Source organism: Mesocricetus auratus, unplaced genomic scaffold (genome assembly GCF_017639785.1).
Source record: "Mesocricetus auratus isolate SY011 unplaced genomic scaffold, BCM_Maur_2.0 Super-Scaffold_100008, whole genome shotgun sequence".
NCBI classification, from domain to species: Eukaryota; Metazoa; Chordata; class Mammalia; order Rodentia; family Cricetidae; genus Mesocricetus; species Mesocricetus auratus.
Window position 1 is genome coordinate 81625198 of NW_024429192.1, and position 56277 is coordinate 81681474.

General features: G+C 47.5%; 2 protein-coding genes across 4 annotated transcripts; both read right to left on the bottom strand.

Moving 5' to 3' along the window:
• Nucleotides 1-243: 243 nt before the first annotated feature.
• Nucleotides 244-13517, bottom strand: CUNH7orf26 (chromosome unknown C7orf26 homolog). Its single transcript, XM_005079952.4, has 6 exons — nucleotides 13065-13517; nucleotides 12196-12417; nucleotides 9575-9740; nucleotides 5010-5534; nucleotides 4105-4144; nucleotides 244-984 (listed from the first exon to the last, which is right to left on the bottom strand). Exons 1-6 carry the CDS (start codon nucleotides 13254-13256, stop codon nucleotides 783-785), a joined length of 1347 nt encoding a protein of 448 aa, XP_005080009.1. The 5' UTR covers nucleotides 13257-13517; the 3' UTR covers nucleotides 244-782.
• Nucleotides 13518-14601: 1084 nt separating this feature from the next.
• Zdhhc4 (zinc finger DHHC-type palmitoyltransferase 4) lies at nucleotides 14602-27304 on the bottom strand. 3 transcript variants are annotated; one of them, XM_021232914.2, is made up of 8 exons: nucleotides 27194-27304; nucleotides 25277-25448; nucleotides 23799-23923; nucleotides 22548-22621; nucleotides 21395-21573; nucleotides 19476-19601; nucleotides 18589-18833; nucleotides 14602-14934 (listed from the first exon to the last, which is right to left on the bottom strand). In XM_021232914.2, exons 3-8 carry the CDS (start codon nucleotides 23913-23915, stop codon nucleotides 14644-14646), a joined length of 1032 nt encoding a protein of 343 aa, XP_021088573.1. In that variant the 5' UTR covers nucleotides 23916-23923; nucleotides 25277-25448; nucleotides 27194-27304; the 3' UTR covers nucleotides 14602-14643. The 3 variants fall into 3 exon arrangements, with proteins under 3 accessions (XP_021088573.1, XP_012975862.1, XP_040607237.1); XM_013120408.3 differs by lacking the exon at nucleotides 27194-27304 and adding an exon at nucleotides 26035-26137; XM_040751303.1 differs by lacking the exons at nucleotides 25277-25448; nucleotides 27194-27304 and adding an exon at nucleotides 26035-26053.
• Between the last annotated feature and the right edge of the window lie 28973 nt (nucleotides 27305-56277).

Here is a 56277-nt window from a genome sequence, read left to right on the forward strand (position 1 = left end):
CAGAGCTGGGAGTATAGCTCATTGAATAAAACCCCTGCTAAGTATGTGCAACACCATAGGTTTGAATCTCAGCACTGCAAAAAGAAAATTCCGATGGGCATTGGTGGCGCATGCCTTTAATCCCAGCTATCTCTGTGAGTCCGAGGCCAGCCTGGTCTACAGAGTGGGTTCCAGGACAGCCTCCAAAACTAAAAACCAAAAAAAAAAAAAAAAAAAAAAAGGAAAATTCCATAATGCCTATAAAACTGTTTAGAAAAATTTATTTTGAACACATGAAAGGAAAATTTAGAGATACCCCCGAAATAAAACACAGATTCTTTCCAAGGGGATGGGGAATCCCGACAGGTGTCCCTGAGCAGTGCCCAGTGCTGCATACAAGCGTGGGTCTCTCCCTCCGCACTCTGAGCTCATGGAGCTGCAGAAAACTTGATTGGTGGAAGAGACACGTCACATTCCTGAGGCAGGGCAAATGGACCCGAGGGGCGGCTTACCTGCCAGCATTTCCTGGTGGCCGGCTGAGGGTGTCTGTGCGTGAGTAACACCATCACTCTGGGACTGGAATATTTAAAAACACCTGCAGCGCTCTCTGCAGGGGGCCCAGCGCACTCCCTTTCACCCATCCAATCTGGATATTTAACATGTCCAGGTAGGAGGCATCCAGGCAACAGCAGCTTGGGACATCAGTACCAAGATGGTCTCCCATGGGGCCAGCACCCCTCTCAGAAGGCTTCCTCGGCCCAGGTGCAAGGCACACAGCCGCTTGGCGGCTCAGAAGGGCCAACCTAGCGGATGGGCCTGAATGGAAATGTCACGCCTGAGATGAAGGTGTGCCCTGGGTGTGTAGGCAGGGCTGGGTGGGCAGCAGGGTGGGCTGGCACAGCCCCATAGGCGAGCGGGGGGGTGTGGATGTGCGGGTAGAACCCAGGGGGCAGAGCGGTGTGTGGTGACTGCTGCACTGGACCCGAGATCACCAGCTGGAGCAGGCTGTAAATACAAGGAGAGAGATTAGCTCCCAGGCCCCAAGCCCAGTGTCACAAGTTGGGCCTCTGGCCTGTTCTCCCAAAGGGTACACCTGACAGCACATGCCCATCATCCAGCACTCCAGACACTGTTCTGTCCCTCTGCACCTGGTACCTCACATCTCATGCGTCAGGGGCTCCTGGCAGGTGAACTTGGAGCACAGGAGATGGGGAAGGGGAAGGGAACGGAGGGGTTAGCAGGATCCAGGCCAAGACTGAGAGAGAAGGACCTGCAAGGATAAAGCTACACCCCACCAAGGATGGGTGGAGGCAGTCTATATGGGGACCATGAGGATGGGTGGAGACAGTCTACACTGGGGACCATGGGCCACATGGAACTCTCCATATGATATTCATACCCACTCAGCCCTCAGAACCCGGAGCTCCTGAAGCAGCCTCTGTTGGCTAGTGTTATGTCAACTTGTCATAAACAGGAGTTATCAGAAAGAAGGGAGCCTCAATTGAGACGATGTCTCCATAAGATCCAGCTGTAAGGCATTTTCCTATTTAGTGACTGTGGGCAGGCCCAGCCCATTGTGGGTGGTGCCACCCCTGGGCTTTCTATAAGAAGTCACACTGAGCAAGCCATGGGAAGCAAGTCAGTAAGTAGCACCCTTACAAGTCCTCTGCATCACCTCCTGCCTCCAGGCTCTTGCCCTGCTTGAGCTCCTGTCCAGACTTCCTACAATAATGAACAGTGACATGGAAGAGTGAGCCGAATGAAGCCTCTCTTCCCCAAGTTGCTTTGGTCATGGTGTTTCATCACAGCAACAGTCACCCTAACTGAGGCAGCCTCCACGCCAGCCTGGGCCAATGTCTATTCACGGTGCTATCTGAGGACAGCAACATGGGCACCAAGAAAACGTCAATTCTGATTGAGTCTTGACTGCATTCCACACAAAAGCCCCACAAAAGTGGCTTTTCAAATGACCCTGAGATCCAGAGTCCAGTGCAACTCAGCCCCTGGTAAGCTGAGGCACCTGGTCCCCAGCCACAGGGCCTATGAACTCTCCTCACTCAGGACCCTGAGGCCTATTGTGAATCTCACCAGTACCTCTTCATCCTTCCCTGTCTACATCCTCCACCCACTAGAATTCCCCTTCCTGAGTACAATGCTGGTTTGAGACCCTGGCTCCTTTCCAGCAATCACCATGATCAGAACCTCCCTACTCTAAAGCTCGGCACATCCATCTTCCAGAAATCAGTCTGTCAACCAGTCCAGGCTCTCCACACTGAGGACACAGGCAGCCTCCGGCCTCCAGCCCAGGCTCTCTACACTGAGGACACAGGCGGCCTCCGGCCTCCAGCCCAGGCTCTCCACACTGAGGACACAGGCAGCCTCCGGCCTCTAGCCCAGGCTCTCCACACTGAGGATACAGGCAGCCTCCGGCCTCCAGCCCAGGCTCTCCACACTGAGGACACAGGCGGCCTCCGGCCTCCAGCTTAAGCCTCTGCTGCAGACACAAGATCTTTGCTCACTCCTATCCAGACTCACTGAACCTCACTCAACCCAGCCATGTGCCTGGAGTCCATGCTGGTCTCTCATCAACAAACCCAGGCCCTAATTCCACCATGCTGCACAAGGTCTATGACATGGCTGTATGCAAGCGACAGCCTGCAGTACATACGACCCAGAGCCCACAGGAGACCTCAGACAGTAGTACACTGTGGGTATGAAGAGAGCTGGCAGTTAAGGAACTAAAGCCCCTCTAAGGCCTTTTCAAAAAAAGAAAACAACAAGACCACACAGATTATTCTTACTTTATGTGTTTGGATATTTAGCCTGAGGCTACGTCTGTGTACCACATGCATGCAGTACCCATAGAGGCCAGAAGAGGGCACTAGGTCCTCTGGAACTGGAGTTAGAGTAGATTTTAAACTGTCATGTGATTGCTGGGATTCCCAACTCAGGTCCTTTGCAAGAGCAACAGGTGCTCTTAACCACTGAGCTATCTTCTCCAGCTCCTCTAAGGTCTTTTCATTTACATCACATTTTCTTTTTGTTAAAATAACTCTGGGCAGCCAGGCAGTGGTGGTGCATGCCTTTTATCCCAGCAGGTGGATCTGAGTTCAAGGACAGCCTAGTCCACAGGGTGAATTCCAGGACAGCCAGGGCTATGCATAGAAATTGTCTCAAAAAAAAAAACCAAAAAACAAAAAACGAACAAACAAAAAAAATTCTAGGCAAGTTCAATAAGAACATTTGGAAGTCAGGTGAATTCAAGGCCAGCCTGGGCTACACAGTCAGACCTTGTCTCAAAAAAATAAAAAATAAAAAACAAAAAACCCCACAAATCACCAAACCCAAGAAAACAAACAAAATTTACGAAGCCTCAAGAGCGCTCCAAAGGCCAAACTGGCCTACCCTTCCAGAGCTTTAGTTCCCACAAGTGTCCAGTCTGGCTGGACACTCAACACACAAGACTGTCACAACTCACAGTAATCCACGTGAAATCCAATCGTCTTGGAGGCAGATTATTTCCCATTTGTGACTGTGACTATGGAGGGTCACGGGGCAGAGACTCAAACTCACTGCTACCCGACAAGGCAGACACCGTTACCACCCCAAAGAGAAACTGAGACTCAGACACTGCCCAAAAGCCACCACAAATGTCTCAGAAGCCAGGTCCCTGCTGAGGGGAGCCACAGCACACCTGGCTCTTGGGTGGTGGCCCTGTCCCTCCCAAATAGAGATGTGACAGCATGCCATCCTCAGAGCATACCAAGTTTGGCTTCGATTCTAAGGGCAGAGTCACAGAAGGAACAGCGGCTCACCATGGCCAAGCACTGCTCTGGCAGAGGCATACTCAGCTAGTAGTTCTGAGTGACACTGGGAGTGTGCCGGGGTCTCTCCCACTCCAGCAAGAGGCCTCTCTGAGCCTGTTCTTCCTGGGCTAATCTAACCCTGCAGAAGGCTCAGCGGTGGGAACTCTGCCCCCTGCAGCCCAGCCCTGCCCCCTGCAGCCCAGCCCTGCCCCCTGCAGCCCAGCCCTGCCCAGGACCAAAGGGTCTGTCCTGCTTTGCCTCCCCCCCTACCCCCACCCGTTCCAGCAGTGCCAACCCACTTAGAGACTGGGACACCTACTTGTTATGGGGTAGCCGGGAACACAAGGTTCTGAGATCATCTGAAACCAAGGAGACATGAGATTAGATCAGGAGAGACCTGGATGCTGAGATTCTTAACAACAATACTGGACAGACAGCAACAGGAACTGTTGCAGCAAGTTCCCAGTCTCCTTAGGAGCTGGGTTCTTCTGTATGGCAGCTTTTGCTTTAAAAAACAAACCCCAAATGGAAGGAACCACTTGGAAAGGGGGGTAGCTCTGCTGACAATTTGTTGAGCATCTGGGAAAGAGGAGAAATCAGGGCTCTCACCGAGTTATCAAACACCCAGCGTAAGATGGGAACTCACACTGGCAACCCTCAGCTGAGGACACAGACAACAGTCCATCATCAGTCAGCAAACACAGGGCTGTCGCTGCAGCTCAGTGGTAGAGTGCTTGCCTAGCAGGCACGCACATACACACGCACGCACACGGTCCTAGCTCAATCTCTAGCACTGCTCCCCCTCCCACCAAGAGGAAACCAAACAGCAAATATATCCAGGCATGGTGGTTCATTCCCATAATCCTAGCACTCAAGTACAGAGGCAGAAAAACTGCCATGAGTTTCGGGCTAGCCTGGGCTACATAGCAGACTCCCTCCCCCTCTGTCTCTCATACACACAGACTGCAAAAACTTAAGTCTCCCAGAGGAAAAGTTCTGTATGCTCTAGCAAGCAGCCCTGTGCTGAAAGAGCCAGGTAATATCTAACTGTCTTATCTAGGGCGGATGAGCACTGGATGAAGAGGACTCTGGAGGACATTCTAGGGCTTTCCACCAACCTCCCTTGTAATCACATAGAGGGGGAGCACCCCCTAAATGAAGTAAAGGTGGTGCCTGTCTAGTATCCCCTGTCCTTTCTGCCCACACCATGGGGCCAGCACTCACCTCTCGTGCAAAGCAGGGCCCCCGATGCCATGGCCACTTGCAATGCCTGGGCCAAGCGGTCTAGCGCAAGCTCAATCTCCTGGGAAGCATTGAGGGGGTTCAGTTCATCCGCTAGTCTGTTGATCTCCTCTACAATCGGGACCATGTGGTCGAACAGGATAAGTCCCAGGCGCCCATACAGGTTCTTCTCAGTCAGGTGCAGCTGGAGCGTCATAAGGACCTGCAGGACGCTCAGGTGCAGCTTCGAGTACAGCAGGTTCGAGTCTCTGTCTGTGCCTGTGCTCGAGTCCTTGGTGACCTTGTGACCGATGTGGCCATTGGAAAGGCAAGGCTTCTTCCTTTTGTAAGCTAGAGGGGCCTTCACACACCAGCGGATCAGCCCAATGAGGGGCGTGAGCTCTAAGAATCCTATGGGCAGGTTGGCAGCGATGGGAGTATTTAAAAACGTGATGAGAATCAACCTTGGGTCCTCAAAAATCCAGCCGACAATCATTTCAAGCAAGTCCAAAGGTGGGATGAGGTCATCTGCAAAGAGACATTCAGTGGGGAGTGGTTCTGGTCCTGGAGACAGGAGCAGAGTGACAGTGGGTGATGGCTGGAAGTCCACGGCCTTCCAGTCTGGTGCTCAAATGTCTCCTGCCCCTGTTCACCCATCTTCCATCTCCTTTCCTACACCTGCTCCACGGGTTAATGTCCTGTTCCCAGTATCCAGGACCCTATGGCCAAGGTCAAGGCTCAAAACAAACAAAACCAAAATCAAACAAAACCAAAAACCCACAACACCCCAGTAAGTTAATCTCCTTGAGCTGCATCACTCCCCCACCACACGTACTTATTTATTCATGTATCGGGAGACATCTGCAAGAGTCCCTTCTCCTCCCCTTTGTGTGGACCCCAGGGATCGAACTCAAGTTGTCAGCTGGGTGGCACAGGCTTCTGGGCCCTGAGCCATCCACCCACCAGCTCCTAGCTCAGAACTACTGGCATACTTCACCCATCTCTGGGTGTAGGTTCCTACCCTATATCCAGTGTCTCCTCCACAGTACAGTGAGAGTTGCAGGGGTCTTCAGAGAGTAGCTTGGAGTATTGTCAGTCATCTGTCAGCCACCAATGGCCATCTCAGCCTGAGAGCTGGACAACCCCTTACCTATGAACCAGCTTGACCCCTAAACAGAACTGACGATGACAGAAGATGGCACTAACTCTGGGCCTACTATGCATCAGGTGCCAGTCCTGGTCCTTTATACAGACCCACCTACTTAATCTACATAGCACCCTAGACTGCTCCCCCAGAAAGCAGAGGCAGGGTGCTGCTGAGTCCTTTCTTGGGACCCATTTGAAGCACATGGTGGCTAGTATCTGAGTCTGACTTTTATGCTACCAAGCTGCACTGCCCAGTTTGCAAACAGTACAGTATATGCTCAGGCTGGCTGCAGCCCAGCCTCCTCTCTGGGACTAAGTTTTCTCAGTTTATGAGAAAGCAAAGCATGGTAGAATCCCTCCCTGTGCTTGGCTCAAGCACATCAGAGGACTTGGGAAGCAAGGCACACACTCGCCTGTTGGTATAAGGTTTCCAGCCTCTCTTCCCCTGGAAAGATGGGCCCTTCTGAGACTGTTCCTATCTGGGATAAACTCATCCCTCCAGCAGTAGGCAGCAGCTGTGGTCTACAACCTCCTATGGCAATCCTGCCTCTGCCCCTCAACTTCCCAAGAAGTTTCTGTCTGAGTAATGCCATCTACATTTCCAACATATGCCCAGGCCTTGGTGGAGACACCCACAGTGGCCTGAAGACAGTGTGTGCACAGGTGGAGGTGTGCACCTGTGCCCTGGGTGTGCATGCACACAGAGAGTGTTTAGTGACTCACTTCTCCATCCCCACACAGGAGACCTGTGCTCTGAAAGCTGTCCAGCAAGAGGTGGTACTGTGTGTCTAAGGAATTTTCTTCCTTTTGCTGGCTTGGAGGTACAGACTACCCCAGAATGCTGTGAGCAGCAGCACCCAAAGGCAGCACTGCTTGTCATTCTGACAATCGTCTTCAGAGCCAGAGCCAGTGCTGAGTGGCTGCTGGTCACTGTGGATTACACAAAAATATGCCGTATACACAACACAACCTGTGTATACATAAGCCTGCCTCAGATACACAGCACAACAGTGGCTCCTTGATCCTGACTTCCCATTCCACATGCAAATCACCCACTCTCAATGTCAAGGCCAACTTCCATCCTGTTGTTCTAAGATGACTGTTGGTCTACAAGGAACTGCAATGAGGTGAACTAGGCCTAGTGACATCTCTCCTGCTGGAAAACCAAAGACCTGACTGCAGTCACTGGTTAGTGACTGCTCTTAGAACTTTGACAAGAGTGACTAAGGACGTTCTACTTTGGCAGCAGGGTTCGTCTTCATAGGACCTGCCAATCTCAGAGGCAGAATGCATCCCCACACTATTTCCAAACGAATGTTCTAGAGAGTAACAAAGTTTAGGTTTTATTTTATGCACATAAGTGTTTGGCCTGTGTGTATGTAAGTGCATTACATATATGCAACTCAACCTGGGTTCTCTGTAAAACCAACAAGTGCTCTTAACTACTGAGCCATCTCTCCAGTCTGAGAGCTATGAAGTTTAAATGCAATAAAAAGGGTAAGAAGGGAGACACACATATAATAAAGGGAGCGATGAACAGGAAATAGGAAAGGCTCCCAAAGGTTCTCAAGCTGCTGGCTTAGCTATCAGATCAGGACAAGACACAACTTGTCAACCCCCAGGGCAGCAAGGGCAGAAAGTAGAAGGAGGAAACTGAACCCTGAGCACAAACACAGGCCCAGCACTTCAGTCCGCACAGAAAGTCACACATATACCTTTCCATTATGGGAAAACAATAGCCTGATCACCAACATTACAGGGGCCACAGAAGACACAGATGTGGAAAGACTTATCCAGAAAGCCCTGCCTGTTCCCTGTTCCTGAAAACCTGTCCATGACAGAGGAAATAGGCAGCAAAGCCTGGGCTGTGGAGGCCTGAGCCCTTTGCTCCTATTTAACCACAGTCAGTTGACTTCTACTGTTCTTTTGAATGGGGCATCAGCAGAGAGCGCTGCTACTCAACAGGGGCAAGGGACGCGGGACACCTGGGCTTTTCCTGGTCAAAGATAAATGTTCTTTCTACTGACAGTCACTGAGGAACCCTCAACATTTAATAGCAAAACTGGGACCAAGGATACAGTGCTGCCAAGAAAGAATAGCAGCTAAAACGGTTTACCTGACAGCGATGGCTCAGTGGGCAGAGGTACTTGGCGCCAAGCCTGACAACCTGAGTTCCACCCACAGAACCCACACAATGGAAGGGATTGTCTTCTGACCTTCACACATGCAGTGGCATGCAAGTCCCCACACATACACACACAAACAAAATAAACAAATGCTGGAGAGATGGCTGCACTTCCAGAAGACCTGAGTGGCTCACAACTGTCTGAAATTATAATCCTGGGGCATCTGACATCCTCTTCTGGTTTCCATGGGCACCAGGCATGCATGTGATTCACAGATATACATGCAAACAAAACATCCACACACAGAAGAAAAAGAGAAAGAGAGGAGGAAGATGGGGAGGAGGAGAAGAAACCTTTGGTCTTGAAAAACCAAAATAAGCAAATACATAAATAACAAAATAAAAAGAGCACTTGCTGATCTTCCAGAGGACATGAGTTTAATTCCTAGGTCCCTCCAGGAGCAGTTCACAACCACGTGTGACTTCAGCTTCAAGGAACTTGACACCCTCTTCTGGCCTGCTTGGGTACCCACACTTACCTGCACACACCCACACACAGGCACATACATAATTAAAGTGAATCTTGAGGGAGGCAGGTCATATGTCTATGGAAAAGGACCTATCTCAGCCCCAGACCCTGGCTTTTTATGCTTATTTCCACCTCTCAGACCCAAGCAACTGGGAAAAGATCTAGATGCCAACCTTTAGACATAGGCCCACAATAGGGATGCATATTTCACAGTTTAAAAAGTCAATGCCAGCCGGGCGTTGGTGGCGCACGCCTTTAATCCCAGCACTCGGGAGGCAGAGGCAGGCGGATCTCTGAGTTTGAGTTCGAGGCCGGGCTGCTCTGACAGCCTCCAAAACAATACAGAGAAACCCCGTCTCGTAAAACAAAACAAAGAAAAAAAGTCAATGCCAGGGGATGGAGAATAGTTAAGAGCACTTACTGCTCTTTCAGGATCTGAGTTCAGTTCCCATGTTGAGACAGTCTGAAACCTATCTCCAAGGGCTCTGACGTGTTCTTCTGGCCTCTGTGGGCACCACACACATGACACACATATGCACTGTACACATGCATGCATGCATGCACACAAAAATGAATAACAAAAGCCAATATAGTCACTGGTGCATGGGATGTAGCTTCATGGTAGAATGCTTGCCTAGCATGCACAGAGGCTTGGGTTCCATCCCCCCCACCCCAACCCCGTACCTCCCCCAACCACTAAAAGATAAATACACAAAGCTGGCATTTACCAGAAGCTGCTGTGACAGGAACAACCTGCTTGACCCTTACCTGATGACAGGTCGTAGAGCGCAGTCACTGACGTTATGAACTGGCAGCAGAAACGGGGACTGGCACTGAAAATCTGCTTCAGTGTCTGAACCGAGCCCGGCACCAAACAGCAGTAGTCATCCACGAGGGCCCTGGCAAGTCTCACACAGTAGACCACAGGCGTCCGCTGAAAGGAAGCCCCAGTCCACGTCACTAAGGACTCCTGAGCTAGCATGTAACAGCTGCATATCAACGGTAAAGCTATCTGAGTGGATCGAGGCATTTGGGGTGGGCAGCGGGGGGTATCCACAAAACTAGTCCCCCTCCCACCCACACACTCGAGCACAGCTCCACTGGGATGGCCATGCTCCTCTGCCTGCTGTGCCAGGCTGCTCCTGCACTAGAGGGCAGAGGTGACTCCTTACAACTGGGACCAAGCGGTCACAAAGCCGGAATATTTATGTGAACCTTCTGCCGGTCCTTGTCGAGAAGCTGACTCTGGTAAGACGATTGCTGAGGCCAGACACCATAGGTCAAAGCTAACCATTATTACCAGTTGGAGGCTCAAAAGAGTCTTGATGTCACATGATGAAATGTTTGTTATAGCTGGGCATGGTGGCCCATGCCGTAATATCAGTGCTGGGAAGCCTGAGGCAAAGAGATCAGGAGCTTTAGCTAGCCTAAGATATACAGCCAAACGTGTCTTTTAAGAGTTTTGGGAGGAGGAGGAGTTCAAGATAGGGTTTCTCTGTGTATCCCTAGCTGTCCTGGAACTCCCTCTGTAGACCAGGCTGGCCTTGAACTCACAGAGATCTGCCTGCCTCTGCCTCCCAAGATTTTATTTTTAAAGGTGTGTGTCTACCTGTGTTTCTGTGTGAGTATGTGAATGTGAGTACAGGCATTCAAGGAGGCCAGAAGAGAGGGACTGATGCCCTGGAGCTGGAGTTCGGGGCAGCTATAAGCTGCCCGACCTGGGTGCTAGGAACTGAATGTGAGCCCTTAGGAAGAGCAGTCTGTGCTCTTAACCACTAAGCCATCCTTCATCCTTCTGCATACCATTTTTAAGATCTAATCATTTTGCCTAAGAAACAGATTTTTTTATTTATTCTAAAAAGGAGCCCACTTCTTTATTTTAAAAAAATTAATTTGGGGCCAGGTGTGGTGTCACAAACCTTTTAATCTGGGGAGGTAGAGATAGGCAGATCTCTCTGTGAGTTAAAGGCCAGTTTGGCATACATAGTGAATTTCATGTCCACCAAGGTTATACAGTAATAATACTCTTTTTTAAAAATGGGGGATGGTAAGATAACAGCCAGTAAAGCTTATGCACCCACAAGCATAGCACCCTGAGATAAAACCCCGGAGCCCACATAAAGGTAAAGGAGTGGGAGCTGAATAGACAGCTCAGTGATTAAGAGCACTGGCTCTCCCAGAGAACCCAGGTTTCATTCCCAGCATACACAGGGTGGCTCACAACCATCTGTAACTCTAGTTCCTGGATCTGAGGCCCTCTTCCAGCTTCCTTGGTTCAAGCACCAAGAACACAGGTACTGCACAGACATACATACAGGCAAAAACCCACACACACAAAAATATTAAATTAATAAATAGTAATTTTAAAAAATTAAAGACAAAGGAAGCCAGGTAGTATGGTGGCCCACACCTTTAATCCCAGCACTTGGGTGGCAGAGGCAGGTGGGTCTCTGAGTTCATGGCCAACATGGTCTACAGAGGGAGTGCCAGGACAGCCAGGTCTATACAGAGAAACCCTGTCTCCAACCGCAGAAATTAAGAAAGTGAAAGGCCTGACCTCCACAGATGTGCTGTGGTACAGGCAACCACACACACATCATACATGTACAATAATAATAAAAAATTTAAGTAAGCTGGGTGTGGTAGCATATACCTTTAATCCCCAGCACTCAGAAGGTAGAGGCAGGTGGGTCTCTTGAGTGTTTGTGGTCACCTGGTCTACATTTCAAATCAAACCCTGTTTCAAAAACAAAACAAGGGGCTGGAGAGATGGCTCAGAGGTTAAGAGCACTGGCTGCTCTTCCAGAGATCCTGAGTTCAATTCCCAGCAACGACATGGTGGTTCACAACCATCTGTAACAAGATCTGGTGCCCTCTTCTGGTGTGTAGGTAGAATACCGTATAATTAATAATAAATAAAATCTTGGAAAAAAAGCGGGCAGTGGTGGTACACGCCTTTAATCCCAGCAGCCTTTAATCCCAGCACTCGGGAGGCACTCAGGAGGCAGAGGCAGGCAGATCTCTGTGAGTTGGAGACCAGCCTGGTCTACAAGAGCTGGTTCCAGGAGAGTCTCCAAGGCCACAGAGAAACCCTGTCTCAAAAAACAAACAAAACAAACCATAACCATTTACTGTTGTGTGCATAAGAAGGCTACAATTCCAGAGTAGGGCACAGTAACCCCTATAATCCTCAGGAGGCTCAGGCAGAAGGGTCATGAGGTTTGAATCCAGCCTGGCTACATACCAAGTCCTGTTTTAAACAAACAAATGTTATTGATCAACACCATCACATATGTGTAAAAGACCTCTACAGACAACCAATTACATCGAAATTCTTGTTATCCTGTCTATGGAGACTCTGGGAAGGAAAACTATTTCCAGACCGGTACCTGGAGCCAGGAGGCCGCGCATTCCAACACGGGGATCCGACACACAGCCACAGCCATAGAGACCAGCTTTCCCAACAAGCTCATCCGGCTGTCGTCAGCTTTGTTCCCTTGGGGGCTGAAAAGGGAGGAGAAAATTATCTGCCGTACAGAGTCCTTGCTTTGCTCCTGGAAATAACTGCACATGATTTCAAGAAGCTGGAGCTCCTGGAGTGAATTCAGTCTCTGTAAAAAACAAATCCGGGAGAGAAGCTGTGAGAGGTGGGGGCCTGTGGCTGCTCTTCAGTTTCCACAGTAAAGGATTCCGGGAGTGAATGCTTGAAATCCCAGCACTCAAGAGGCTAAGGCTAGAGGATCTTGAGTTCTAGGCTGGCTTGAGTTACACAGTACATAGTGAGGTAGTGTCTCAGAAAAAAAAAAAAAAAGAATGTTTCCCCCCCACTCGTCCCTCAGGGTGTGAAAAAACCTTTGTGAAGCCTAAGCCCAGAGGCTTAACCCTAGGACTACGCACAAGAAAGCCGTGCATCTAATTAAGCAAAATCCCAGAGGACTCAGGTTTGAGACTGTAGTGATGTTAAGTAACCAGTCCCCAAAGTCTCCTCCTGGATCATTGGTGGGCGACTGTCACACGCCTGCAAAACAGGCAAGCGGCTAAGCAACGCCACTGGACTGCAGGACCGGGGGGAGGAGGAGGAGGAGGAGGAGGAGGAGGAGGAGGAGGAGGAGGAGGAGGAGGAGGAGGAGGAGGAGGAGGAGGAGGAGGAGGAGGAGGAGGAGGAGGAGGAGGAGGAGGAGGAGGAGGAGGAGGAGGAGGAGGAGAGACCTCGGGGAGAGCGCTTGTCACCAAGCGAAGGCACGGACGGGGCGGGCACCTTGGGCTGCGCGCCGCGCTCCTTGGGCACCTGGAACACGAACTCTTCCAGCAGCTCCACGGGGCCCTTGTCCACGATGGGCAGCGGCGCGCTCTGCAGCTGGCTGCTGAAGTAGATGTCCAGGTGGTACAGCACCTCCTTGGCGGCGCTCAGCGCGTCGCGCCGCAGCAGCGAGTGGCGGATGTCGCTCATGGTGCGGCCGCCGCGAGTCTCACTTCCGCCCGGAGACAAAGAGGCGCGATCTGCCTGGGCTCCGACGCGGGCAGGGCCGCGGCTCCCGCCCGCCCCGCCCCGCTACCTGTCACCGACCCGCTCAGGGGGCCATCGTCTTCGTCGTTGCAGCGGGCCAGCGGGGGCCCTGGGTCCGACTGCGGCGCCGCCCAGAGCCGCGGGAGCCGATGCCGCTCGGCCGAACCGGCGGCGGAATGCCGGGGCGGCGACGGCGGCCCGCAGGGGCCAAGCTCAGGCCGCGGCCGCGCGCTCTCGTGGACGCCCCCTGGCGGTGAGGCCCGCACGGGCAAGCGCGAGGGCATGAGGCCCCGCCCCGCCGTTTTGCCAAGTGTTTCTGATCCTCCACCATGTATGCAAAGCCTTCTCGTGCTCCCCACACCCATAGCATGTTCTTAACTCCGGTGACTACTAGAACCAAGGATGCTGGTAAGCACCAACCCCAACGGCCTGCTCCAACAGCCAGTGTTTCCAAGTTCTCTCTTGAGTCCTGGCCCTCTTGACTGCTATGCTCTAGCCTAGAACTATGGGAATCTTAGTACAAGGTGCAGTTCACATGCTTCCTGCTCCTCAAGACCCTCCCACCCTACAACACCCCCAACTCCCACCCCAGATTGATTGATTGATTGGTTGGTTGATATTATGTGTATGGCGTTCTGCCTGCATGCATGTCTGCTCACCTGAAGAGGGCACCAAATCTCATTATAGATGGTTGTGAGCCACCATGTGGGTGCTGGGAATTGAACTCAGGACCTCTGGAAGAGAAGTCGGTGCTCTCAACCTCAGAGCCATGTCTTCAGCTCAGCCCCCAGATTTTTATACCACCTATGGACAATCATTTACATTTCACACTCAACTAGCTGGCACTGAAGACTGGAGAGTTTTTAAAGTCTTGAGTGTGGCCCACAAGTGCAACAACGAATAAGAGGCCTATGGTTGCTGAAGGCAGGCTTAGGTGAGGAACTGGTTAAGGTAATGAAGAGCCCCTGGGAGAGAACAGACTAGGGAAAGAGTGCAGCCGGGCACAACCCTGAGCCATGGAGCTACCAGGACCCTGCTACACATCAGAGAATACGGCTGTATAAGAGGATGTGGTGAGAGAAACGAAGGTCTCCTTGTGACCACAGCCTTGGACGAGACATTCCTTGACCCTCCTGACACTGGGACCTCACTGGGTTCTAGCAGAGGATGAGCAGAGGGAATCTGCCACGGTGCTGGGAAAGGTGCATGAACTCAGTAAGCCTTGCTTCCCTACACTCACACAGCAGAAACCAACACAAACAGTGCTTCGAAAATAAGTACGCGTACATACAAATAGATGTGTACTGTATTCAAAACATCACTTTCCATTCTATTTCTTCTTTTTCTCATAACAGGGGATGGCAGGCAGAAAGATCTCTCGAAAGTTGCTCCAAAACCCATGGGAGTAAATGTTCTCATAGATGTGAGGCTCAGATGATGGGGACCCGGCCACCAGTGGGCAGTGCTGGCACCAGGACCAGTCACCTCTATACCACTCATTTGTGGTCTGGTTAGTGGCAGCCAGATACAGAAGGAAGCCCAAGTAGCCAGCCAGGAGCAAGCTCAGTACCACGACAAAGCCCAGCAGGAAGATGACCCTTGGAAAAGCCAGGAACAGGTACTGGGGGAGGAAAAACATGAGTGTTAGCAAATAGATGCTGACACCGGTGCGCACCAGCCCTGACCCTATGCAATGGCACAGAGCCACCACCTCAGTTCACCCCTGCACCAAATCTGACCCACCAGGCAGTGTGTACAGCTCGGAGGTACAGTAGTGCCCTAGCATTCATGAGGCCCTGAATTCAAATGCTCTTTTTCTCCTCTCTCTATCTCTTTCTGTCTGTCTGGTGTGTGTGTTCATACACACACACACAGGCACATACAGACACACACACATCAGCTGCCCCAAATCTGATTCTTTGAACATAGATATGAGTCACAGTCAACATAGAAAAACAGCCCAGGAATAATCCTAGTGTGTGCAAGAGTTTCCTGCAGAATAAATGAGGTATTTACACAGACAGAAAGGCTACTCAAGACACAGCACATTGCCAGTCCATTATATATATGTAAGTGGAGACACTTCATGCATCTACTAAAATCCTGCAAGGCAAACCAGTGTCTCTCTTTAAACAACTGAGCATAAAAACACCAGCACAAGGACACTGATAGCAGCACCAGCCCTTCCAGACTCTTTTCTCATGCACAATGGTGCAGGCTGGTGAGCACAACAGTCAGCAGGCTGAAGCAGGGGATGGAAAGTTCCAGGCCAGCCAAGTGACAGAGTGATACTTTGTCATGACCGTTTGTAAGGAAGAGTAAAACTTAGGGTCAGTCACACTGTGTACACCAAGAAGCCATTAAAAATCAAGTCAGACTGTGGAATACTGCCCAGTGAGAAAAGTAAGGCCCAGGGTTCTCACAGATTCGTTATGTGACACAGCCCAACAACGGCGAGGGCGTAACAGAGGCAGCGGGGAGTTCATGCCCAGCATATGTGCTAACTGGAAAGCTGGCTGTCCCTGGGAATGAAAACTGACGCTGCAGTTTTTCTTTTAAACACTGTTCTCTTTAAATCTGTGCCTTCGGGTGCTCTAGCGTGCTGAGGTCAGAGAGAGGGTCGCGAGTCTGTCCTTGCTTTCTCCCTTGCTTGAAGCAATGTCACAGCTTGTTGCTGCATTGCCAGGCTAGCCTGGACTGTGAGCTTCTGGATTCTCCTGCCCCTCCTCCCAGCCTCCACCTTGCTATAGGAGTGCACCACCATGCCTGCTTACATGGGTTCTGGGATCCAAACTGAGGTCCTCAGGTTAGTGTGGCAAGTTCCTTACACAGTGAGCCACCTAGATCCCCAAGCCAAATACGACTTCTTGGTTATTTGAATATCTTGATGTTTTTATAAAATGCAGAATAAAAAAATTAGAAAGATTTCAAAGTTTTTGGAAGTCAGAAGAGAAAAAGTACTCATCAAAACTCTTGATGAGGGCAACTGTATAACTCAAGTCACAGAGACAAGAGAGAGATAGACACCTCAACTTAGTTACACTAAAAAAATCCTCTACCAACTAACTGGGCCTGGTGGTAGCACATGTATTCCCAGCACCGGGGAAGCTGAGGGAGGAGGACTGAGTATCTGAGCAAGCGGGGGCTACATAGTGATATCCTACCCCAAAACCAAAACAACATTTTAAAGGTAGGGAATTAAACGTGAACATGTAGAGAAACTAGAAGCCTTATACACTGCTTGTAGGAGGCATTCCGACTGCTGTTCAAGTGGTTAAAAGTGACCATGTGATCTTGTAATTCAACTCCTAAGCATACAGCCATGAGAACTGAAGACATGTTGACATGAAATGTGTGTATGTACTGTTCATAGCAATATTACTCAAAAATAACCAAAAAGTGGAATAGCCAGACCTCTACCAACTTCTGAACACAAAATATACTATATTCATGTAACAGAGTATTGCTTGGTCACAGAAAGGAATGAAGAACAGACTTGGGCTACATGGGCCTTCAGAGCACTATAAGACATCAATGCATAGGGTCACATACTCATGAATGAATCTATGAAATGTCCAGTTCAGAGGTTCTCAGCCTGTGGGTAGAGACCCCTTTGGGCATCACATATCAGATATCATGCATATTAGATACATTACAATTCATAACAGTAGCAAAATTACAATTATAAAGTAGCAACAAAATAATTTTATGGTTAAGGGTCACCACAGCATGAGGAACTGCATTAAAGGGTTGCAGTATTAGGAAGGTGGATAATCACTGATCTAGTTAAAGGAAATTAATAAAGATAGGAAGCACATGACTGGTTACAATGGCTAGGGGAGGATGGAATGGAGAGTGTTCTTTTGGGGGTAATGAAATGTTCTCAAATGCAAAAGTGGTAATGGGAACACCACCTGCTACCCTAACACCACTGCCTTGTACAGTCATTGAGCCCTGAGTTTGATCCCCAGCTCTGCATAAATCAGGCTTATGGACACACCAGTTATCCCAGCACCCAGCAATGGGAAGCAGGAGGGTCAAAAATTCAAAGCCGGCCTGACATAGATGAGACCCTTCACAATAAATAGTTTTTTTTAATGTATATAACCTAGGTGTAATGGCACACACTTTTAATCTCAGAACTCTGAAGGGAGATAAAGGCAAATCTCTATGAGTTCAAAACCAACCTGGTCTACATATCAAGTTCCAGGCCAGCCAGCCAGGAACTGAAATAAACAAATAAACAGATAAATAAATAAATAAATAAATAAATAAATAAATAAAGGATCTGGAACCCATGATTGGGAATACAACAGACTCAGGGATGAACCTACTACTATTATTTTGCTAAATGAACACAATATCAAACCCATCCTCTATATTTGTATTTCTCTACCCATAGATTAGTGCAGATCTCAGGCCTCATCAGAGAAAATTCTTTGCACAGTAGACAGTGGCTAGCACAGACAACTGATCAAAGTGCAGAGAATAAGAGTCTGTGGAGTACTCAGCCTTAAACAGAACAAAACATCTCTGTGTCTCTCTGTGTCTCTGTGTGTGTGTGTGTCTCTCTCTCTCTCGCTCTCGCTCTCTCTCTCTCTCTCTCTCTCTCTCTCTCTCACACACACACACACACACACACACACACAGGGACTACCACAGAATGGGGGACAGAAAGACTGTAAGAGCCAGAGGACAGTGAGGATTGAAGTTAAGCAATGTCTTCTGGACATGCCAGGATCATGACTTCACAGCAGGTGTCATTGTCTGCAAAGATCAAGCCAGGCAACATTCGATCACAGAGCTATAGATGGTTAATGGCTTCTTGCGGGGGTGGGGGAGTGGGGGGGGCGGGTGAGGGAGGGTGGGTTACAGTCAGTTTCCTTTAAAGTGTGGCTCCTGAGAGGCTGACCACGATACAGTGAATGTCCCCATAACTATGAGTATACAGGAAGCACAAACTGGCCCTCATGGATTTAAGAAAAAACAAAACAAAAGACATAAAATTGGGAGGGGTATGAAATCCTCAAAAAATTAATAAAAATAATATATTTATTTTTAAAAGAATAAAAAAGTGGGGCTCAGCATTGAAGAGCACTGACTGTTCTTCCAGAGGTCCCAGCAACCACATGGTGGCTCACAAAAACCTTGAATGAGATCTGGTGCCCTCTGCTGGCATGCAGGCAGAAGACTGTATATATAATAAAGTAAAAAATAAATAAACAAACATTAAAAAGTATCTTTATGTCTTTCCTGGGACCCAATGCAAAATTACCTGAATTAGAAAGATTGTGTCCACCGACTGGAAATGCCCAAAGTCATCAATGTAAGTTTCCTGGTACAGATCCGACACTGCCACCAGTCGGACCAGAAAGGCAGCACTCAGAATGGCTATGGTGGCAGCCGATGCCGTCAGTGTCAAGAGGTAGATGAGGAAGTACCTGGTGTTCCAGGCCCCGATGCAGTTGTTCACCCAAATGCAGTGATGATCAAAACGGTGCACACAGCAGTCACACACCCCTGCAGAGAAAGGAGGGGAACAGAGCTGGGTTTGTCCTGGACGAGACAATAACAGCAGGCCCAGGACTGAGACGTTTACAGACTGACCACTGACAGCCTGGGTGCAGGGCAGCTGTTGTTACCAAGGTTTTAGAGCTGAAGCTTCTGAGGCTTGAATGAATCAGTGAGCTCTGGTTCAAGTGAAAGACTAGCTATCAATCCACGCGGTGAAGAACAGTTGAAGAAGGCCTGATGCCAACCTCTAGCCTCCACACGCACATCCACACTTCTGTCCACACACCCTGGGGCATGCGCGCACGCGCACACACAGGGATTTAAAAGAAATGCACTGAGTCTAGTACTTCTCACGGGCAGGTTCTTAGCCAGTTCGCTTCCTTTTTTCCTGGAGTTGGAGATGAGCCCATGCCTTCACTTTTGTTAGGTGTGCATTCTACAGCCTGTGACCCCCATTTCAGTCCATTGCTCCACTAATCGCCACGTCAGTGTGGGCATGTGAGGGAGCATGTTTAGTACTGGGTTCAGCTGTTGGGACCCTTGGAGAATGCCAACATGGAGCCTGTGTGTGCTCCTCTGGCAGTGTCTGCTTATGGACAGGCGAGGGTGTTCTGGGGATGGCTGTGGAGCCTCAGGGGCCACACTCACGGCAGTGCTTAGACCGGGCCGGTTTCCTTAAGTCACAAGTGAAGCACCTCAAGTTCCCTGGAAACATCACATCATCGAATTCATAGACTTGCAGAAGGAATGACTCATTGGCTTTATTGATGGTGCCTGAGAAGAGAAGGGTTGTCACTTCTAAGCGGTGTGGTTGAGCAGGCCCACAAAACCAAACCCAAACCAGCACAATGAGTTAAAGCCGCTGTTCACTATTCTAAGAAATGTATTTTCTGTGATGCTCATGTGTGCAGATGCACACGTGTGTGCAAGCTGGAGGTCAGCTTCGTGGTGTTTATGTATGTGGATGCACACATGTGTGGAAGCTGGAGATCAACTTCCAGTGTTTCGTCCTAGGTATCAGCCAGCCAATCCTTTTTTTTTTTTTTTTTTTGAGGCAGATTCTCACTCACTTGGAGTTCAGCAATTAGGCCAGGCTGGCTCCCACCAAGCTCCAGGGCTCCTCCTGCCTCAGCCTCCCAGCCCTGAGAGCCCAGGTTAGACCCACTGCACCGAGCTCCTGGCCTTTTTATATGTTCTGGAGATTGAACTGGGGTCCTAATGCTTGCATAGCAAGCATCTCACCAGCATTGCAACCATCCAGCCCCTAACTCACTTTGAGTAACTGGCTTATTGAGACATAATTCAGGAATCCAATTCATTTGTTTTATTTCTACAGTACTGTGTGTTTCCATGAATAGTGTGTGTGGAGTCAGGTCTCTTCTCCCACTTAGATAGGTTCTAGGGATCCAATTCAGGTGCCAGGCTTGGCCTGTGCAACAAATCCCTTTACCTACTGAGCCATCTCACTGACCCCTTATTTGGTTTCTTTCTTTTTTTTTTTTTTTTTTTTTTGAGACAGGGTTTCTCTGTGGCTTTGGAGGCTGTCCTGGAACTAGCTCTGTAGACCAGGCTGCTCTCGAACTCACAGAGATCCACCTACCTCTGCCTCCCGAGTGCTGGGATTAAAGGTGTGTGCCACCAACGCCCGGCTTTATTTGGTTTCTTGAGACAGTTTTCACACTGTAGCACAGGCTGGCCTTGAACTTGATGCAATCCTCCTGCCCCAGCCTCCCAAATGCTGAGATTATAGATGCGAGCCAATTTAAAGCACACTCAGTTCTGTGGTTGGCAGGGCACTACCAGGGTTGTGTAACCATCACCCCCATCAAGGTTGGAACACTATCATCACCCCTGAGAAACACTTTAAACAGACACTCCAATTCCCCTCTCTAATACACTTATGTAAGTGGAGCCCTATGGCTGGGAAGTAGTACAGTGACAGAGCATTTGCCTATCCCTCAGAGGGCCCTGAGTTCAATCCCTGGCATCATTACAAATGAAAAGAGGAAAACCAGGCCGGGGTGGCACACGTTTTTAATCCCAGCACAGGGGAGGCAAAGACAGATAAATCTCTGAGTTTGAACCAGCATGACCTACAGAGCAAGTTCCAGGACAGCCAGGGCTGTTACACAGAGAAACCCTGCCTCAAGAAAAAAAAATTATAAATAAATAAAAAGGAAGCTGTGTCATACTGACCATGACTCTAAGTAGACATATACAACTGAATGAAAGTTTCAAAAACTGAAAAGTGTATTGAAACCAAAACATATGGTGTCACATGTGTTTTGGTGATGCCAGTATTTTGGAAGAAGTAGGAAGTTCATGAATTCAAGGTCAGCCTGAGACACAGAGCAAATCCCTGTCTCAAAATAAACAATGTATATTGGAAGATTTCACACTAGTTAAACTCATGAGTCAAAGCCCAAAAATAAAATAGAAAACACTCAAAACAGAAAGATAGTGAGAACATAACAGGAGGAATCTTCTGCCATCTTCTAGGGAACAGTGCTACCCGTGACATGGTCAGCACGAGGCTTAAGCTGTTACTAGCCTGACGCCTGACTTACCCGGATTGGCTGAACAAGTCAGGGTGAAGAACACCAGGTTCACGCCCAGCAGCAGATAGGGCAGGAGAAGGTAGGGCAGATAGAACTCCAGCTCCTGGCAGTAGCCAAACATCTCGAAGGTGTACTCAGCATAAACTAGCCCTTGCAAGAGCAGGTGCAGGATGATGAAGGCCGGGTTGCTGCAAGGAAGCACATGTGGCTCATGCACAGGCCACTCCACCAAGACCACATGAGTCCCAGGACCACGGCCAAGGCCAACCACTTCCTAGGTGAGTTAAATAAGCGCCCATCGTGGTACATGTGCCTGTCATCCCAGCACTTGAGGGATGAGCCAGGTTTGCCTAAGCTACACAGCAAGTACCAGGCCAGTCAGAGCTACATAGTGAGACCCTGTCTAGAGTAATAGTAGTAGCAGCAATAATTGGGGCTGGGAAGATGGTTCCACAACTGAGAGCACTGGCTGCTCCTGCAGTGGACCAAGCTCAGTTCCTAGCACCCACACAGTGGCTCAGAACCATCTGCAACTCCAGTCCAGGGGATCCAATGCCCTTTTCTGACCTCCACCACCTCCTACACGCATGTGGTACACATATACTCACGTACACACACATAAATACTTTTTAAAATAAAATAATAAATGAAAACCAGAAACACATTCTGCATATATTTTACATAAGTATTTAATAATTCTTTCCTTTTTTTAAGCATCTTTACTTGCAGGCAGGCAGGATGGTAGGAGGCACACATGACTATTATTCCAGCATTTGGGAGACTGAGGCTAGAAGACTGTCATGAGTTTGTCTGGTCTATGTAGTCAGTCCCAAACCAGCCTGGGCTATAGAATGAGACCCCGTCTCTACAAAACCAAAACAAAGTGTTGGTCTGGGGATGTAGTTCAGTGTTTGAGGTAGAGGGCTTGCCAGACATGAACGACATCCTCAGCTATAATCAATCAATAGATGAAAACAATAAAAGTAGCCATCTCCAAAGTCCAGAGACAAATAGTAAATGATCTATAAGGAGAGGTTCCCAACCCAGCACTCTGGAGACTTCCAGCCTCCTTCCGCTTTCTATACTGGAAACCACAAGGCACTTCCAGAAGCCATGGAATCCAGACTGAATGTGGCCACGTCTAAGCCTGAGCCATAAATACCGTGTGTGGAAGAGCTGGTGCAGAAGCCTCCGCGCGGCCCCCTGAAGGCACTGTGGGATCACACAGGAGCACACCTGAAATCAGAGAAGGGTCAGCCTCGAGTCTCATTCCCTCACTCACATATGCCAGCTGTTCCACATGCAACTGCAACGGTGGTGACTCTGGCCACTGTTTCTTCATGGGCAGAGAAGCAATCCAAGAGAATAAAGAGGACTTGCTTCCACTACCTTTCCTTTCAGGCCAACTTGCTCACGTTTTTACGGCGCATGAGGGTGTAGTGTGTTTGTGAATACACAGGTGCTCATGTATGTGGTCAGAGGTAGGTGTCAGGTATCTTCCCTGACTGCTCTCTACCTTATATACTGGCACAGGGTCTCTCAGAGCTCACCTATTTGGCCAGTCTGCCCTGTGGATCTCTTGTCATTGTCTCCCAGGTACTGAAATTACAGGATGGCCCCCGTCCCAGCCAGCATTTACGTGTACTCTGGAGATCTCAACTCCGGCTCTTAGGGTTGCATGGCAAGCACTCTAACCACTGAGCCATCTCCTCAGCTCCTCCTCTATTTTTGAAACAGTCTCCTTATGTAACCTAAGCTAGCCTGGAGTTCATGATCCTCCTGCCTCAGCTTCCTAAGTGCTAGGATTTAGGAGGTGTGGACAGCTTCTCCATTTCTACTTTGACTGCAAAGACTGTATATGTCAAAGTCTGAATACAAGGGAATGGGCAGAGGCTGCTGTGAAAGCTGCCTTTTCCTTATCCTGGGTTCCACTCCATGTTCAAAGTTCACTTCTAGATCCCCAGGGTCCTCCTGAGTCAACCTCTTCTCATGGCTGGTTGTCCTCATTTTGTTTTGAACCACCCCCCCCAACCCACCTAGGGAAGATGGACGATCTGATGTCAAATGACGATAGACACTCAGATGCTCAGCTTTCTGTTCATATGTCCCTTTCCTCCCAGCTTCACACCTGCCACAAGCATAGCTAGGCAAACAGTATTCATATCCATGCCCAACTACAGACATTACATGTTGTTTAAAAAGTCAATCTTGAAAATTAGACCTATCTCAAAGCAAAATACCATGATTCCTTTTTGTTTGTTTGGACACAGGATCTTTCTCAATCCTCCTACATCAGCTTCCCAGGAGCTGGGATTAAAGGCAAGACTCAGGACACCAGGCCCAGTGAGCATTTCAGACTATACCTAGTACAGGATTCAAATTTCAGCAGTTCCCAAGGATCATTGATAGCTACCTGTGCTCCTCCCAGGACCAGGCTTTTCAAACGCTGGTTTTTTGTGAAGATGCAGATCATGACAACACTGATGAACAAGAAGGCCAGGTAGAACAAGAAGAGAACCAGGAAGTCCATGCTAGAGGCTGCAAAGGAACACGGCATGAGTAACTGCTGTTGAAGGATTTATCCCCCAGCATGTATCCTGAGCCCTGAGCTTAAGATCCACACCCAGGTTGGTGGACATTAGTCCATCCTCAAGATGAACACTGTGGTCTGCCTTTGGGGCAGCAAATCCCTTTCATTAGTTTGTCTGTGGGCTGTGTGTGTACTTGTCTGTGTGTACATGTGTCTACAGGTGTACATGTGTGCTCAAGCCAGATGTTGGCATATCTCCACTGTGCTCCACCACATCAGGATTTTACATATGTTCTGGGGATTTGAACTCTGGTCTTCATACTTGGAAGACAAATACTTTACTCACTAAGCTAGCTCTCTCTCCAAAGTATAGGTCAAGGCAGCCTCAAGTCAATGGGTTCCTTTCTTTCCCCTGTCAGCACTGAGAGTTGAGCCTAGGGCTCCTTGCATGCTGGTAAGCAATCTATCACCGAGCTACCACCCCAGCCCTTTTCCACATTTTTCTGTTGCATGCTCACAGACTCGGCTAGACTGGCTGGCCCCACTGTCGCCTCCTCCCTTGGGATGGGATTACACACCTGTGCTGCCCACAACATTCTTTTTTTCTTTACTATGTATTTACTTTAGTATCTGTTGTTGGGGGTGGGTGCTTGCAGGTGAATGTTTGCAGGCATGTGGAGGATGTCAAGATTCTCTATCATTCTCCATCATATTCCTTTAGGGTCTCCTGCTAAACCTGGAGGTCACTCTCTCTTTCTCTCTTTCTTTCTTCCTTCCTTCCTTCCTTTCTTTTGTGGCTAAGCTGACAGCTGTCAAGTCATATTCAACACTTTTATGGTGGTATCATGGATCCAAACTCAGAACTTCATGCTTGCAAAGTAAGCATTCTTATCCACAGAGCCATCTCCCAGCCCACCGGCTTCTGTGCTTTAACATAAGGTCTGGTCATCAAGTCTGAGTCCTCAAGACTACAAGGCATTATCAACAGAGACATCTCCCAACCCTTATTTGTTTTTTGAGACACACCCAGCAACAAGATCTTTTCATCTTTTTTACTTCCTTAAATATTCATGTAGATACTGGTAAAGCCCCCGCTACAAAGAACCTTCGGATTTCATCAGAATGAGCAATTCCTGAAAGTAATCAGAGTCCCAAACTCTGAATCAGGCATCATGCCCAGTGGTCACAATGTCACCGATCACCACGAGAACCAGAAGAAATACAAAGACCTGTGTTAAGAAAGTGGAAATGGTGGCATTGGCTTTACCAGGCAGGATTCTGGGCATGCATTCCAACTCGGATACTATCAAACCATAAACTATTAACAAAAGAGGAAGCAAAAAAAAAAAAGCCATTCTCACAAGGTAACAGGTCTTCCGCCTACATATTTCTCTTGGTCTAACACTTTCGGCGGCACCTCTAGTATTCATTCCTCTTTGCCACATCCACGGAGAATTCAGATAGCACTTTCACTCGGGTAGCAGTGTGCTTCCGGAATGCGCAAAGCCGGTGACATGCTTGTTCCAGAACTGGCTGCGGAGACAAGTGCAACACTTACACAGTGTTGAATAAGTGTCAGTAATGGAATGCACTGCGAAAGGCGTTTGGAAGTACTGCGCCGCTGCTGAACTGGGACGGAAATGTAAAGTCCAGTAGTTTTGCGTCTACCATCCCTATCGCTGTCACTATCATTATAGGCATCTCGGAGGCGCCCTCACCGGAGTCCAGACACTGGGAGAGGTTGCCCACATGAGGTCCCGGATAGCTTTCCCTGGCTGGACACTTGGATACATTATACTCAAGTCCCTTGCACACTTGGGGTCACAGAATCTCCCGTTGTGATGGGACCAGAGAAGGGCAGTGGTGAATGGAGCCCATCCTACAACCAGATCCGGGATGCATCAGGCTCAGAGGAGATGGGGGAGTCTCTGTGGCAGCTTGGGAGACCGTAACTGCGTCCGGAGCCGGAATGACAGCCGACTGAGAGGGGAGCACGAGAAGCGGGGTGCAGGGGGCTCGGAGGACTGTAGTTCCACCCATAACCAGGAGGTTTAAACATGGGGTGCCGACGGCCGCCGCCCAACCCGGGTGTCACAGAGCATTGCCAAAGCTGCCTTACCCAAAGCCCAGCTAACTCTCAGCAACTCCCAGCAGGCGCCATCCGGGCGCTCCCGGAGACTTCCGGCGCGCCCATGGCGTCATCAGTGCCCGCGATACAAGGATAATTTCCGACGGAAATAGTTGCCCGAGGGCGGAAATTATTGTAATTGGACTCTTGTGCTGCTAGTACGTTCTGTTTTGTTCTCGCGTATCTTCGTTGATTTCATTTCTTTTTTTTTTCTCCCTTCTCTTTTAAAGTCTGTCTCCCTCCCTCTTTCTCTCCGATCCATTCCTTTCTTCCTGCTCACCTTTATTATGGCTTGCCAATTTCCGACATGTACACAGTGAATCTTGGTCCTTCCCCGACGACTCTCATCCCCCTCCTACCGACTCCCTTCCAGTCCCCAAGTCCCCATCCTATTAAATTGTGGCTTTTATTTGATTCTTGTGGGTTTGTTTGTTTGTTGTTACCGGCTGAGTTTAATTCGGATTTCTTGCACGATCATGGTATAGAAAAGCTATTTTCTTTTTAAAAATTTTTTCTGTCTAAAGCCGGCGGTGGTGGCGCACAACTTTAATCCCAGCACTCGGGAGGTAGAGGCAGGAGGATCTCTCTGAGTTCGACGGACAGGCTCCAAAGCAACACAGAGAAAACCCTGTCTCGAAAAAAAAAAAAATCTGTCTAAAACTAAGGTCTCAGCTAGGCATACTGGTGCAGGCCTTCAATCCCGGTACCCAGGAGGCAGAGGCAGGGGGATCTCTTTGATCTTTGAGTCTAAGACCAACTTGGTCTACATAATGAGTTCCAGGCCAGCCGTGGATACATAGCTAGATCTTGTCTAAAACAAAACAAACGAACGAACAAAACTAAGGTCCCACCACATTATACCAGACTGGCCTTCAGCGTTTGCACCTCCTTGTCTCCCCTCCCTTTTGTTGGGATGACAAGCACACACAACTACACCCAATACAGGAACTGGAATTTCCTAGCACTTTTGCTCCTCCAGCCCCACCCACCCACACAAATGAACACTGCCTTGGGTCTTGGGAGAACCAGTGGGCTGTGCAAACAGCCTGGGTCTTCTGTGTCCTGGGAGGAGCTTGGTAGTGGCTCCTGACAACCCCGCGGGTGCCGGAGACAGGGGCATCGGTGTCTTACTAGTGGATAGTTTACTCACAGCCACATCATTGGGACCTGGCCCAGTCCCAGCATCTTCCACTGCAGAAGTCACAGCATGTCTCCGTCTGAGTCATATTCCGCTGTATGCTTCCTCTTGCTCCTGTTGTTTCCACATACAGCTCTGAACATCCTCCCTGTGGGGGGCAGTGTTTGGCCGGAACCCTTGAGGATAAAAAGGCTGTTTTGATGACAGGCAGGCTCAGGGGGAGAAGAGCTGCTTCCAAATATAGTACGGAGAGGTCGCTGTGGATGCTGCTTTGCTCTGACTGCCCGCAGACCCTGTAAGAACTCTTCATGATGCCTCTGAAAATCAGGTTCCCTTTGAGGAAAAGTGTCTGATCTCTAGCCACCCACCTCAAAGCTCATTTTTCCTGTTTGCATTGCTGCCTACCCCAGCTTCTTGATGCCTTTTTCCTTTTAGGAAAAAAAATCGTACCTTTCTAAATACATTTTATCCAAGGCCTGTGCAAGCTTGTGAACAGAGAATGGGCAGGCATGGTGAGACCTGGAAGGATGGTTGCTTACAGAGACCATTTCACATCCAGAGGAGGCTAGATCTCACCAAGGTCTCCAGCGGGCTCCAGCCTGCTGCTTAACTCTGGGCTGGAAATCACATATGTTGAATTTTCCATTCCCCCACACAGGAATGCATAGCTTTATACCATCCCTTTCTGATTTTCTCCCGGTGGTTTCAGTTCAGACTAACTTTGAATCTCAGTTCAATCTTCCATTTTGTCTTATGGTCCGTTGCCTTCCTTTAAACACACAGAGAAGGGGATGGAATGGAAATGAGTCAAATTATCCAAAACAAAGTCTTTGGACACCATCTCTTCTAAATCATACTCCCATGATACAATTATTCTTATTTAGTATGTGTCTTGCAAACCTGCAAACTCTTTCTTTCTTTCTTTCTTTTTTTTTTTTTTTTTTTTTTTTTTTGGCTGGGGAGACAACTTCTCAGTGTATACCCCAGGCTGGTCTTGAACTCACACTTCTCCTGGGTCTGCTTCATGAGTGCTGGGGTTACAGGCCTGGTCAAAACTCATTTTGCATTTGTGTATATGTATTCATTCAACAAACACATGTTGACTAATAGGTGCCAGCTGCTGTTCTAGGTCAAGGGAACATAGCAGTCAGGCAAAAAGAAATTGCTGAAGTTGGGATTGAGGCTACTATAGGTCAGTTCGTAGAGCCTGGGTTCTATCTCAAGGACCACACAAAACCTAGCATGGTGGAAAATGCCTACAATGCCAGTACTGAAGAGGGAAAGGCAGAAAGAATGTAACTTTAAAGTCATCCTCAGCCACACGACAAGTTGACAGCCACCCTGGGTTACATGAGACCCTGTGCTTGGTCTTTGGGACACAGGTTGGACACACCTATCTCTAGACAGTTTTAAAGTGTTAAGTTTAGTGAGTACATGTGTTTTTCACCTCCAATATAGTGGATTTAATATTCTTACTATGAGCAGTTAGTTGTGATGGTATATGCCTTTAATATCAGCACTCCAGAGGGAGGCAGAGGCAGGTTGATTTCTGTAAGTTAGAGGCCTGCTTGGTCTACATAGTGAGCTCCAGGACAGCCAGAGCACATAGTGAAACCCAGTCTGCAAAACAAAACAAAAACATTCTTATTGTGGAAGATTATGTTCTCTCCTACTTTGTGATGGGGGTGGGGATTGAGACAGGGTTTCTCTGTGTAGTCCTAGCTGTCCTAGAATTCACTCTGTAGACCAAGCTGGCCTCAAACAGAGATCTGCCTGCCTCTGTCTCCTTAGTGCTGGGATTAAAGGTTCATGCTATCTCTGCTTGGCTTCTTTGTGATGTTACAGGTAGTTTTTCAATGATACATTCATAGCTTTAAAAAAATATACAGCCAGATCTGGTAGTACAGTCCTGTGATTCCAGAGTGGGGCATGGAGGAGGGAGGTTCATGAGTTTGAGAATCATGAGTTAGAGACCAATTGTGGGCTATATAGTTGCTGTCCTGTAACCCAGCAATCAGGAGGTTGAGATGGGGCTTGAGAGGTCAAGGGAAATCCAAGTTATATGTAACAGAACCCTGTCTCTAAAATACAAGTTCTGGATGAATTTCTCAGTGATTTGCTGGCTTTTGAAAAATCAAGTGCTTCTCGGACTTCATTTTTCCACTGCCCTTAAGAACGTCCAATCACAAATCCTGGCATCTGCTTAATAAGAACATGGGGGGGAAAGCAAAACACTGAAGTCTAAATCCAAAGATTTTACTCAAGTCTTCTAGAAAGGATTCAGTTGTCTTTGATGTGCGGAGCAAAGAATTCTTCTTAGAATTATTTTTAGACCTTCCTGTCAACCCCTGAAACTGTACCTGTGATATCAGGTTTTTGTTTAACCTGTCATGAGATCAGTTGACAGGATCAACCTTTTACACCATGATCTCTTTTCCCTGGGAGTGATGTCTAAGGCAATATGGAAATGGGATACAGACTTCCTAGTTGGGCTGAGGGAGATGGCTCAGATGGTAAAATTCCTGCCATAATATGCAGATACACTGAAGAAGTCAAGCATAGCCAGATATAATGGCATAGGCCTTTAATCCCAGCACTTAGAAGGCAGAAGCAGGTCGATCTCTGTGAGTTCAAGGCCAGCCTGATTTACATAGTGAGTTCCAGGACAGCCCAGGACTGTAGAGAGATCCTGTTTCTGGGGGTGGTGACAGTCAAGCATGGTGTCATGCTCCTGTAATCCCAGTGCTGGCAAGGTAGAATCAGGAAGATCAAAGGGCTAGCTGACCAGCACATCTAGGTTGATGGGTGAGCTCCATGTCCCAGGGGAAAACTCTTTCAAAAAAGTGAGGACTGACAAGATGGCACAATGGGTAAGAGAGCCTGCTTTGCAACCTTGAGGACCAGAGTTTATCCCCCAGTATTCCCATACCAAGACAGAGGTGGTTCCCTGTGGACCTTAGCTCCAGCACTGGGGGGGTTGGTGACAGGATAACTGGGGCTTGCTGGTTGTCAGCCTAACTGAAAAAAATAAGAGCTCCTGGTTAACAAGAGATGCTGCTTCAAAAAACAAGTGGAAAGTGGTAGAGAAAGACACAGGGAGTCCCCTTCTAGTCTCTATGTATACACAGGAACATGAACCCCATTACACATGTATGTACAGCACACATGCACACAAATCATTTTAAAATATAAGGACAAAGTGGGTGTCTCCTGAGGAATGACACCAGAGGTTGACCTCTGGCCTTTACACACATGCTTGAAAGCACACACACACACACACACACACACACACACACACAGACATAGAGATTCCATACCTGTTCATGCAGGAAACATGTATTGGTCATGGATAATTTTTCCATGGAAAACAGATGGGTGGGGGAGGATTGTAATAGAAGTGCCTTTCTGGCTTGTTTTGGTTTGTCATGACATCAATAGCAACTGTTTTAACACCTGACTCATAGTAGATGCTCAATACAAATGCAGGGATGGATGGGGGGGTGGGCTGAGTTATCCCTGATGGAGATCTATCTGTACTGCAGAAAATATCCCAACAGGGTCTGCCAGGTGGCTCAAAGGGTGAGGGTGCTGGCTACCCTAACAACCTGAGTTTCATCCACAGAACCCAAATAATGGTAGGAAAGAGTTGACCTACACACAAACACACACACACACACACACACACACACACACACACACACACCGGAAAATATCAGAACAAAAGTTACTCTGGCCAGTAGGTGGTGCCACAGCGTGTTTCTGTTAGCTGGCTTGTCTCACAGCCTCTGGGTGTCCAATTCACCCTTTGGAATTTCCACTTTCCTTTGTTTCTGGTTCCAAAGCACCTGGATGATGAGGTTCCTAAAAGTGGATGGTGAGGACAAAAAACCTGTATTTTGGGTCTCATTTTGAACTGCTCTTAAACTGTTCAGCTCCCCTTGTCTTGAATATTTGGGTGTATGAGTGACCTGCAGGAGACGACTTAAGCAAGAGAGGATTTGTTTGAGCTCACACTTTCAGAGGGTCCGGTGTATATCTGCTTGGGAAAAACTCCATGGTGAACGCCATGGTGCTGGGGTTGTGTAGCAGAGGGTGTGCTTCCCTTGGCAATGGTTGACAGGAAGCAGAAAATGAGGCAAAGAGGGAACAAAGGATAGGGATAGTCCCCCCAACTGGGGGCCACGCACTCAAAACATGAACCTGTGGAGATGATTTGCATTCAAGCCAAATCCCAGCATTACTCTTACCAGCTTCAGCTGTGGTGTCTCCCCTCAGCGTGAGGCTGAGGAAACAGGAGGCACAGCATCTCAGACCTGTGGGAAGAAATGAATGACAGTTTTTACTTCATGCTCACGGTCATGTGACTCAACACATAAAAGTTCATCTTAACTGTCAACTTGACTACCTTTACAATCACCTTGGAGACACACCTTTGGGTATGTCTATAAGGGCATTCCCAGAGGTTTAACCAAGGAGGAAAGACCCACTCAATATGGGTGACACTATTCCATGGGCTGGGGATTTTTCAAAAGTGGCATTTACCTTTTGCCATTCCGACTACAGACTCAACCATCTCAAACTAATACCGCCATAGCTTTCTGAGCCAACGTACTGTAACCCTTCTAAGATCATGAGTCAAATAATAGCCTGGGAGCTAGAGGGATGACCCAGAATTTAAAGTGTTTGCTACACAGCATGATGACCTGAGTTTGGATCCTCAGAACCCACGTAATACCAGGTGGCCAAGGAAGCCTGCCTGTAACCGCAACACATGAGAAGCACAGATGGGTGGGTCCCCTCCATCCCCAAGCAAACTGGCTAACCGATTTGTCAGGTTCTGGCTATTGGTAGGAGACCCCATCCCAATATACAAGATGGAGAATCATTATGGAAGACACTGGACACCAACCTTTGGCCTACATACACATATATACATGAGTACTCACCAACATAAAAGCAAAAATTAACAAGCCTTTCCTTCCCTAACTTGCTTCTTCCAGGTATTTTCTCACAAGAGTGAGAAAGTTAACTAATACAACTCCTTGGATGCCAGATGCATCTGATATCCGCCCACCCACTGAGCTGTGCTGTGGACTGACAAAAAGGTAACTCCAACAGGGAAAACAAAATGAAAATATTGGGAAGTCAAGTAAGGGTAAAGAGTGTGCGCACAGAGCTAGGCATGATGGTACAAGCCTGTGACCCCAGCACTGAGGAGACTGAAGCAGGAGGATTGTGAGAGTAAGAAGTGCCTGGTCTACACGGTGAGATGTTATCCTAAGCTAACCTTAAAATTAGGCCTGTTAACATCCTGTCTTGACGAGGGATGGAATTCACAGGGCCTGACATTCTAAAGGCAGTAAGCAGTTGCTGGGGAGGGAGAGACATCTTCTTTAAGTGGTGTTACCATTGTTAAGGCACTGATGCTCATGCCCGGGGGGATGAGATTTCTGGACTTCTGATGGAACATCTATGTTTTCTACCTGTGAGGTTTCTTCAGACTCAAAAGTAGGAATAAGAAAATTTACTTCAAGGTGTTATTATTGTAAGGATTAAACAGGGAAATGTCCACAGAGCATTTTCAGTAAATTACTGATGTCAGAGACACAGCCCCCCACATTAACAAGTGGGGTCAGAACAAAAGAACAAAGCAGGAAGGTTCTGGAGTTAAGAGCTTTGGTGTGTGAAGGGTAGTTGTTTAATGGTCAACTTGACACAAGGTAGCATTGCCTACAAAGAGAGTGGCAGGGAGGATTTGTCGAGGTTCAGGTTGGCCCGGGGTCATCTGGGGGGGTTGCCTTAATTGTCTGTCATTGATGTGAGAGGATGAGTCCACCACTGTGGGTAGTGCCATTCCCTGGTTTTGAACCCTGGATTGTGTGAGAGTAGAAAAAGCTAACTGAATACTAAGCACATACACACATTCATTTCCTTCTGCTATTGCTTGACTGTGATTAGCTGTATTAACTTACCTGCTATTCTGTAACCTGGAATTATGAGCTAAAGTAAACCCTGCTCCCCTAAGTTGCCTTATGGCCAGGATGTTCTATCATGGTAACAGAATAAAACTAGAACAAGGTGTTATAATGCTTTGTTTTCAAATGTTTATTTTTTGTTTTCATTATGTGTATGTTTGTGTGTTTGTGTGTATGCACATGTGTGCAGATGCTCACCAAGGCCAGAAGGGGGAGTCTGATCCCTTAGTTAGAGGCACTGGGATCTGAACTCCAGGCTTCATGATAGAACATGTATCATCATGCTCCTACATTCATATACAGTGAGAGGAGAGAGGGAGAGACAGGCAGCCTAATATATTCCTTGAAATTTACCTTGCTGGGGCTAGCTCGAGATATAATGGTCACCTTTGAACCAATGACAAGGGCAAGAAAATAGAATGTGTCCCTTAGCTGGAGTTGTATAACCTATTGCTATGCTGAAGCAGTTTGTGGGTAGGTGGGCAGGAGGGATTCTGCCTTCTCTAATCCCAACAGACTTTTGGAGAAAGGGAAACTCCCAGAAAGGAGAATTGGGGGTGGCAGGAAGAAGCATGAATCCTGGGAGGCAGTCTATGCATGGAATATAATAAGTTGTAATAGTTGGAATGATTGGAGGAATGTGTCCAAAATGTCCCCTGAATTCAATATTGACCCAAGGATGCAGTCGTGTGAATTTGGGATGCCCTGGGGTGAGGTGAGAATGGGTGGTTGTGTCCTCTAATCTCTGGACTCAAAGGCAAATCTATTAATAAGTTCCTTCCTGGCAGCTGTCTCCTGCTGCAGATTCAAGGCAATGTATATTCAAAGTCGGGAGAAGGAAATTTTATCCACAGAGCTGCAGTTTCACGGTGGTACAAGGTCATCGAGAATGGATGCCATTCCTTAGGAGGAGTGAGAGAGCTGAGGCAAAAATTCTCTCTCATTACAGGGCCAGCAGGACGAAGGGGGATAGAAAGCCAAGGAGATGGCTCAGTGGCCAAGATCATGAGGACCGACTTCAGATCTCCCACACTCACATGAAGACAGGCATGGATGGCTGTACATTCCTGTGACTCCCAGGACTAGGCAAGGGCAGAGACAAGCAGACCACAGGAGCTTGCTGGCCAGCCAGTGTCACTGAAATGCTGTGCTTCAGTTCATCGGAGACCCTGTCTCCATGGACTAAGGCAGAGTGACTCTGGTCACTTAGCATCTTCCTCTGGTCTCTGTATGTATGTTCATTGGCACATACAAAGACCACAAACACACAAATAATAAGGTAGAAAAAATTAAGGAAGACAATGTCAACTCTGGTCTTCATATGTCTACATGTGCACACAAAAAGGAAGTCAGCTGGAGGTGTGCTCTGATTTCCCCAGGGAAGTGCCAATATATAAGGCCAATGAGAGGGCTGAGGAAGAGCCTCCCACAGACTCCATGGAATGGAGAGGGGTGTTAGGTACCCCACCATCCTGGCTCCAGTGATGGCCGCAGACTAGCTCACCAGGTAGGTACTCACTGCTAAACTTAAAGGACCCTTGTCCACTGTAGGGAGAGTCATAAATATAAGCAACGAGACAGTTTCTGAAGACATAGAAGGCAAGGTAAAGTAATTTTGAAGTGAATGTAAGGGGGAATAAAACCAACTGAAAATGAACAGGAGTGAGTCAGATATACTAGTGCACTCAGCAAAGTCAACCTTGGTGCTCCCAGCACTGAAAGTTGGTTATGTGAAGCCACTGAAGTTGGAGGCACTTTATTACAGCACCCAGAACTAGTGATGCGGATACACCACCCACACTGGTTAAGCAAAGCGTTTAAATTGGTGGCTATTTGTTACAGCAGCTAGTGTTAACAATACTAATACACTATCCATATTGTTAGCGAAAGCTTTAACAAGTCCCAGTGATGACACTAGTCTTGTTAGAGTTTCTATTGTTATGATGAAACACCATGACCAAAAGAAAGTTAGAGAAGAGGGGATTTATTTGACATGCACTTTTACATTGTAGTCTGTCGCTTAAGGAAGTCAGGACAGAAATGGGAGCAGGAACCTGGAGGCAGGAGCTCATGCAGAGGACCTTCCCATAAATCACTAATTAAGAAAATGCCTTACAGATGGATTTTATGTAGGCATTTTTTCTCAATTGAGATTCCCTCCCTCCTTTCAGGTAACTCCAGCTTGTGTCAGGTTGACATAAACTAGCCAGAACAACCATCAACCCTCCAAATATTATTACATCATTCGTTGGTCAACTTCAGCTCATTTATGGAGTTGGTTAGTCTTCTCATTGTAGGATGGTTTCATTTTGAGCAGGATCTCATGTAGCTCAGACTAGTCTCTATTTCACTGTATCATATAGCCAAGGATGACCTTGAACCCTTCCTTCTGCCTCTACCTCTCAAGTGCCAGGTCTACAGACATAACACAACCCCACACAGCCTGCCTGGCAAGCCGAGATTTTGAAAGCACAGTGCAGGCTCACACAGGCTTTGGACAGGAATGCTTGCCTGCAATGTATAAAGTGTAGCTTGGCCTGTCTTCAGAATGGCTAGATGTGTCTGATAGAGTTGGCAGGAACAGAACAAGACATTGGGTTTTGTCTGGGTTTTCCCAATAAATTCCTGTCAGACTTCATTTGCTCTGCTGGACAAAAGCCTCTTCCCCATGGCCTCACCACATCCTGAATGAAGAGCCCTTCATGGGCAGATAGGAATCCACCATCATATTAGGCTTTGCTAGAGCCACAAAGCCCCAGATGGAGTAACTTCCACAAAGCAATTGCTTTTGTTGTGTTTTGTTCTCAGAAGGGCCTCATATAACGCTGGCCTTGAATGTCTTATGTAAACCAGAATGACACTGAACTTCTGGTCCTTCTTCCCTCGCCTCCTGAGAGCTGGGATCACAGACATGGACTACCACACTGGGTTTATGGTGCTGTGGACAAAACCCAGGGCTTCACATGTGCTAGACAAGAATTCTACCAACTAAGCTACAGCACCAGCACCAGGGTTTATTTTCTCACAGCTCTGGAAGCCACACATCTGATTTGTATTAGCAGTCTTGTTTCTTCTAAGGCCACTTTAGAGTGGCTAGGTTTTTTCTGTCTTCATCTGGGCATCCTTCTGTGTATCTTTGCCCAAACTTCATCCTCTTATAAGAATACTATCTTGGCATCTCTAATCTCAGTACGTGGGAGGCAGAGGCCAGCAGAGTTCTGTGAGTTCAAGGACAAGGTCTCCCTATAGTGATCTCTAGGCCAGCCAGGAATATACAGTGAGACCTTGTCAAGAGAGAGGGGCGGGATATACTATCTTGCAGGGGGGAGGGGGGCTGGAGAGACAGAGTGCTCAGTTTCAATTTCCAGGACCCATAAAGCAGCTCACAACTGTCAGTATCTCCATTCCCAGGGGATCTGACGTCCTCTTCTGTCCTCAGTAGGCATCATGTGCCCTGTCTTGTGCACAGGTATACCAACAGGCAAAACACACATACTTGTAAAATAATAAAATATTTAAAAATATTTTTAAAAGAATACTGTCTTGGGGCTGGAGAGATAGATGGCTCAGTAGCTGCTCTTGAGAACACAGGGGTTCAGTTCCCAGAACAAACATATCAACCACATGGTGGTCCCAGAAATCTATAACTCCAGTTCCAGAGGATCTGACACCTTCTTCTGGTCTCTGAGGGCACAAGGCATGCACCCATATATGCATGCAGGTACACACACACACACACACACACACACACACACACACACAAATCTTTTTTTCTTAAAGAATACTGCCTTACTTTTCCTTTATAGCTTTTGATAACTGCCATGTTGATGAGAGAATGCAGAGGACGTGGAAATCAATAAGGATCCCAACATGGTGGGATGGGCTGTAATCTAGAGAGATGAATGCAGGAGCATAAGGAGTTCAAGGCTTCAAGAAAGAAAGAAAAACAATTCAGGTGGTGGCGGCTCATACCTTTAATCCCAGAACTCAGGGGCAGAAGCAGGTGATTTCTGTGAATTCAAGACCAGCTTGATCTTCAGAGCAAGTTCCAGGGCGGCCAGGTATACACAGAGAAACCATCTCAAAATAAAAGAAGAAGGAAGGGAGGGAGGGAAGGAGGGAGGAAGGGGGAAAAAAGAAAAAAGGAATTCAAGTTTATCACCAGCTAGCTACTAGCAAGTTTGAAGCCAAACTAAGCCACACAAGACTATATCTCGGAAGGAAGGAAGGAAGGAAGCAAGGAAGGAGGGAGGGAGGGAGGGAGGGAGGGAGGGAGGGAGGGAGGAAGGAAGTGAAAAGGAGCCTGTGAAATACTGTCTGAACAACCCTAGAGACCTAAGTTCAACCTCCAGAACCCACAAAAAGGTGGAAGGAGAGAATTGACTCTGCAAAGCTGAGTCTTGCCTGCATGATGCTGTGGCACGTGACCTATGCACACACTCATGCATGCTGTGGCACGTGACCTATGCACACACTCATGCATGCTGTGGCACGTGACCCATGCACACACTTATGCATGCTGTGGCATGCACACACTCATGCACAATAACAATGAATACAAACTATCTTTAAAAAAGTGATATATTCATTTTTATTCATCGTACATTGTTGTTGTCTTTCTGTGAGGGTGTTGGCTCCCCTGGAACTGGAGTTGCAGGCAGTTGTGAGCTGCCAATGTGGGTGCTGGGAAGTGAATCTGGGTCCTTTGGAAGAGCAGCCAGTGCTCTTAACTGCTGAGCCATTTCTCCAGCCTCATGAATACAAATTTTAAAAATATTTAATTGTATGTGTATGGCTGTTTTGCATATATGTCTGCATCTGACACACAGAGGCTAGAAGAGGGTGTTGGATGCTCTGGGATTAGAGTTATAGACAATTGTGAGCTGCATGTGTGTGTGGGGGAACCTCTGGAAGAACAGTCAGTGCTCTTAACCTCTGAGCCATCTCCCTAGCCCCATTGAATAAAAATTTAAATTACATCTTATTGCTTTGTGTGTGTACATGCACATATGTCATGGCACTCATGTGGGGGCCAAAGACAATTTGGGAGAGTTGGGTTGCCTACAGGCCATTCTAATGGAGGTATTTTTCTCAGTTAAGGTTCCTTTTCTCTGACAACTCTTGCTTGTGTGAGTTGAAAACAAACAAATCTGTAACAAGTCTTTTTCTGTCCCACCAGCCAGCTCCCAAATAATGACACAGAGACTTCTTATTAATGATGAAAGCTTGGCATAGAGCTTAGGCTTCTTTCTGACTAACTCTTATAACTTAAAGTAACCCATTTATATTAATCTACGTTCTACCACATGGCATTACCTCTCTTCCATCTTTTTGTTCTGTTTTTCAAAACAGGATTTCTCTATGGAACAGCCCTAGCTGTCCTGGAACTCACCCCGTAGACCAGGCTGGCCTCGAACTCACAGAGCTCCTGCTGCCTCTGCCTCCTGAGTGCTGGGATTAAAGGCGTGCGCCACCAATGCCAGCTCCTCTCTTCCATCATGCACCTCCTGTTTCTGCTCCATGTTTCCTGCCATCTGCCCCTCACCTAGATTCCTCCTCTTTCTTTCTCTACCCAAAAATCCTGCCTATACCTTGTGCCTAGCTATTGGACAAACAGCTTTTTATCTTCACACAGCAATGCACCTTCACACAGTGTACAAATATCCCACAACAACAACAAAAACAAACAACTAACCAGGATATCGGGTATGTCAATGAGAACCTTTAGTTACTCAGTGATCATGACAGCCCTCCAAGATCAGAGTTTGATTCCAACTCAGGCAAAAGTCAAACAAACAAACAAAAACCAAATCATGGTGTTCTGCAACCCCAGAACTATGAGGCATAGTCAGGAGGACCTCTGGGGTTTGTTGGCCAGACAGGTTGGCTTACTTTGAGAGCCCACAGAGGGCTGGAAAGACAGATCAACGGTTAAAGTGCATATTGATTTTGCAGAGGACATGAGTTCAGTCACAGAGGGAGTCTCATAACTGCCTATGACTTCAGCTCCAGGAGACTCAAACACCCTCTACTGGTCTCCTCTAGCACTGACACTTATGTCCATATACCTACACAGGGATATGCACATTCACATATAATTAAAATCAAATAAATCATTTTAAAGGGGGGGATGCCTGAGAAGAACACCCAAATTGACCTTTGGTACACACACACACACACACACACACACACACGGGCACATACATACACAAATAATAAATAAATAGGCAGGCATGGTAGTACATATCTTTAATCCTAGCACTTGGGAGGAAGAAGCAGGTAAATCTCTATTAGTTCAAAGCAAGCTTGGCCTACAGAATGAGTTCTAGGACAGTCAGATCTACATAGTAAGGGCCTGCTTCAAGCAAGACAAAACCCACCATATATGTATGTATGTGTATGTATGTATATATGTATGTATGTATTAGGCATGATAGTATAGGCCATCTTTAATCTTAGCACACAGGAAATTTAAGCATGAGAATTATGGGTTCAAATCCAATCTTGGTTATGTAGTGAGAACTTGAGCCAATATGAACTTAAAGAATACATATGAGGGCTGGAGAAATGGCTCAGAGGTTAAGAGCACTGACTGCTCTCCCAGAGGTCCTGAGTTCAATTCCCAGCAACCACATGGTGACGCACAACCATCTGTAATGAGATCTGGTGTCTGCTTCTGACCTGCAGGGATACATGCAGACAGAACACTGCATACATAATAAATAAATCTTTAAAAAAAAAGAATACATATGAAGGGCTGGAGAGATGGCTCAGAGGCTAAGAGCACCGACTGCTCTTCCAGAGGTCCTGAGTTCAATTCCCAGCAACCACATGGTAGCTCACAACCATCTGTAGTGAGATCTGGTGCCCTCTTCTGGCATGCAGGTATACATGGAGGCGGGGGTGTTGCATTCATAATAAATAGATAAATAAATAAATAAAGACAGTACCATCTCAAGTCTAAAAAAAAGAATATATATGAAATAATAAAGTGTACAAGTGAACAGACAGATGAAGAGAATTTCTTTTAACATTTTAATCACAATCATTTATCTAGTTGTTTTTGTGGAGTAGGGTATGGATTTCCATGGATGTGCCACAGAACACATGTAGAGGTCAGAGGACAATTTGTAGCAGTTGTTTCTACTGCTGTTTCTACTGTGTGGATCCAAGGGATTAAACTCAAGTCCTCAGCCTTGGCTGCAAGCTCCCTTACCCACTCAGCCACCTCATTTGTCCAGGAAATCCTTATTCCAAGGTTTGGGCAAGTACTGAGAACAGCACAGAGTTAGGGCACACAGCATTCCCTTCCCAACCACAAAGCCTCGTTCTTGTCCCTCAACCTAGTCACCCATGGAAGTCCTTCAGGGTTTTATGGAGGTTCCATTGATGGCGTAATTAATTATAGGGATAGAATTGAGAGTTTCAACCCTCTAATCACATGCCTGGTTCCCCTGGCAACCAGCCCCCATCCTGTGGTACCCAGAAGCCCACCAAGAATCATTTCATTAGCACAAAAGACACTTCTGTCCCTCAGGAAATGATGAAGCTCTTAAAAACTATGTTAGAAGCCAAGGCAGAGAGCACATGATTGATTTTTTACGCACATGCATGTGCGTGAGTGTGTGTGTGTGTGTGTGTGATGTGCCTGTGTCTGTGTGTGCATGTGGGTGAATGCGCATGTGGGTGTAAGGGTACAGGAGGATACCAGATGCTGCCATTGGGTGTTACCGATTACTCTCCAATGTGAAGCCGCCATTAGGTGATACCAATTGCTCTCCACTGTGCTCTTCCTGTCGCCAGCCCCAGCACTCCCCCAGGGCTTGGGCTGCTGCTGGACACTGCTACCCTTGGCTCTACACAGGGATGCAAAGCATCTGAACTCAGCTCCCCGTCTTGTGCAGCAAGCACTTTACTCACTGATCCATCTCCTCAGTCTCTATATATTTATTCTTTCCCCCAGCAACAAACATTTCTAGGTAAATCATGAGTTCTGGAGTCAAGAGCAAATGCTGCCTTAGCTTTTCAGGTCTGTGTGACCCTTGACACATTTTACAGTCACCCTGACACTCTACTTTCTCTTGTTTAAACTGGACCAATGGTTCTAGGTTTCTTAGAATTGTGACACCTGAATGAAGCAAGAGATGTATGAAAACTGTCTGCTGTCAGATTGGCTCTGGGGCCAGCAAGGTGACTCAGTGGGTAAAGGTGCTTGCTGCCAAGCCTAACAACATGAGTTTGATTCCTGGGATGCACATGGTAGAGAAAGAGAACCAATTATTACAAGCTGACTTCTGACCTCCACTTGCATGGGGTAACACACCTTTCCACACCCCCCCCAATGAATAAATAAATAAATATAATGTTTTAAAAGACTGGGTGTGGCCAGGCTGTACTGACCTCCCTGCTTCCACACCATCTTCATGGGAACAGCTCGAGACTACTATGTGGTTTTCCTTCCCACAAATCGGTTCTTCCTCCCTTCACTCATGTTGCTCAGCTATTGCTTCTGAATGGAAGGGCCTCTTCCTAGAGAAGGGAGACTGAGAAAGACTCCTGAAGGCTCAGGAAAGTCACATGACCCTGAAGCTCAGAAAACAAATACTCCCATGTCCCATCACTGGAGCCCTGTGAGCAATCAACAGTTGCTGGGGAGGAACGGATTCTCAGCTGAGGCTGCTTGCACATTGGGTGCAAAGCTCTGGGAATGCAGGTTCTGTGGGCTTTTTGCTGGTACAGCTGCCTTTGAATGCCAATTCTTCCCACCCTTCTGTAGGTACCCTCCACCCCCATAAACTGGCCAGTTTACCAAGTCAGACTCTGGCAGAATCATTTTTTCAGGATGCTGTCAGTTCCCTATCTGGGATAAAAAGATATCTGTTCATGTGTCTTCAGGACAAGTCACACGATAGGTTAATTCAGGGACTAATGCTTGCCACGGCAATAGACCTCTAACACTGTACTGTTCTGAGCATGTCTAAGGCAAGCAGTCATTTCTCTAAGACAAATTCTTTGAAGTGATATTGTGAACTAAATGTATGTGTCCTATCCAAATTCTTTTTTTTTTAGAGACACGGTTTCTCTGTGTAGCCCTGGCTGTCCTGAAACTCTATCTGCAGACCAGGCTGGCCTCAAACCCAGAAATTTGCCTGCCTCTGCCTCCCAAGTCCTGGGACTAAAGGCGCGTGTCACCATTGCCTGGCCCCAAATTCATATCTTAAAGTCCCAACTAGTGTGCTTGAAGATAAGGTCTCTGAGGAAGTGATTAAGGTGAGCTGGGGTTATCAAGACGCAATTTTGGGATTGGCAAGATGGCTCACTGGGTAAAGGTGCTTGCCACCAAACGTGAAAAACTGAGTTCACTCCCTGAGGGCCCGTGGTGGAGGGGGAGAGCCGACTCCCAAACATTGTCCTCTGACTTCCACAGGTGCTCATTGGCAGTCATACACAAAGACGCACACTAAATAAATAAATGTAATTCTTAATTTAAAAATGAACCTTGATTTGATAGAATTAATGACCTATTCTAAGCACAAAACAAAACAGACAGGCATAGTGGTTCTGGCAGAACTCTCTAAGTTTAAGGCAAACTTGATCAATACAGGCTACAGAACCCTGTCTTAAAAGAATAATAAATAAAAATGAAAAATAAATAAGCTAGGTATGGTGGCACATGTCTTTAATCCTAGAACTTGGGAAGCAGAGGCAGACATGCCTCTGTGATTTCAAAGTCAGCCTTGGCCAGCAAGTTACAGGCTAGCAAGACCCTTAAAATGAGACCCTTGTAGAAATAAAATAAAAAAGATAGTCATGGCTTGGGAGATGGCTCAGTTCAGTAGATAAAGTGTCTGCTGTGCAAGCGTGGAGACCTGAGTCAAATTCCCTAGCAACGCCCCCATAAAGAATAAGCTGGGTGTGACAGCGCATACCTGTGACACAGCACTGGTAGAGGTGGCGACTACAGGACTGTGGGGCTTGTTGGCCAGTCAGTCTAGCTGAAACAGAGAGCTCCACGTTTAGAGATACTGTATCAAGGATGATGATGATAGTGATGATGGTGATAGCAATAGAGGACACTCCATCTTGTACTTGCCTTATGTGTGTGTGACATGTAGAGCTTGCCATGTAGACCAGGCCAGCTTTGAACTCACAGAGATCTGCCTGCCACTGCCTCCCAAGTGTGGGGATTAAAGGCATGCATTGATTTGTTTTGACACATGGTCTTACCTATGTAGCCTTAGCTGACCTGGAACTCTATACGTAGATCAAACTAACTTGGAACTCACAGAGATCCGACTGCCTCTCCCCCTACATGCTGGGATTAAAGGCATGCACCATCACACCTGGCTTCATTGTTGTTTGAGACTAGGTTCTAAGCAGTCTGGGCTCCACTCAGTATGTAGTCAGGTATGACCTTGAATTCCTGATCTTTCTGCCTCCCCATCATAAGTGCAGGAACTAGAGACATGCATCGCCACACCAGGTTTGGTTTGTTAATATAGAAGACAAAGAAGCTTGGCAAGTCATTCTGTGCCTGCTGCTGTTCATGTCTAATTGCTGTGCAGCTCATCAATTAAGCAGCCCATTAAGCATTTGATGCTCTGCTCTGAGATGTCTTCTGTTACAACAGAATCTGATCAGACACTTGGATTCTGCTCTGCTCTGGACCACTCTTGCTCATGCAGGGTCATATAGAAGCCCCACAGGAGAGAGTTTATAGTGGGTAGAAGGTGAAAGACTGCAGATAGATAGGTAGGTAGCTAGACAGACAGACAGACAGAGAGATAGATAGTGAGAGAGAGAGACAGAGACAGAGACAGAGACAGAGAAAAAACATAGCATGCTAAGGTACAGCTAGTTTAGAAAGGAAATAGCTCCAGCATGATGGTCTGTGTTACAAGTAACTTGGCGCGCGTGGTGCGTGAGTGCGTGCGTGAGTTTGTGTTTTGGGAACTGAACTCGGTGCCTTGGTCATGCAAAGCAAACGCTCTAAAGGTTGAGCTACACCCCTCACTGGGGAGTCTAGGCAGGTGCTGTACCACTGAGCCACACTCCAGTCCCTCACTGGGGGATTCTAGGCAGGTACTTTCCCACTGAGTCACATCCTGAGCCCCTTGCTGGTGGTACCCTAATCTAGGCAGGTGTTCTACTGCTGCGCCACACCCCAGCCTTCTTTGTACTTTTTATTTTGAGATACATTCAGTCTTACTAAGTTGCCTTGTGATCCTCCTGCCCCAGCCTCCCAAGTGCTAAAATGATAGGTCTACACCATCATGCCTATCCAAGAAAAGGATATTTAAAATAAAAATTTTAAAAATAATTACTTTATTTTTGCCTGGTGGTGGCATACATCTTTAATCCCAGCACTCGGGAGGCAGAGGTAGGTAGATCTCTGTGAGTTCAAGGCCAGTCTGGTCTACAGAGTGAATTCCAGGACAGCCAGAGCTGTTAAACAGAGAAACCCTGTCTCAAAAAACAAATAATAGTAGTAGTGGTAGTAGTAGTAATAATAATAATGGTCGCTTCATTTTTAATCTATGTGTGTGACTCTGTGTGGGTGTGCACACACTAGTGCAGGTGCTGTGGTTGCCAGAAGAGGGTTATTGGATCCTGTGGAACTAGGTAGTCATGAGCCATCTTATTAGGCGCTTGGAAATAAATTCCAGTCTTCTGCAAGAACAATACATACTCGTAACTGCTAAGCACTACTCCAGCCCCTAAAAAAAAAACAAAAAACAAAAAAAACAAATCAAAAAAGTTTAATTTTTAAACACTTTAGCTTCATAAAAAGTCCCTTTATAGCCCACATCCTATTCCCTCATTGTTGTTGTCTTGTGTTATCATAGGACATTCTGACACAACCAATGAATCCAAACTGACTTATTATTTTTAGTCAATTCAGAGTTTAGATTGTAATTTAAAGAGTAATTTTGTAAATTATTCTTTAAAGAGTGAATTTTGAAAATTAAAGAGTAAAGATTGGATAGGAAATGGCCACAAATGTTCATGGATCGAAGGTGCGGTCCCCACCTACTGGCACTGTTGAGAGGTGATGCTGAATAAAGGTGCTGAGATGATCGATGGATTAGTCTACTAATCGATGGGTTAGTCTACTGAAGCGCGTTCCTCTCATTTCCTCTCCATGGTCATGATAACGCACTCTGACCCAAAGTAACTTGGATTAGGAAAGGATTTATTGGCTTACAATTCTAGGTCAGGGTCCCTCCCTTATCACATGCCTCTCCTGCCAGGTTGTCTACGCCAGCTATGAACAATGGGGCTGGACTGAAGCCTCTGTAACTGCAAGCCAAAATAAACCTTCCTCGTTTGACACAGGATGTCAAACTGGCACAGAGTTCCTCAAATATCCCATGCTACCGTTCCAGTGTCCCCTCCAAGACACCTAGATCTTTAGGATCCCTGAATCTGGGACAGTCTTGGGATTTCCTTGTATTTGATGATCTGCATAGTTTTGTAGTACCACCTCAGCTTTGTAGGCTATACCTGAGATCCTAGGGCTAAGGAGGCTGAGACAAAAGGATCGTGGGCTTGAGGTCAGCCTGAGATACTCAGTAAGACCATGTTTTAAAACGTTTTTTAAAAGCCTGAGGCGGGGGGAAGCTCCATCCATGAAGTGCTTGCCTCTTAAACACGGGGACCTGGGTTTCATCCCCAGCACCCACTACCAGACGTGGTGGCATTTGCCTGTGATCCCGGTGCTCGGGAGGTAGAGATTGTGACAGGGTCCCTCGGGCTTGCTGGCCAGCCAGCCTAGCCTAGCATACTCTGTGAGATCCAAGCTAATGAGACCCTGCCTCAATGGAGACAGAAGACATTTGTGAGGATGACACCCATGATTGTCCATGTCCTCTGGTCTACACACACACACACACACACACACACACACACACACACTCACACACACACCTACCTGTACCTGCACACATGAATATACACATGCCTACATACACATGTGTTAGTTTGCCTTCTGTTGCTATGATAAGCACCATGGCCAAAAACAGGTTGGGGAGGAAAGGGTTTATCTCATGATACAACTGCAGGTCATAATCTCTCAGGGAAGTCAGGGCAGAAACTCAAGGCAGGAGACCAGGGAGGAAGGCTGCTTACTGGCTTGCTTTCAGGATCACATGCAGCTGCTTCTATTACACATCCCAGGCCCATGTGTCTAGGATGGTGCCACCCAAAGTGGGTTAGACCTTCCTACATTAACTAGCAAGCAAGGAAATACCCACTTGCCATCTGATGGAACCCATTCTTCAACTGAGGCTCCCTCTTCCCAGGTGTGTCCAGTGGATAACTAAAACCAGCTATGACAACGTGTGTTTAAGAGGGAATGAAGGCTGGCAACATGGCTCATCAGGTAAAGGCAGTGAGCCTGACAACCTGAATTCTGTCCCTGGAATCCATATGGTGAAAGGAGAGAACCAACTCCTGCATGTTGTCCTCTGACCTACACACACACACACACACACACACACACACACGCACACACACACACACACACGCACACACACACACAGAGTAAGCAAATAAATAAATAAATGTGAAAGATATGAGAAAATAAAACATTAGAGGTACTGGAGAGGTGATTCAGTGGTTAAGAGTGATTGCTGCTCTTGAAGAGGACCAGAGTTCGTTTCCTAGCAACCATGTTCAGTGGCTCAAAACTGCCAGTAACCCTATCTCCTGAGGGTTTGATGATTTAATGCCCTCTTCTGGTGTCTATGTGCATCTACACTCACACTCCTCATACTCACGCACACACACACATTCTTAAAAACAGAATAAAGTTTTTAAAGTATTAAAGAATTAAGTATTTTGAATTACCATTGAATGGTAATTCAGATTGAAGTCCTGTGATGTTTTCCCACACTTGGTGTGGTTATGGGTTTAGGGAGAAGTAGCAAAATTCCACTGTCATTATATAAACTCAAAACTAGGTGCTACATACGTGATTTGTTGGTGTTGAGTTGGACGTTTGATCGTGGAACATCCTGAGGCATTATTTGTCAGGTTTCTCTGCCATATTTCCTCTGCTCCATCTTTATACTGTAATTTCTAGAACAGGGGTTTTTCAACTTGTGGGTCATGACTCCTTTGGGGTCAAATGACCCTTTCACAGGGGTTGCCTAAGGCCATTAGAAAACACAGATATTTACATTATGACTTATAACAGAAGCAAAAAATTACAGCTATGAAGTATTAACAAAAATAATTTTAGGGTTGGGGTCACCACAACATGAGGAACTGTATTAAAGGGTCACAGCATTAGGAAGGTTGGGAACCACTACTCTAGAAGGAAGTCACTACACATTTGTGGACATGTCCTCTACCTCCTTTGTGGGTGGGCTGGTTTGTTTCCATTGCTGCATCCAAAATTCCTGATAAAAACACCTTAAGGGAAGTGTCTTAATTTCTTTCCTGGTTGCAGTGATAAAATATTCTGACCAAAGCTGCTTAAGGGGGAACAGGTTTATTTTGGCTCACTGTTCAAGGTACAGTCCACCAGCATGGTGAGGAAGCAGAAGCAGAAGAAGGCTGAAGCAGCTGGTCACATCACCTTTACGATCTGGAAGCAAAGAGCCATGAATGCGTGCGGATGTTCAGCTCCCTTTCTCCACTTACATAGTTCACCACACCAACTAGGGAATGGCGCTGCCCACAGTGGGCACCCTTTGAACCTCAATGAACTCAATCATCACAGTCTCCACAGACATGCCCACAGACCTTTCTCCCACATGATTCTAAACAGAGTCAGTTTGACAGTTAATACAAACCATCACAGAAAGAATGATTTATTTGGGCTCACAGTTTTAGAGGGTTTAGTTCACTGACTCACACACTCGATCCCAGTGTGCAAGTACATTGTAATATCAGAATCATTAGCCTATGCCCTAGGAGGAAACATCTCTAGCAACCAGAGCACAATGCCATTGCACTTCTTTCTGCCTTTAGCTATAAAGACTCCACTAACTTCCCAAATCATGTTGGTCAGCACCCCAATGCAGACACATCTGAATTGGTTTCCTTTTTTACATTGAGAGTGTGTGTCTAATTGCATACACCAACGTTCATCATGTGTGGCAGTAGGAAGACAACTTGCATGAGCTGCTTCTCTCCTTCATGTTGAGGCTGGAGAGTGAACTCAGGTGCCTTCATCTGTTGAGCCATCTCACCAGCCCCAAGTTGTTTGTTTTCTAGGTGAGTATTCTACCAAAGGAGCTACATCCCCAGGCTCCCACTTGTTTTCTCTCTGGATTAAGTCTCCCTTTCTGTTGCTAATAACACTATCTGGTGGAGCTCTTGCTGTGACATTTTCTGTGGAGACTAGATCTTATGTCCCATTGAGTCTTACCAGTTCCCTCCACCATCACTGGCCCCATTGAACTGATGATTATGTCCCCCACCACCACACCCTGCCCCCCAAAGCCCCAGTGGAATTCTCTCTACCTGCCTTCCAGGGCCATGGTTAGATGACTCCAGCAGAGCTCCGTGTCTGCCCGAGGACCACTGCTTGTCCCTCTGCACAGCCTGGGTCCTGGCCAAGCTGTCCCGCCATCCTGCTGGTCTGCCTGGTAACCGGGAGCCTCTCGGGTTACTCAGAGGATCACTTTGCCTTCGAAACTCCAGCTGTCCCCTCAGGCGCATCAGTAACCGATGCCAAGGCCCTGAATGACACAGAGCCGACAGAAAGCTGGTGTCCCTAGGTGCTCTACAAATGCTCAGCCTTGTCTCCTGACCACCACAGTCCTCAGAGTGGCAGGTGAGTAGTTGAGATAACCCAGTCGGCCTTTTGGGGAGCTGCATCTTGGGGCAGGTAAGTGGAGGTGGGTTGGAAGTGAGTCAGCAGAGAAGGAGACAGTGGTTTGATCAGTTTTCAGTGGATGGAGACACATCAGAAAGTCTGACACAGTTCGGAAGTCCTGGGCACCTGCTGACAGCTTATTTACCTTGCGTTGCTGTGGGTGGGGGTGATGGGGGACCACACACATGCCGTGTACATGTGTGGAGGTCAGAGGGCAGCGTGAGAGAACTGGTTGCATCCTTCTACCTGCGGGTCCAGAGATGGAACTCCGGTCCTCGGCTTAGCAGCAAGCGATTATCTACCAGCTCGGTTATCTCAGCAGCCTTGCTGGCAGCCTCCTTGATCCTGGCAGGCTCTCTGGGTTGGGTGGAAAGGGGAAAGGGGCTCCGTTAGCTAGCCCTACTACCCAGCATGTGTGTGCTGCCCAGAATAAGTGTGTTTGGAAGAAGACTGTGGGCCATAGCTCTAAATTCAGTTCCCAGTTAGCCCTTTGTTTTTCTGAGAGGGGCTCACCTGTAGCCTGGGTAGGCCTTGAACTTATGATCCTCAGCCTCCTAAGTGCCAGGATTATAGGCATGTGCCATCTCCCCCAACTTCTCGGTCCCCCACTATTGAAGCAGAGATGGGTGATGGAATGAGCTTGGGTTAGGACTTGCTTGTCTGGTCTTAAGGTGCAGTCGTTACTTTGTGAGTCTGGGAAAGTATAGAACCCCTCCTTCTGCCTAAGTTTTGATGAGACAGAGGAAGTGTCTCTGACAGTCTGCACCCAGCCTTGGGCAGAGGAGGACTAGGGGGTCCTTGGCCTGTAGGCTCAGAATGGACACTGCCATCTGTGCCAACCCCAGGCTGCAACAGTTCTGTTCTGTCTGTTGTGAAGAATTCTCACAGTGTGCACTGGTGACAAGTGACACAAGACATCTCACTTCCTGTCATTCAGAGGACATGTCCTCATAATTCATGAGGCTATTCGAAAGCTGGGTCTCCTTCCCTTTCTCAACTCTCTGGGTTCTAAGCAGTGACTTCCCAGGCCTCCTTGTGAAGGGTGTTTCCTAGAGTGAGTTCCCAAGATAACTCCTAGAGGCATGTCTCCAAGACCCCACTGAAGACAGAAGGACATCTGAGTCCAGGGCCCTCAAAACTCAGCCTTCCTACACTAGGAATGTGGCTTGATTGATAGAGGACTTGCCTAGCATCCGTGAAGGCCTGGGTTCCCTCCCTAGGGTGGTACAAAGCAGAGTGTAGTGGTGCCTGCCTATAATTGCAGCTGAGGACACGGAGGCAGGAACGTAAGGTCCATCTGAGGTCCACGGTGACTTTGAGACTTTTCTAGTGCCTCACCCCTGCCAATCCAGTACTCTAGAGGCAGAGGCAGGAGGATTGTTGTACGTTCAAGGCCACCCTGATCTACATTTAGAAGAGAACCAAGACCTTTTTTAAAAAATAAGGCAAAACAAAACACCAGCCTGGGCAACTTAGCAAGATGATTATGTAAAATGTAAATGTTTTTACTTTTTAAAAAAATTTTATGGGTGAGAATATTTTTACTTTGAGACAAAGTCTCACTAAGTTATCAAGGCTGGCTTTGCACTGGAGATCCTGCTGCACCAGCCTTCCTAGAACCCAGGATGCGAGGCCACACCACCAGGCTGGCTCTGGTGATTTCTAAAGCCTTGTCACCGGCTGTGCATAGTCACTGGGGCCTCTCCTACCACTCCCACACTGAGGTTTCTAGAGCATGTGGCTCATTTGGGACAAACAGAGAAGGTTTTAGCCTATGGAAAGGAGTTAAGAAGAGGTGACCTTGGAAAATGGACATTTCTCAGAAACCAGACAATAAGACAGGACCTGGCCCAAAACATACAAAGAAAACAGGGCCTGGTGGTGCAGGCATGTAGTCTTAGCTACTTGAGAGGTTGAGGCAGCAGAATCACAAGCCCAGGGCTTGCCTAGACTACAGAGTTCATTAAAAGAAAGAGGGTTGGAGCTAAAGGTCAGTGACAGAGCACTTACCTGCCATCCCCTCCCATAAGGAGACGGGGTGTGGCTCAGAGGTAGACCCTGTTGTCAACCTGCAGCACTACCAACTCAAACCAAACTAAGAAACTCAAGTTAAGGCTTCAAATAAATACCGTTTGTCTTTCATAACACAGCGGGAGAATTTTCCTCTGTACAGTCCAGAGCTAAGGATAGTGCACTTTGGTGATGTCTTCAGAGACCCCCTTCGTATCTTATTCTCGGTATCCCTTGGAGCACTGAAGCAGCACCCCAGCTGTCCTTGGCCCTCTTTCTAAAAGCCGTATGTGTGTCTCCAGCCCCTACAATGTCCCTGTGGGATGTGACAGGATATGTCCAGCAAACCGGTATAGGGACTCAGGCCTAGGCAGGACTCCACCGACAGAACTATATGGGATTCTCTCTCTCTTCTCTCTCCAGCCGTATCGCCACAGAAGCAATGCCAGCCACCAACCAAGGTTGGCCTGAGGACTTTGGCTTTCAGCTGGGTGGCTCTGGGCCCTGCTTCGTGATGGAGGTGGCTGAAGGAAGCAGCGCGCACGCCGGGGGACTGCGGCCCGGGGACCAGATCCTGGAGGTGGAGGGGCTAGCTGTGGGCGGCCTGAGCAGAGAACACCTCGTGCGCTTGGCACGGCGCTGCCCTAGAGTGCCACCTAGCCTCGGTGTACTCCCGGGCCCCGAGGGTGGCCCCACAGCCATGACAGCAGCCTGGTTTGGCCGCAGTCTCCCGCTGGGCCGCGAACTGCTGCGTTTGGCTGGCCGCCCCAGACCAGACGCTGTACACAGAGAGCGCAGGCGCAAGGCCCAGGAGTTCAGCTGCAAGGTAGGGCGCCCAGAGAAGGAAGGGGCGGGCACAACCCTGGGATGCCAGCTGAGCAAAGTTCTGGTGGAAGATTTACAAAGCAAGTTCCTAGCCAGCATGGGCTACATAGTGAGACCTTGCCTCCAAAACAGATGATTCATCACTGATTGAATTATTGATTAATGATAAATAGATGATATATAAATTAATAGATGTTTGATAGAGGAGAGCTAGACAGGTAAGTAGGTAGATAACAGGTAGATAGATAGTTGATAGGTAGATGATAGATAGATAGATAGATAGACAGATAGATAGATAGACAGATAGATGGATAGCGAGAAGAGGGAAGGAGAGAGAAAGAGATGATACCCAGGTCCATAGATAGATATAAACAGGTAGGTAGAGAGACTGGTGATAAATAGATGACTGATAGATAGATAGATAGGTAAATGATAAGTAGGTAAGTAGCTAGATGACAAGTAAATAGATAGACAGACAGACAGAAAGACAGATGTACCTGCTCCTCATCTGGCCAGGCTCCAGCAGAACAGAGTGAACTTGTGAATGACCAAGGAATTCTCTGGAACATAGATACTCCACTTCACCCAGGTGCTGAGCCTGGAAACTCAGCTTCTACTTCTTGACAAGGATTTTTGAAGTCCTGAGTTTGTCCTCAGAAGGGAAACTCCTCAGTCCTAACCCTGGGCAGGTGTGGAGGGTGACTATTAGGATTTGGGGGCAGGGTCTCAGAAGCTAAACTAAAGAAGTTTACTGTCCACCCACACAAAGTTCTCTAGAGAGGCCCAGGCAGTTTTCCAGAATGGCTGATAAGCATGTAAGATTGAGTCCCTCATCTCAATGTGAAGCTTCAGAGTTGAGAGGGGCAGTAGGGAGGAATGCTGAGGAGACTCCTGTAGGTCATCTTCTGATCCCCACTTGCATAGCATGTGTTTCCTCCCCCTTAACATATAAAATAAAAAATTTAAATGTAAAAAAAAAGAGTTGAAGGTCATCCCCACCTATCTAGAGTGTTTGAAGCCAGCCAGGGATGTGTAAAATACAGGGGGTGGGGGAGGGGGGAGTGAAGAAAAAGAAAACAAATCACGTCTGCTACTGTCCCAGATGATTTGCTGGGATGAAGCGAGCTGATTGTCCCATCTAATTCCTGCAGAGTTGGAAGGCAGCTTAAAGGACCCAGTAAGGTAGAGTGGAGATATAGACTTGCCCAGGATGGACTCTGCTGGGCAATCAGGGAAGGTCTGGCGTCCGATGTAATGTTTTTTAACCTGGGGGTATGTGGATTCTGGTTGGGGCTTACCAAGCACTCCCGAAAAGTAGGTATATTCCAATAAAAGATGGCCTCTGTGGAGCCCTCCCTAGTTTATAATGACCAACTCCCCCACCTAGGTTCCCACCAGTATTCTGCTTGCCCCAGTTTTTGCTCCTTTGAGTTGCTGATATTTAATAGAAAATCCATTAGTGTCCCGCGATGGAGCCTCATGCTTAGATGTAGGTTGGGAACATCTGGGTAATAACTGACACCAAAACTGGTCTGTGGCCTGGGCCCCTGGGGGGAGCTATTTTTTCCTCTTTCTTACATAAAGCATCCTTGCAGCTAGCCACACACTCTTTTGAAATGAGGCTGTTGCTGCCAGCTTTGATTCCAAACCTGCAGCTCTTGCAGCATCGCAGGTGTGCAGGGAGTGGGGGAGTGAGGGTGGCTGGTGTTACAGACTGTCCTAACCCCTTGGAAGCCAACAGAGGTGAGCAGGGGACTTTAGGGAACGCTACCCTTTAGCTCTACCATATAAATATGCAAGGAGTACCTGCTGTGCCCCAGGACCTGTGCTTGAAGCTCCACTGGAGTCAGGTGAGGAGCGATAATAGCTGGTGGGCATAGACAGTGACATACAAAGATTCCAAGTGCTAGGGACTCAAACTCGCACCGAGTGGCTTCTGATTAGAATCCTTCGATTTCACCTGCTAATGCTAACTCATCCTCTATTCTCACTGCTCTAGAAAATCTGCTGCAATGCGCTAGCGGAACCACCCAGAAAGCAATTGGGGACCTTAGAGATAGTTCAGTGTATATAAAGACACTTGCCACACAAGCCTGGTGACCAGAATTCCATCCCGAGAACCCAAGTAAAGGTGGAAGGAGAGAACCAACTTCACAACGTTGTCTTCTGAACTCCAGGCTTGGGCCATAGCATGCACACACATACACAATAATAATACATTTTTAAAGAGTTTACTTATTTTATGCTTATGTGGTAATGGCTGAGTGTACCTGTACCATGTTTGTGCAGTACCCACAAAAACCCAAAGAGGGCATTAGATCCCCTGAAGCTGGAGATTATAAACTGTCTAAGGTGGGTTCTGGGAGCCTCACCCAGATCCTCTGGGAGAACATCGAGAGTCTTAACCACAGAGCTGTCTTTTTAGCCCCATTTTTTTTTTCAAAGAAAGCAGTGAGACATGAGTTCATTTCCAAGATTCAGTAACAGGACCAGCAAAATTGCTCAGCAGGAAAGGACACACTCGCTGTGCAAGCCTGACTCCTAAATTCAGTGCCTGTAATCCACAGCCTAGGAGATCTGACTCCAGAAATGGTCCTCTGACCTCCACACATGTGTTGTGGTGCACACGCATGTGCACGCACTCACACACACACACACAGTGTAATAAAAATGTAATGACAGAAAGATTAAACTTCACTCATAGGTCATCATGCACCTGTTTTGTTAGGACATTACTTGAATGAATTCACAGATATCAGGTCATTGAATGAAAGAGTAGGCCCGAGCTAGGTGTGGTGACATATGCCTGATCTAAGGCACTTCAGAGGCAGAGGCAGGAGGATACCAAGTTTGAGAGCACATAGCAAGAACCTGTCCATAAAAGAAAAAGAAAGACAGGAAGGAATGAAGGAAGGAAGACAGGGAGGGAGGGAGGGAAGAGAGGAAGGAAGGAAAGAAGGAAGGAAAGGAGGGTGCAAGAGAGGGAAAAAGGAAAAGGAAAAGAAAACCAGTTCAGTCTTGTGGCACAGGCCTGTTATCTCAGCTACCCAGAAAGCTGAGGCAGGAGGATGACAAGTTCCAGGCCTGCCTGGCTGCAGTGGAGATTCAAGCTCAGTGGACAGCTGAGTGGGACCATCTCTAAAGAAAAAAGATAAAAGAGACTGGGAGTGGAGAACCACTGAGGGAGATGCCCAATGATGTCCTCTGGCCTCCACATGCACACGCATGTGCACACACATGAATACACACACACATAAACACCACACACAAGGAGATGGGGATGGAGTTTAGTGGCACTTGCCTAACATCGAAGAAACCCTGGACTCCATCCTCAGTACTGCAAGACAGAAACAAAAACTAACATGAGAGGGAGGAAGGGGGGGAGGGAGAGGAAGGGGGAGGAGAGAGAGAAGGCGCTTTGGGTATGTTTACAAGCTACTTTCCAGGAACACTGTGTGCATCTGCACACCCAGTTTCAATGGCCCCCATGCCCCTCTGAATAGATGTTCCTTTAGTAACATTAGCTAACATTATGTGCATGAAGAGAAAGAACACCCAAAAAAAGTTCAGAGAGAGAGAGTTTAAAGTCACGGCAGAGCACACCTTCTACAGTGCTTTTGTGTAATCAGAATATTCTCTGTAGGGACCCTAAGTAAACAGTGTTGTGGAATGGAACACCAGCATAGTATTATAATAATAGTAACTAGCAATTAGTGAGTGCCTGGCACGCGCTGAAGCCCTTATATTAAGTCCTTTGATCCTTAGATTCCTTGGAATGGCTTTTCCTGGGTTGATGAAATGGCTCAGCAGGTAAAGGCCCTCACCCAAAGCCCTGATGACCTGAGTTCAATCCCTAGAACACACACAATGGGAAAGAACTGATTCCTGCAGATATGCAAAGAAATGTTTTTTTAAGACAAACAAATAAGCAAACAATGGTGGCTCCTGTGGAGGAAAACTGAGAACTCTCCATGGTTCTACCTGTGATCCTGTCCTTGCAGGTAGATGACATCTTGGGGGGCCAGTCAACAGCCAAGGAACAGGTGTTTGCTGCACTGAAGCGGTTTGCTGCCGAGCAGCGGGTGGATGAGTTGGTGTGGGCTCTTACTCTGGTGCTGCCCAGCGAGGCCCAGGGGCCAGTCCTGGACAACCTCAGGTAACCCTGTTGACGTCAAGATGGTAAGACCAAGTGGGTTTCATTCAAGGAGGGCATCTTTCCAATCCAAGTGGTAACAAGGGGTCTGCACTTGAATGGTGGCAAAGGCGAACCTGTCACTGTGGTTGTGTTTGTGATGGTGAAAGGGACAGCTGATGCTGGCCTGTGAGGGGTCACTACCTGAGGCACAGCCACAGCTGACTCCATCCCAAACCCAGATGGCAGGAGTCTCCCATAAAACACCCAGACACTCCTAGCTCCATACTGTGACTGAGCAGTTGCACATTAGAAGGAGACAGTTCTG

What these genes read in the sequence shown, in the direction of transcription:
- CUNH7orf26 (XM_005079952.4), bottom strand. Translation starts at nt 13,256, where the DNA reads ATGAGCGACATCCGCCACTCGCTGCTGCGGCGCGACGCGCTGAGCGCC. An exon ending in GCGCGGCCTCCTGGCTCCAG is followed by an intron (nt 9,741 to 12,195) that starts GTACCGGTCTGG and finishes GCTTCCTTTCAG; the next exon opens with CGGACGCCTGTGGTCTACTG. An exon ending in GGCCCTGCTTTGCACGAGAG is followed by an intron (nt 4,145 to 5,009) that starts GTGAGTGCTGGC and finishes CCTTGGTTTCAG; the next exon opens with ATGATCTCAGAACCTTGTGT.
- Zdhhc4 (XM_021232914.2), bottom strand. Translation starts at nt 23,915, where the DNA reads ATGGACTTCCTGGTTCTCTTCTTGTTCTACCTGGCCTTCTTGTTCATC. An exon ending in CACCAGCTCTTCCACACACG is followed by an intron (nt 21,574 to 22,547) that starts GTATTTATGGCT and finishes GCTTCCTTGCAG; the next exon opens with CAACCCGGCCTTCATCATCC. An exon ending in ACACAATCTTTCTAATTCAG is followed by an intron (nt 14,935 to 18,588) that starts GTAATTTTGCAT and finishes TTCCTCCCCCAG; the next exon opens with TACCTGTTCCTGGCTTTTCC.